The 71,918-nt window shown below is 45.9% G+C and overlaps 1 protein-coding gene, 1 long non-coding RNA gene and 1 pseudogene across 2 annotated transcripts; 1 reads left to right on the top strand and 2 right to left on the bottom strand.

Moving 5' to 3' along the window:
* Positions 1-7,709: 7,709 nt before the first annotated feature.
* Positions 7,710-8,396, top strand: LOC129400137 (uncharacterized). The gene is made up of 2 exons (XR_008627458.1): positions 7,710-7,801; positions 8,282-8,396. It is a non-coding gene; the product is annotated as an uncharacterized LOC129400137 (long non-coding RNA).
* Positions 8,397-35,341: 26,945 nt separating this feature from the next.
* Positions 35,342-37,009, bottom strand: LOC129399798 (uncharacterized protein C2orf78-like; annotated as a pseudogene).
* A 2,413-nt stretch (positions 37,010-39,422) lies between these two features.
* LOC129399799 (uncharacterized protein C2orf78-like) lies at positions 39,423-41,178 on the bottom strand. Its single transcript, XM_055121170.1, has 2 exons — positions 41,158-41,178; positions 39,423-40,235 (listed from the first exon to the last, which is right to left on the bottom strand). The coding sequence occupies exons 1-2, from the start codon at positions 41,176-41,178 to the stop codon at positions 39,423-39,425; spliced, it is 834 nt and encodes a 277-aa protein (XP_054977145.1).
* Positions 41,179-71,918: the final 30,740 nt, after the last annotated feature.

The following is a 71,918-nucleotide window of genomic DNA, read 5'->3' on the forward strand; positions in this document are numbered from 1 at the left end:
AACAATGGATATCTTTCAAATACTTTCCATTACTGATTCTTTCTTTATTCTTGTTGGCTAACTCCAAGCAATTCTCAGGGGTTACTCTTGAATCATTCACTCAGGAATTCCCGCTGGCAGTGCTTGGGGAACTGTAAGGGATTCTGAGAATCGAACATGGATTTATCTTGTGCAAGGCAAGTGCCCTAAGCACAGTGCTATCACTCAATCCCCAACATTACTAACTCTTCCATTGTGTTTTATGTTTTATTTCAGAAAGGAAATCGCAGCTTCAGGGGTTTTCACTGCAACAATTTGATTTGGAAATTGAGTCACCAAAAACGAGTGAGATGGTAAGATTCGCATGTTGAATATTAATATTATGTTGGCAGGATAGTTCCTTGGAACTAGAATGTGACTTGAAAGTGGAGGTCTGGCCACTGCAGGGTAGAACTTTTTTAGCCTACTGCTGTGAGTAGAGGGTCCGTAGTCTTACTGGGTTCTAAAACCAGCCCTTTAGAAATCTTAGGATAATATTATTGTTGCTGTTATTATTGTTGTTGTTGTTGTTACCTTTAGAAATCTTTGGATAATACAGGTAATCATGGAATCCCAGCCACGCCTCCCCGGGTGTCCCCCGGTTCCCACGCGGCTGCCTGGATATCAGACCTTTAGCCGCCGCCCCGTCCTGCGCCCCTCGAGCCCTGCCATCCCGTCTGGCTCCCTCCAATCGGCCCTTTTCCCAGGCCTCGAGTCCCGAGAGCGCCCACAACGTAGAAACTGGGGTGTGACCTGTATCTCAGGGGGCGTGATCTAAAAAGGGGCGTGAGTGTGAGAAGGCCTTCAGCATGTCTTCCTATCTTACAGTACATAGGAGAATTCACACTGGAGAGAAGCCTCATAATTGTAAAGTTTGTGAAAAGGCCTTCACTCAGCAAGCAGTTTTTACTCAGCATATGAGAAGTCATACTGGAGAAACACCTTAGTAGTGTCAAGAATGTGGGAAGCACTTTAGCTCATCTTCAGTGCTCACTGTACATAGTAGAACTCATTTGGGAGAGAAGCTTTTTGTATGTCAAGAGTGTAGGTAGACCTTTCTCAAATACTCAGAGCTGTCTAGACATAACAGAATGCACACTGTCGAGAAACCTTAGAAATGTAAGGCATGTAGAAAGGCCTTCATTTGATCATCTGCCCTTAAAACACATATGGGTACTCAGTGCAGAGAAGCCTTATGTATGTCAGGAGTCTGGGAAGGCCTGACATACATAAGGCATAATACCGTAGTAGTATAGCCTTAGTACTTACTACTCATAGGAGAATTCACACTTGAGAGAAACCATACTAGTGTAAGGACTGTGAGACAGCCTTCATCAGCACAAGCAATTTCATACTAGAGAGAAATTGAATGTGAGATGTGTGGAAAGCGTTTTATTTCTCTTTCCTTTGTATTCATAGGTACATTACTGGAGAGAAGCTGTATGTTTCTTTTTTTCCCCTTTTTAAAAATTTTAATTCTGGGGTTCTGTGAGTCCTTTTGGGTGGGTGTATGTTGTGTAACCTGGAGAATGTGGATATACCCCACAAATTATGCAGGGATGTGATTCGGATGAAGTAGAGTTATGGGTGTGAAATTTTTTGTAAGTTATAAAGAGAGAGCCTGGCAAGCTATCTGTGGCGTGTTTAATATGCCAAAGCTAGTAACAATGACGGTCCTCATTACGCTGACCGTGAAAGAGCCCCCAGTATGCAATCAGCATACACTGGCATGCGACAGGGATGAATGGAGACATTACTGTGCCGGCTCAAGCAATTGATGAACAACAGGATGACAGTGATACAGTGAAGTTATAAAGTGCCATTTGAACATTAGGCACATGGATGTGGCATGTAAATATAAGGCAGTATTTCTGGCTTCTTGATTTTAAAGTTGGCTTATTAGTATAAAGTAGCATATTATGTTAAAGTAACTTGGGGAAGAAATGAAGTATTAATAAGGTTTTGGGGAGAGGGTTCTGATCAATGTTAGGTCATAGAAAACAATAAGCATTGCAGTGTATCTGGGTCATTTGTATTTGGAATAATTAAATGGGTAATCCACTCTGGTCACTTTGTCTTCTGACGTCTTCTTGCTGTGTGCTGGCCTCCTCTTACCACTTCATCAATCCTGACTTCTCCTCCAGGCAGTGACCTTCACAGTGCAGCCATTTTTTTCATTCATTATTAGTGGGCTTATATGTTGGGCCTGTCATTAGATTGGAATTGTGTGAAATCATCATTTTGGTTGGTTAAAAACAGTCATTTCAGCTTGCTCAGACTAATACAATAGGTACTCAATATAGGGTTGCTAATTCTCTCATTAGATAAATAAACCAAGCAGGGTTTTTTGCTTTATAGCTCCTTGGATCATGTGTTCTTTTGATTTTTTATGCGTTGAATCCCTGATCAGAATAAGAGTTTTTGGTGCTTAAACTACATATCTACAAATAATGCCAGTTACACTGAAATACAGTTATAAAAATGAAAAGGAACCAACTTTGTCATATAGTAATATGTGCTTTTAAAATTAATACATTAAACAGCAAGATCATTGAATTAAAACGTGGGAATAGTTAGTTTGTTTTTTTTTTAATGATAGCTGCTTGAAACTCTTTTTGCACTGTGCACAGGAGATGATCATTATGGAGTGGCCTCTGGTGATCACTTAGAAATATAGAATGCTGAGAAAGAACTGTCTGGTTGGTAGCTGAATGATGACTGGGGAGACTTACCAGATCCTCATTTCGATGGAAACACTGTGAGCAGAGGTGATCTAGAGGGTAGCTTAAGATTCTTGAAACTTAAAAGCGGTGATAAATGTGAGTGATGTCAGTAACATCTGTGTAATATGAGTAAAATTATTGTGATAGGATGTAAAGTCAAGGCAGAGATAATGCTAATGCTATTGTTGTGCTTTGTTGCCTGTCTTCTCTTTGGGGGATCACATGGCGATGCTCAGGGGTTACTCCTGGCTTTACACTCAGAAATCACTCCTGGTGGTACTTGGGGGACCATATGGGATGCCAGGGATAAAACCCAGGTCATTTGCGTGCAAGGCAAATGCCCTTCCTGCTGTACTATTGCTCTGGCCCAAGGCAGTCTTATTCACATCTAGGGTAGTAGTGTTACATTTCAAGTACATTGGAAATTAGAGGGCCATAAATCATCTTACAAGTGTTGCAAAGATATCTACATTTGTGGTCATCTGGTAGGCTTGATCCAATCTCTTGGCAATATTAAATTATTAAGACCTTATACTCCCAGAGATGAGGGCTAGAATTTGTTTAGATAGTCCTTGTTTGCCTACCAATATTTAAGAAATTTAGCAGACTCTTTTTATATAATTTTTCTTGGAGATTCCAAATATAAATTTACATATAGATGTTGAAGCTTTTTTCTGTGTGTGTAGAGGTGCACAGCTGGAGATGCTCAGGAGTTACTCCTGGCTCTGCACTCAGGAATTACTTCTAGCAGTGAACTGGGCACTGATTGGGATGCTGAAGATCAAACCTTGGTTGGCTGTGGACAAGACAAGTTCCTGCACATTGTACTATCTCTTCAGCCCCAGACATGGAAACTTTTATAAGAGAATCTCATTGAAGTTTTCTGTAGTTACTAAAAAATGAAATTTAAAAAGGACTTTGTGACTATGACTCAGAAAAACTGACTATGTCTGTTAAAAAGTTTGCTAGTGTTTACATAGGAAGATCATAGACAAACAATACAGTGAGTACTCCAGCCATTCAGAGAAAGAAGGACGCCGTGTGGATAGGATAGCAGGGAGAGCTGGGCCTTGGAGAGGGGTTCAGTGGATAGACACAAGTGCGTGATTAGGTATTTGCAGCAGGGAGGAGGCGTAGGAATTTTGAGTTTGCTGAAAACCCAAAGTATATGTTTGGGTTTATACTTTTTATATACTGAAAGTATATGTTTCTTAAGAGAGTGCTGCTTGAGTTTGGAGATGTGGTACAGAGGGTAGGGTGCTTGCCTTGCAAGGGGCTGGCCTGACTTCAATACCATGCACACACATTGGTCCCTGGAGCCCCACCAGGAGTGGTTCCTGAGCACAGAGCCAGGAGTATGCACAGAGTGCCATTGACTGAAGTCTAAAAACAAACAAACCAAAACATTAAAAATGAGATTGCTACTTATTTTGTTTTGGCTTTTTGGGTCACACCCAGTGATGCTAAGCGGTCACTCATATCTCTGCACTCATGAATTTCAACTGGCTGTACTTGGGCGATCACATGGGATGCAGGGATCAAACCCTGTCTGGTCATGTGCAAGGCAAACACTTACCCACTGTTATATCACTCTGGCCAAAGAGATTGCTTCTTAAGCTCCCAAACATGCATAGAGCTTCAATAAATAGAACCATAAAAAGTGGTCAACTTTGGTAACTAATCATCAGTGCAAATTCTTTGTTCTTCCTTGCCTGTAAAATAATTATTTTCCTAATGTATACCGATTTCTGTCTACCTCCACCCCTCTGAGAGCCTGGCAAGCTACCGAGCGTGTCTCGCCCGAATGGCAGAGCCTGGCAAGCTACATGTGGCATATTCGATATACCAAAAACAGTAACAACAAATCTCACAATGGAGATGTTACTGATGCCCACTCAGGCAAATCGATGAACAACAGGACAACATTGCTACCGTGCTATTTCTTTCTTCACTTCGGTGATGCTCAGGGGACCATTCGGAATTCTGAGGTTTGAACCCAGATTGCCTGAATGAAAAGCAATTGCCCAGCCCACCGTACTACCCCTCTTGCCCCATCCTCTGGATTGGAAATTGTGTTTCTGAAACTGCCTCCTGTGGTTTCCCTTGTAGGCAGGAGTCCAGTGGTAGGGCTTTTTCCAAAGACTGTGTTCTTCCAGCCTTTTCCCCTTTCCAGTGTCTGTCCAGCTCTCTGGGCTGCTGCTAGGCCAGTTCCTCTCTGAATCTCCAGGGCTGGCTTCGGAGTCAGTGCTCTAACCCCATCTTGATTAATTTCCCAGCGTCAGGTGCCTTGTACCTACCTGCCTGTTTTTCCTTCAATCAACCCACCTGTTTTTCCTGAGGGACTGTGATAGCATTGGTTCCATATTTGACTGACCAATATAGGATCAGGGGTCTTCTCTTTCCCTCCAGCTCCCCACTCTGTGGCCCACCACCCCATCAGGTGCCTCTCCTTTCCTTTATTTAGTGCATTCCCCTTGCACCACCAGTTCAGCTTGGTTCTCTAAATCTGGGCCATGGCCCTTTAAGGCCCCTGGCAGACGCGGAAGTGACATCACAGTGGACCCTTCAGGAATCCTTTCTACTCTAGCTGTGGTTCCCTGGCTCTGGCTGCCATTGGTCTCATGGGTACAGGAGGAATTGGCACCTAGCGTGGTAGGGCGGCTGTGAAGGGAGATTTTGTTGCAGGACCGGAGATGCCTCCTGTGTGTGCCCATTGTCTCCCCGTTTCTGGGCTGTGAGGGGCGGGGACCTGCAAGCTTGGGGAGTGCTGTCATACTTGTTTTTCACTGGTTCCCTGCAGGGGGTGGGGTTTGCAAGTGAAACATTTTCATTATTGGTTTCCTTGGGCTTTTGTACCATATCAGGATATGCTCAAGTTTTACATTTGGCTTTGCACTCGGGAATTCTGCTGATGGTACCCGGGGTCTACATGGGATGCTGGGGATTGATCTGGTTTGGCTGCATGCAAGGCAAATTCCCTACCTGCTTTACTGTCTCTCCTCCCAACTTTTGTGTTTTTCCCCTAGGTCAAGTATTTCTGCTTTCTAAGGTTTCGTTGCAAAGCACCCCAACATGTATTCCCTCCCTGACCATACTGCCCCCAGCTATTGTGGTGAGTAATAGGGCTAAAGTTTTGGGGTTTCTTTAAAGAGAAATAATTGATTTCCAGGGTTGTTGGTGGTGTTTGGGAAGCTTTGTTCAGAGTCACTCCTGATTTGGTGGAAATAATTCACTTAGAAATTTCCAGAGCAAGTACAGCAAGTAGGTGCTTGCCTTGCAATCGGCCAACCCAGGTTCAATTTAGGTCTAGTATTTCATATAGTCCTTGAGCCACACTAGGGCTGAGCCCTGATCCCGGAGCTGCAATAACCCCTGAGCACTGCCAGTTACCGTCCAAAATCGAAACACATGCACACACACAGACATACACAGAGGATGTGAGAATAATGAAAGAGAGTACTAGAATTCAAGAGAAAATACGGATTTCTGTAATGTACAAAAAAAACAGAAAAGAGGACTAAAGGACACACTTTAAATGTGTCACTCTAGAATTTGTCTTTACACATGAGTGTTGGATATTAACCCTACGTGCTTTAGGCTTGATCTGTGAATTGCCAGTTTTCTTCCCCCATAGAAGGTTATAATTCTGTGTGAGCTCTCCTAATCCCCCGAGTTTATCTTTAACTCATGAAGTCAAACCTTCTACTGACTCCAGTCTTTGCATCTATAGTCATTTATTTGTATTTCTCTTTCCCCTATAACGGATATTATCTGTAATCTATTACTATAGAGCAATGTTCTTTGCTTCAAAAGAAAAAATGTTAATGCTAAGCAATTACTATTTGAAGGTTAATTGACTTTTGAATATATTTACTCCTGGGCATCCATCAAATTTACTTGACTCAGGCTTCACTTGTCATAGTTTCTAACACCAGAGAACTGGATCCCATCAAGAATCTCTGGATGGACCTGGGGCAAGCAGCAAAGATATTTTGGCTTCAATATGGGAAATTCTAGGAATCATAAAGCATGGTTTTGTTTCCAAGCTGTCATGAGTTTAAAGACCGGACCCTATGTGGTAGGGGAAGCTATACCAGCCTGAGCACTCAATGTAGAATTTATGGCAAAATCACAGCCAGCTGTTAACCTTTACTCCTGGATCTCAGAGAAGTAAGTTTTGGAATGTTTCTTAATGTGTGTATCCAGATAAATACAAATATTAATAAGAAATAAACTTAATTGTTAAATATGTACAAGTAGGTAAAGAGCAAAGCAAGAGATGCTTGTAGCCCCTGAGCGAATTTCTAAGTCTAGTCTCAGACAGAACGTTTCCTTGAGTTAATTCCTCCAAAAGAATTGCCTCTGTTGAAATGCTTGACTTTTGTAAATGATAAATCACAATACATGCAGGCCTGTACCTCAACACTCCTCAGATGTTCTATAAGTATGCTATTCGGCTCGGAATTAAAGGCTTATTATGCACTGCCCATTGGCCCATTGGTTGTTCTCGGGGCTAAGCGAGGGGGCTGCCGAGAGCAGGGTCTTAGCCGCGCTGGGCCTGTCCTGGCCCCTTTGGCCGGACACGAGTGACCCGAGACCCTCCAGATTCACTCTGAGTAGCCCCATTCAGCTGCCTCGGACAAGAGTTAAGGTTTCCTTCATCTTTTCATTGGTCGCCTGAGTATGCCGGGCGCCCAGTGCGGGCTCTCACAAGGGGCTGGGTTTTGCCCAGGAAAATTTATGTATTACCCTATTTTTGGTTGGTGTCAGAGCCACTTAGTCCGGCCACCTTTTGTCACGTGGTTCAAGGAGAATGTGGAGATGCTCAGGTTTCACTCCTGGATGTGCGCTCAGGAATTATTCTCTCAGTGCTCTAAGGGGTCGAATTGGATGCAGAAGATTGATCGGGGTCAGCAAGGCGAACACCCTAACTGCTTATCTGTTTTACCCCAACATTGATTTTTTTTTCAGGTCAGGAATTTCTACTCCCACACGTCAAGAGGTGAACCACCCCTCACTTCATCTCTCCCTGACCAGGGTCCCCGGAGACTGGCCACTGGGTGAGTACGTGGGTCGTTTTGTTTCTCAGGGTTGTGTGTTTGGAGGCAGATAGTGTTTTGTGGAGATGCAGAACTTTACTCAGGGATCACTTCTAGTGTGCTTGGGAAAATTTTACCCAGCAATGCCCCTTGCCGTAGTACAGAGATTAGGGTGCTTGCTTCGAACCTGCCAAGCAAAGTGTGCACCCTGCATCCCAGGATTCCTCAGACCTGCCGAGACTGATCCCTGAGTGCAGAGCTGGGAATCACTCCTGAGAACTGCCACTTATGGCCCAATACACACACACACAGACACAAGAAACATGTGATAGAAGAGACAGAGAAGAGTGAGCATTCAGGAGAAGCTATAGGCTTTTGCAGAATAGAAAAAGCCATTAAACAGGGTTTTAAGGACACGCTCTTTGACTGTTTGAATGTTTCATGTGAGATTTTGTCGTTGCAGATGAATTTTTCTTTCTTTTTTTCCCTCTGCTTTGTTAGTTTCCATTTTGTTGTTGCCGTACTTCTGGGATACCCCCAACAGTGCCCAGGCCTTACACCTGACTCAGGGATCATTGCTGCCAGCTGGGGTCAGAGGCCTATAAGTTTTGCCCAGGTATTTGTCTTGGGTAGGCTGATAAGATGTGCTGTACTATCACTCTGTCCCCCAGAATAGAATATTTATAGTTAAATAATAGAAATGGTTCATACCATGGTCCTTAGTAAACAGCAGATATAGGATACCTATACTCTACAACACGCTGTTTGTGCAGTTCTCAAATATATTGCCGCAAGACAGGAGCGAGTGCTGGGTGAGGCCCATGCAGTTGTGCTGATTGGGATTAGAGTAAATAAGGACACAGATGAGACGGGTACTAGCTGGACAGACCTGGGGCTGCACCTTGGGCTAACCTGGACATAGAAGTGACCCTGGGCTCAAGTAGAAATGACCCACGCACGTGTCCCTGTCTACCCTGCCAGAGGGTGACTGAAGGTTCGTCCATACTGAACACCTTTGGCTGCCCCATGCAGAGCCATTTTCAGGGCTGTGTTCTCTGGGGGCGGGGCCCAGGGGCAGCCCTCGTGAGGGCCTGCAGGGGGCGCTGATGCACCTCAGCACCTCAGCTCCTGGTGCCTGCCTGTAGGGACTTTCCTGTAGGATTCAGGGAAGAGTTCAGGGATCAGTTTCCTCTCCTGTAGCCTGAGCCCAACACTCCGGTCTGCTTCAACAGCCCAGATCGCAACCCACTTTGTGTCTGAAGTAGAAGAAAGAGCTTCTGGCAGTGTCTTCTCCAGGTAGGTCAGGGATCTTGTGCCAGATCATTTCCGCTGGTCAGAGCATTTCCAGTTCCAGTGCTGGGACTTCTGTTTAATGTTGGGAGATTGTACTCTTCTCTGATGCTCACGGTTCTGACTTCTCCAGCTTGCACAGAGCTTATTTCAGATCCTCGTGAATTAGAGTCAGGAAGATGGTGACACGCTGTCTGATTCACTGTCCCCAGGTAGGAGGAGAGTGACAGGATGACACGAGTAGTGACAGGTATGAACAGGCTTCCTGGCCGATCTGTCTCGAGCTGTTTTCGGAGGGAGCCCTGGGATCGGGTTTCTGGCAGGGGTGACTGACTGCTGTCTAAGGCCACTTTTGTCCCTGTTTGTTTTGTTATGTTTAGGTTTGATGTTGTCAATAAGTACTCCCAACTCAGTGCTCCTGGATCACTCCTGTCAGAACTTGGAGATCTTATGGGGTGCTAGTGGTACAAGGCTAACTTCTTTGGGGGTTTTGTTTTGTTGGGGAGGCAATAGGGGCCACACCCCATGATTTGTGGTATTTTTACTGGCTCTGCACTCCAAAAATGCACCTCATGATTCTTGGTGGACCATATGGACAGCAGGGATCGCCAGTCTTATCCAGGTTTCTCGGATTCACTGTCCCGTTACTCCATCCTGCTGCTTTATTTTTTTTTCATTTGTTTTTGTGCCACAATGAAGATGTTCATGGTTTCCTCTTAGTTCTGCGCTCCGGATTCACCCCTGACAGTCATCAGGACCCAGGGAATGCACGCCCTGTCTGCGCTCTGGCAACTCCAGTGATTCTGGCCCCAGGACATGCGTTTCCTCTGTGAGAGAGACGCCTGCTCAGTGACGAAGTCTCTCATTCACTTGCTGCTGTAAATGTGCAGTTCTGAGGATGAGCCTGTCCCTGGGAGCAAAGGATCTCGGGCCGGCAGAGGTATTGGGGGTCGTCACTTTTACCTGCCTCAGGAAGGATTTGGGGTGACCCTGAAACAGGAGTTCCGAGTCCTTCAGGCACATATGTCCTCTCACAGCTTTGAGTCACTCGCTGGACATGGGGTGTCCCCTTCTCATCCCTGGAACTTAGAACAGGGACTGTGGGATATGGCATTGGTGGGGGACGGTTGTCTACTGCTTTGGTCCACAACTTGCTGGGTCTGTGCTCTGGTGTTACTCTCTGCAGTGCTCATTGGATTTATCCCTGTGGTGGCTGCATGCAAGTCCAGAACCTGCAAGAACCTTCTAGTCTAGTGTCATTGTAGCACATCTGGCTTCTTGTGAGGGATTCCTGGACTCATCAGACAGAAATGTGGGTGGAGGCTGGTTCCTCCTGACCGGAGTGAGGAGAGGAGTGGAAGGCCCTGAACTCCTCTAGGTCTCTGGGTTGTCTCATACTCATACCCCATAGACTGGGGTAGGATGTCCTCACTTATGTCCCCTGTGTATGTCAGTTCAGGTCACGGTGACCTTCCCCGATGTGGCCGTGATCTTCACCCTGGAGGAATGAACAGGGGTTAGAAGGCTAAGTGTGTGCAGGTTAAATGCGAGCCCCAACCTGCTGGAGTATCTCCCCAGCACCTGGCTTTATTTCTTATGAGTTCAACATATTTTTTTCCTTTGTTTGTTTCATTTTGGCGCCCAGCTGGTGATACATATGGGTCTCTCTGTTTCTGCACTCAGGAATCACTCCTGGTTTGATCCCCGGCATCCAGAATGGACCCCAGGCACAACCAGGAGTATTTCCTCAGTCAAGACCCACGAGTAAGCCCTATGCATTGCTGTCTGGGACCCGAAACAAACCAAATAAATTTATTTCTCTTTTCACACTTGACTGTTTTGCTTTTGCTCTTGGCATTATTTTGGGGACATACTCGGCATTTTCTTTTTTTTATTTGTAATTTTTTTAATTTCACTCATTTATTTTGGGCCACACTCAATGGTGGTCAGGGATTACTATTGGCCAGGAATTATTCCTGGAAGTGCTCGTGGACCATATGGATCGCTGGAATTCAAACCCCGTGCAAGACATGAAATGTCGTACCCACTATGCTGTCATTACTGCCCCTAAGATCATTTCTTTCCTTCCTTCCTTCCTTCCTTCCTTCCTTCCTTCCTTCCTTCCTTCCTTCCTTCCTTCCTTCCTTCCTTCCTTCCTTCCTTCCTTCCTCCCTCCCTCCCTTCTTTCTTTTCTTTCTTTCTTCCTTCCTTCCTTCCTTCCTTCCTTCCTTCCTTCCTTCCTTCCTTCCTTCCTTCCTTCCTTCCTTCCGTTCGTTTCTTTCTTTCTTTCTCTTTCTTTCTTCCTTTCTTTCTTCCTTTCTTTCTTTCTTTCTTTCTTTCTTTCTTTCTTTCTTTCTTTCTTTCTTTCTTTCTTTCTTTCTTTCTTTCTTTCTTTCTTTCTTTCTTTCTTTCTTTCTTTCTTTCGAGTTAGCCCATAACAAAGCTAGTTTGGTGGAGCAACAATACAATGGGGAGGGTCTTGGTCTTACCCATGACCAACCAGGGTTTGATCCCCATTATCCTATATGCTCCCCCAAATGTCACCGGTTCTAGTCAAATACAAAAGCCCAAGAATTTCTTTGAGGATTGTCAGGCTCCTCACAGGGATCCTCCTGAAGTACCTTCCCTCTGCTGTGGGCCTCTTTGGACTGTGAGAATCACAGAGATGCCCTCCACCTGCCCGGCCTATCCACCCAGGGATTATTCGACTAATTCTTACTGTGATTGCTGTGATTGATTTTAGAACTCAAACCACAGCATGAGGATTTGGTGTTGTTGCAGTTTGACTTGAGAATGTGGTCACCAAATAGGAGTGAATGGCAAGATTCACCCGTGGAATAGATTTTTTTTTCTTTTTGGGTCACACCCAGCGATGCTCAGGGGTTACTCCTGGCTTTGCACTCAGGAATTACTCCTGGCGGTGCTTGGGGGACCATATGGGATGCCGGGGATTGAACCCGGGCCGGCCGCGTGCAAGGCAAATGCCCTACCCGCTGTGCTATCGCTCCGGGCCCTTTTTTTTTTGGAATAGATATTTTTATGCTGATGGGATAGTTCAGTGGAGTGAGAATGTGACTTGAAAGGTGGGGGTCCAGGCTCCATCCCCACCACCACATCTCTGGTCCCTCATCAGTTCAGGAGGGAATCCAGAGCCTAGTGCTGGGAGTGGAGGGCCTTTGTCTCACTGTCAGATTGAAACCTAAAGACATTGTATCATTCTTCATACTAATGGAATATTGTTTTTGCCTCTTATAGAAAGTTCTGCAAGTGTTAATGTTTCAAAGAAGCAGATTGTGGGCCGTAGTGATAGCACAGTGGGGAGGACACTTGCTTTGTATGAACTAGAAAGCTGGGTCCATCCCCAACACCCCATGGGCCCCCAGCGCCCCATTAGGACTCATCCCTGAGCACTGCTTGATGTGCCCACTCACAAAATTAATACAGTGCTGGAGCAATAGCACAGTGGGCAGTGCATTTGCCTTGCACACAGCCAATCTGGGTTCGATTCCTCTGTCCTGCATGGCAGAGCCTGACAAGCTACCCGTGGCATATTCTACATGCCAGAAACAGTAACAATAAGTCTCACAATGAAAGGAAGACATTATGATATCTGGATATTCATGCCCAGTGATTTCTGAGCATTGTTTTTTTGTGGTGTTGGTTGGGGGTCAGGGTTGGGGTGCTTACAGGTGGGTATTTGCAAGGAAATCCTTGTGGATTTTATCCCCTTTGTGAAAACATAAACACTTTGGCTTCATACTCTGTCTATCTAGTAGTTTTGGACCCCAAAGATTTCCTGCTGACCTGATCCAAGATGAGAAACGGGAAAAAAACCAACTTTCCTGATCAGAAAGTACCGGGTCAGGAATAGTTGGAGTCTGGCCCTTTAAAACTCAGGCCGGAAGTGTGGGTGACGTCACAGAGTCCCTTTGTGAGGGTGGCCATTGTCGCCATTGTCGGATCTGGAGGAGCAGGGTCAGAGGGGAACAGGGTGCCCAGGGCGGACAGTGGGTACTGGCGAGGCCGCTCTGCACCGGGGCTGAGGGCAGCGGCCCCACCCGGGCAGCCCCAGCGCCATGCCGAGGTTCGTCCCATTCGTTCCTGCCCTTCACGGAGACAAGGGAGTTTCTGAGGGAACTTACTTCAGAGCTTCCGGCGGGCGCGAGTCCCAGGGAAGCCTGGCTGCAATTGGTGGGACTCAGGGCGACTCCGGCTCTGAGCTCGGGATCCTCCACGGGACCCCACGGGGTGTCGGTCAAGGCCCCGCCCTCCCCACTGCCCTGTCACTCAGCCCCCAACCAAAGAGAAAGAGAGACAAGAGAGAGCCTCAGTTTCCCCGCAGGTCAGCAGGGTGTGCACGGCCGCCTCCCCATTTGTTCTTGCAGGGACACTCAGAGTCCCTGGGGGTCACGGGCTGGGGCGGGGTGTCACCAAGGAATGTTCCCGGCAGGTCCTTTGCGGGCCACTTCCGTCATTGTGATTATGGTGTCAGGCCCAAAGGATTGGTTTCTCTGGAAAGAGAAACCAATCTCTATTTTAATTAAAAATTATGTGGTTTTTTTTTTTCGTAATATTTGACTGACATCCCGCAACGTTCAGGGTCCCTCCTGGCTATGCTCCAGGGGACTCTCCTAGAGGGACTCAGGGTCCTGTGGAATGTCAGGCTCAGTCCTGTCAGCCCCGTGCATGGCAGGTGGTCTCCCAGTGCACTGCCCTCTGGGTGTGTGGCTGACTGTTTGATTTTCCCAGGTTCCCTGCGCCTGCTGTGGGTTTCCGGGATCCTGGGTGATTCGAAGCTGTAAGAGACCCTGACCCACACTGGTAAAGCATCCGGGCTGTGTTGGACCAGAAAGGTTCGTGCAACCAAATGTAGGAGATAATAGGCTGGTCAAATCCAGGATGTACCCCAAGATGTACCATAGTGAAATCTAGGATCACCGTTGGCCACCACACGTTTAATATTTAAAATAATTTTTAGTGTTTTTCTTTTCAGGGGGGAAGAACACTTGGCAATTTTCAGGGGTTATTACTGTCTCCACTGATCTCCTGGTGATGCTCAGGGAAACATGGCATGCCGGTAATCAATCCTGGGGTAGTCATGGGCAAGACAGGAACCCCATCCGCTGTACTTTTATTTATAATTATTATTATTAATAATAATAATTGCAGTTTGGAGGCTATAGCTGGCAAGTGCTCAGGGCCCACACTTGGATCTTAGCTCAGGCTTCCGACAGTGTTGGGGTGTGGAAACCTGTGTGCTCTTGCATATCAACTCCGGCTCAGCTGCATCCTATCCACATACTACCTGCTAACTCTGTATGATTTTATTTTTCCTCAGAAAAAGAATTTGTGCTTCACCTGTCAAATTTCAGAGCTTTCCATCATTGTCGGTTTCTCCTGGGTCAGAGGCCCCCTGTCTTTTCTGGTGAGTATTTGCAGAAATGGGGTTTGCAGACCTGTTTTCCTTGGTTTTAAATGTCTGTCTCTATGGGTGGGAGCATTAGCACAGCAAGGGGGGTGCTGTCTCAGGATGAAGCTGGGTTCAGTCCTCCCATAGGCCATAGGGTTGTCTGAACCCAAATACCACAAAAGATAATCCAGAAAGAAAAGGCCGGAGCAATAGGGGAGCAGACATGGCACTTGACTTGAATGCGGCTGAGCGATTCATTCTCCCGCACCCAATAGAGATTGCTGAGCACTGCCTGGTGTTCCCCAAATTGTTTTCAGCTATTGTGGGATTCTCTTCTGCCTCATTTTTTTTGTTTTCCCATTTTTGCTACATACTTGAAGCTTCTCAGGCACTCTGCCCCTCTGTCCATGTGTCTCTGGATGCAGGGGAGACATGCTGTGTCCCCCACCAGTAAAGCAGGTGCTCAGCCCTTGAGCTCCTGTCCCTGGGTCTGTCTCACTACTCGGGGAGCAGATGGGGTGGGGTCTGTCAGCACACCTGGCAGTGCTTGAGGGCTGTGCCCTGCTCTGCTCACAGTACTGGTGACAGTGGGTACCGGTGAAGGTCCCCAAGGTTCCATGTGACCAGCATCTGCTCCAGCCTGGTGTGCTCTCTCCTGCCCCTCTGTTCAGACCTTCGTTTGAAGTCTTTAGATATGAACATTATGGAATTATTTCAACAAGAGGCTATCAGGAGGAAACAAAGGAGTTGGAGTCTCTGAGCCAAATTATAGACTTTCATCATTTAGATTTCTTTTGGTCTAGATGTACTTTCCCCACTATTTTCCTTTCACAAGTACACATAACCGAATGAATAAAATGGCCTAGTTGGGGTTGGAGTAACAGCACAGTGCGTAAGGCATTTGCCGTACACTTAGCCGACCCAGTTTCGATTCTCAGCATCCCATATGGTCCCTCAAGCACCGCCCGGAGCAATTCCAGGAGTGCATGAGCCAGGACTAACCCCTGTGCAACACAGGGTGTGACCCAAAAAGCGGGGGGGAAAATGACATAGACTGTGAAACCCTGACCTGTAAGTTCTCAGCATTGCAGGATGTTGCCTCAACATAAACAAACCAAAGAATTGACCCTTGTGATATATTGCTGGACATCACACATCACTGTTGGCAGACGACTTCCTCTGTCCCTTTACTGGATGGGAGGGGAGTGAAGATGTCAAATCCAGCAGTGACTGGGGATCACTGCTTAGGGATTCAGGGTGTAAAGTTGAGTCTGCTGCGTGAATGCAAGTGTCCTACCCACTGGTCTCTCTCTCTGGCCCCTGCAAACTTGAAATTGCAGCTTGTGTTTTTGGCTCAGGGTCTCATCAGGAGCTTTCAGGTTTCAGCAGCCCTGCCATGGCCTCTACCAACTGGTCCTTGTCCCACCCTTCTCTGGCATGCCAGTCTGTGTCCTTATCCGAATCCACTTACGTGTCTGCTGGAGAGGAAGACTGTCTGACACCGTCTTTCTGGGGGGGTCTGTGAGCCGGTACCTGAGGTTGAGGCTGGTCAGGGCCTTCCTGGCTCCTTCCCAGCCCTCCTTTCTGGTCAGGGCCATGAGTTGTGCTCCTCTCTGGTGCTCACGGCTCTGACTTCTCTTCTAGGTGATTCCACAGAGCCCGTCTGTGTTCCTCTCACAAAGTTCATTGGATTCATATAGAATTTGAATTCGTGGGCCAGAGATAGGCCAGGAGTGCAGGCCGTGGCCATGCCAGCAACCTGCCATGCGGAAATCTCTGGCACAATGCAGGGTCCCCTAAGCACCTCATGAATAATCCCAAAGTTCTTCCACTTGTGGCCCTAAATCCCAAATCTGTGTCCTGCAAAACTCTATGGTGTGGAGGCATTGACCAATACAGTTTATTTTAATTGCTTTTTGTTTTTGATGCTTTTGGTACCCAGTGGGGTACCAGGGATTGAACCCAGGTCAGCTGTGTGTAAGGCTAATATCCTAGCACACTGTAACTCCAGGCCATAAATTTATTTATCTTTGGTAAGAGGCTAGCTGGGCATTGCTCAGCAATTACTCCTGGCTCTGTGCTCATTGATCCCCTCATGCATAGCTTGGGAATCTGTGGGTGATGGAGAATGAACCTGGGTCACCTGTGTGCCAGGCAATCAACCCAGGCTCAGTGCTATCTCTGTGACCATAAAAATGTGTTTACTCCTGGTAAAGTCAAGAAAGTTGTGAAATTAGATGTTCTTTTTCCTCATTAAAACAAAACTCATTCGGGGGCTGGAGCAGTAGTACAGTGGGTAGGACGTTTGCCTTGCACAAGGCTGATCCGGGTTCAATTCCAGCATCCCATATGGTTTCCTGAGCACTGCCAGAAGTGATTCCTGAGTGCATTAACCAGTAGTTACCCCTGTTCATCGCCGGGTATGACCCAAAAACGGAAAAAAGAACAACTTTGATTCGTGTGCTTTTGTTTTGGGGTCAGTAAGCAGTGCTGTAGGCTCACTCCTAAATGTGAGATCAGGAATCACTCCTGTCACTAGGAGACCTTATGAGATGCAGGGCATCCAACCAGAGTCAGCCACATGCTCAACAGATGCCCTCCCAGATGTGCTGTCACTCTGCTCCCAGACCTAATTTTCATCTGTAGCCCTGGATTCCTGTTGTAATTTCATAGTATTTTCAGTTAGAATGGACCCAAGTCACCTGAGACAGGACAGCAGCTCAGCTACTTGCCATATCTTCACCCTGGGTAGCCCGGATGCCAACCCAATTCTGCATCCCTTGGAAAGAAAGGAGCATACGAAAGTGTCTCCGCTGGGTGGGTCTGTGAGCATGTGCCGAAGGGTAAGACGAGTCAGGACATTTCTTGCGCCAGAACAAGGACTTCCTGTTCGAGCCTGTGCCGGTTCTCCTCTCTGATGCTCACAGCTAGGATTTGTACTCCAGGTCTTTGGGCATAGCGTTTAGAAGCAGGAAGCAATGGTAATGCGCCACCCTGTAGACCATTCCCCGGTAGGGGGAGAGTGAGAAGACGAGAAGATGACAGAATGCAGTGACGGGAGCACACAGGCTTCCCGGGCCCTCTCTCTCTGCGTTGATTCTGGAAGGAGCCCTGAGATGTGGCTGCTGGTTGGAGTGCCCAATGCTCTGCTGTTCGACGACATTTTCCTCTGTTTGTTTTATTGTTTTGGGTCTAGGAGCCATATACAGGGATGACCAAGGAGTACTTATAGCTCAGTGCTCAAGAATTCCTCATGCCAGGTCTTGGGAACACTTTGATGAGCTGGAATAATAGGTTGATTTATTAAGGTTTGTTTTGTTTGGTGAGGTGAGGTGATGGGAGTGACACACCCAGTGATTCTCAGGGGTCATTTCTGTTCCGTACTTGACATTGCACCTAGGAGTGCTTGGGGACCTAAGGGTATGGTGGGGATCGCCCTACCTACCCAATGTTCCCAGAACAGCTGTTCTGTTACTCCATCCTGCTGCTATGCTGCTTTTCTTATTTGTTTTTTTCCCACAGGGGAGGTGATCACAACTTCCTCTTGGCTCTGTGCTCCTGATTCACCGTGACCAGTCTGAGGGGCCTCCGGGATGTGCTGACCCCATATCTGCCATGGAAACTACAGTGACTCGGGAAACGTGTTTCCCCTATTTTGTCCTTCCCACTTTGGAGAGGCTCGCCTGCTCAGTCACACAGTCTCACCTTTACTTACTGCTGTGTGCGCAGTTCTGGGCATGCGCTGGTCCCAGGGAGCAAAGGATCTTTGGTGCCAGCAGTGGCCTTCCATTTCAAGACATTTCCCTGCTTTGAGAGGGATTGAGGGCGGCCCTGAACACTTAGTTCAGAGTCCTGTGGCACTCATGTCCTCGCCCAACTTTGAGTCGCTCACTGACGATGAGTGTCCTGTTCTCCTCCCTAGTGATCATGGGCTGTGGCGTGCAGGGCATGTGTGTTTAGTATTTTTGGCCTCACCCAGCATCACTTTTTGAGTCCTGATGGGTCTGTGCTCAGGTGTTCCTCTCTGCAGGGCTCACTGAAACAGTGGTGCTTGGACTGACCCGGGCTGTTTGTATGCAAGACTCGCACTCCCAGGGGCCTTCTAGTATAGCGTCCTCATGTTTTACCCAATCCAACCGCTTAGAGTGATCTCTGGGCCCAACCTTGGAGGGGCACATGTAACGTAGTTTCTCCCAAGGCTGTTGGCCCTGAGCCCCTCTGTGGCCCTGGGGGCTGGCAACGGGCCTTAATACTGTCCTCCGTAAAACTGACTCAGAGCATTTCCCAACGTGGCCATAAGCTTCACCCCCAAAGTGTGGACGCCTCTAGGAGGAATCTCTATCCCCCACCCCTGCCAAATCCCTTAGTGTCACCTTCCACAGCCTCTCCTCACTCACGTGAGGACTCATCCTCTCACCACCACCCTTGGACCTTCCCTCCAGCTAGCCCTGACTCTTCCCCCGCTGATGGTTTCCCCCTGGGGAATCACTGACCTCCTGCTCTCAGAAAGACCCTGTCATTTTCCAGTCTTGCCCTGCTCGCCTCCTCCTGGCACACAGTCACTCGCCACCCCTCCCTGCCTTCTCTGAGGGTCCCAAGCCCCCCGAATCCTGCACACGGTACCCATTTGTTATCCCCACTTGCATCCAGTTCATCCCAGGACCTTTATACCTGCTGCCTCTCTCTTGCAATAAGCTCAACATCAGGAATATTTATTCCTTGACTCCTCCCCCCACCCACCCTCCTCCCCTTCTCACCCAGAACCTTTCCACTCTATATCAGGGCTGACCTGGGGCTCCCCTAGCTTTTTCCATCAACTTGGATTCTCAAGTGCCTCATGGTGCATCTGAGCGAGCCCCTGCCTAGGGTCTCGGTTCTGGGTACCTGGACCATGTTTATTTGCTGGAAGGATCTCTGAGATTGACAGCTGATCGCTGAGTCTGCAGAACTGGCTTCCCAGACCACAATGTGGCTCTGGCAGACGCCCCCTCCCTTGCTGCCCCTTATTCCCTTTATTCTGTGGCTGTGGGTCTGGGGGCCAAGCCGGGGTCCTATTCCTGGCTCTGAGCTCATGAGTGCCATCTAGCAGTGGGATGGACTCCACAGGGCACTTCCCCTCCTGTGTTAGTACTTCTGTCCCTGTTGGTGCTGGGAACCCTAGGCGGGGCCCAGGAATCAGATCTGGGTCTGCCATGGTACATATCAAGCACCCTCCCTGCTGTACTCTTGCTTGGGTCCCCATTTTTCTTCTTAAATATATCATTATCATCGTGTAACATTCTATTGTTTTTCATTTGTTCCCACTAGGACTTTTTGTGGGGGTCACACCCGGCAATGCCCAGGTGTTACTCCTGTCAGTACTTGGGGGATCCTATGGGATACCCGGAATTGAACCCAGATCGGCCACATTGAAGGCCAGTACCCTATCCGCTATCCTATGGCTCCGGCCCCTCCCTTTTTTGCCCTTAGGCCCTCCTCCTGCAGACACTACCCGAAGTTCTGAGGGCCCCTCCGGACTCCTAGCTCCAGTCTTAGGGAGCTCTTGCACTCTTTGTGTGTTTATACAGATTTTGAGCTCCTTGAAGAATTTGCTTTTGGGGTCACACTCAGCACTGCTCAGGTCTGACTCCTGGCTCTGTGCCAGGGAACTTTGGGGGGTGCTGGTGGTCCAACCTGATCTACCCTCGTGCAAGGCACACGCCCTGCCCTCTGCCGTTTCTTTCTGCCTCCAGTGATGGCCGTTTCCACATACAACTCTCTGTCTCTCCTGATGAACATATTTCTGGTTACTTCTTGTTTACAATCGGGAGGAGGCGAGCAGAAACACAGTAGAGTGGGGAGGGTGCTTGCCTGGCATGTAGCTGGCCCGGATGTGATCCCTGGCATCCCCTTGGTTCCCCAGAGTGTGACCAAATTGATCTCAGAGCATAGAGCTAGGAGTCAGCCCTGAACACCTCCGGTGTGGCCCAACTAAAAATTTAAAAATAGTTAATTCAGTGGGGATGGCGGGTTCCCCCAACTGTTGATAAAGGATGCTGGGGTGGCCTTGTGGGGATTCTCAGCCATCAGTTGAGTACACTGTGAATTCAGTGTGTACACCGAGACTGTAGGGGCCCTGCAGGTGGGTGTCACACTGGCAGTAATTGGGGTTTTCCAGGGCAGCATCCACATCTTTTTTTTGCTTTTTTTTGGGGGGGGCGTGGTTTCACACTAAGCGATGCTCAGGGGTTACTACTGGCTTTGTGCTAAGGAATCACTCCTGGCAATGTTTGGGGGACCATATAGATGCGGGGGGGTTGAACACAGGTTGGCCGCATGCAAGGCAAACGTCCTCCCCCTGTACTGTCACTCCGGCCCCTGCGGCATCCAAGTCTTAAAGGACCGTGTGGTCCCTGGGACTGAACCAAGATTGACCATGGCACACTTGTACCTTCAGCTCTGCACTGTCTTTGGTCCTCTGACTGTTTCCATAGGGGGCCACGCTGGGCAGTGCTTGGGGGTCTTGAACCACTGGCAGTGCTCTAAGGCCAGAGCCGCAGACCTCACTAAGGTCAGGGATCAAACCCAGAACCTCACAGGTGCCAGGCCCGCGCTGCAGCATTCACACCATTTACGCCATCCCTGGCCTATTGCACCGCTCACCGCTGAGATGTCAAATATGGCCGTTATCTTCCTTTCTTTTCTCGTTCATTGTTGATGGTTAGAAATGCAACCGTTGGTTTGTTTCTTTCTCTGGACCTTTACCCAGCAGTGGCCATGCCTAACTCCTGGCGCTGTGCTCCGGGATAGCTCCTGGTCGGGTGTCGGACCCCTGCGCACGTGCGTGACAGCGGTCACGTGCAAGACAAATAGCCACCCACCCCGGGCTGTGCCCCCAGGTTCATAACATATTTTTGTCTACGATTTGGCGACCAGCTGCCCGCTGTGCTTACTGGTTCCACTGATTCTCCACAAATTTCCCTTGGTGGATTAGGAAGTGGGAAGGTAAATCAGTTTAGTCTCCGGGGAACCAGTGTGACTGTCTTGGAGAATTAAATGTAGAACCACCAGATGACCTTGCCCACTCCAATCCCGGGCAACCATCTGAAGGGCCTCAAACCGCATCTTAAAGGCCAGGTGTGTGCCTGCCTTCCAGCCGCACCACCTACCACAGCCAAGGTTTGGAACCCGGACGAGTCTGGAGTGAGTGGGAAGAGCTTTTGCCCTGCATGTGGCCAAACCAGGTTTGGATCCCCTGAGCAGTGCCAGGGGTGTTCCAAGACCTCAGAGCCAGGAGTAGCCCCTGAATATTGCCAGGTATCCCCCTCCAGAAAAAAAGGAGATTGGAATCCTTCCAAGTTCCCACTGGTAGCTGAGGAGATAAAGAAGCTGAGGGGGTGTGTCTAGGACATAATGAGATTCAGCTGTGGGAAAAGAGGAACTCAGGAAATAGGCCTTTTGCAGCGACATGCATGGAGCCGCGGTTTGTGTTGAGTGAAATAAGTCAGAAGGGGCTGACTGGAGTGATAGCACAGTGGGGAGGGCATTTGCCTTACACGCAGCCAATCTTGGTTCAATCCCTGGCATCCCATTGGGTCCCCTGAGCACCGTCAGCAGTAATTCCTAAATGCAAAACCAGGAGTGATTCCTGTGCATCCACCAGATGTGGCCCCAAAACTAAAACAAAAATAAGTCAGAAGAGGGCCCAGGCAACAACAGCTGGTAAGGACCTGGGTTCAATCCCCAGCACCCCCTGTAGGTCCATCAAGAGTGATCCTGGCACCACCAGATGTGGCCACAAACCAAGCAAAAACGTTAGAGGAGTAAGACAAAGGATAATCTCACTTGGCTTTTGGTGACAGAAAAGCAGAGGGTGGGCATGGGGAGACAGCGCAGGGGTTCAGGCACCATTGCCATGCATACGGCAGAAACTGGTTCAATCCCCAGGTCCCCATGTTTCCCAAGCCCTACGAGAAGTGGCCCCAGAACACAGAGGCAAGAGTTGTCCGTAGTGGTTGTTATGGAATAGAAATTTAATAAAAATGAAGGTAAGGGCTGAAGAGATACTACAGCGGGTAACTTGTGTTGTTTATGAGGGCAATCAGAGTTCAGCCTCCAGCACTCCCTAGCATCCCCCCAAGCAATGCCAGTGATCCCTGACACAGGGCCAGGTGTTAGCCCTGAGCCCCTTCATGGGTGCAGAAAATCACTGAGCCCGAGATAGGACAGCAGGTACTAGCACTTGCCTTTCACACAGCTGGCCCGGGTTCAATTCTTGGCACGGCATAGGCTACCCTCCCTGAGCCCCACCAGGGGTGATCCCTGAGCACAATCAGGAACTCAGTGCTGAGCACCGCCAGGTGTGACTCAAGAAACAAACCTAATACTGTGGCTTGCTAGTTCTCTTGCTCGGTCTGCACTAACCTCTTTTGACCACTAGGTGTCGCCGCAGCTCCATTTGGGCTCAGTTCCCCCCCAACCTCTACCACCACTGGGCTTTTACAAAAATAGTCAATTCCTGTGCTCTGAAAATCCTCATGGTTTCCTTCTACTTCTCGCACTTTGAGACATTTCGAAGGGGCCTGTTTGGACAGAGTTTTACTCCAGCAGCAGTGCCCTGGAAGGATAGAATGTTAGTCATGGGGCCCAGAGCCAGAGTAAAGCGGGAAGGGCACTTGCCTGGCACACGGTGGACACGGGTTCCATATCTGGCACCTCACAGGGTCCCCCAAGCACCACTAGCAGTGATCCCTGAGCACAGAGCCAGGAGTCAACCGGAGCACCGCTGGGTCTACCCCAAAACAAAACAATAATATAATATATATATATTATTTCAGGTATGAAAGAAGGTGTTTTTCTCCTGATGTGTCAGGGCCTGGAGCTGTCGCTGACGTGAGGTGGGGATGTTACAGGTCGGGTGGGGAGACACTTCCCCTCAGTTTTCCCTTGGCAGGGTGGCCCACGGTTTGAGACATAACAAGCCCCATGCTCCCATCCATCCATTCCTGCAGCTGGACTTGCTGCTTGCCTACCATGTCTCAGACTCTTCTAGGGATGGTGGTAAGCCACGGAAGCCCTGCTCAGTGGCGGGGGAGCCGGGGAGAGGGCATATGACAGCCAGGGAAAAGAAAACCTAGAGCTCTTGGAGTTCAGTATGGGAGGTGGGGAGTTTATTTGAGATAGCTAATCAGGGAGGGCTTCTTGGAGGAGGTAACCTTTTGGGGCATTGGGCATTTTTGTTTTGTGTGGTTTTTATGTTTGCCTTTTTGTTTTGTGTGGTTTTTATGTTTGCAGCAGCCACACCCTCCAGGAAAGGACCTGATTGACTCCACACCGGCCCCGCCCTCCAAGGAATGACCTCGATTGGCCCAGCCATGCCCTCTATAGGCAGGGCGGAACATGTCTGCAGCTTCTGCCCTCCTGTACTGATGCAAGTCTGAGCTTTTAGATGCTAGCCAAGTCCAGAGCACCCTAGGGAGAGGGGTCTCCCAAGGCCATTCTTAGAAGCCAAGCCCCACTCCCAAACCCTACTCCACCCCTACGCTCCCCACTCCCCTCTCTCTGCTTCTTCTCAGAATCTCATCTCTTTCTTTCCTGGTTCCAGGGGCTTGTGCATGTGTTAAGCACCTACTGCAGGCAGCCCGGTGCTATCGGGCACATACAGCTGCCATGCTACCACTGTGGAGCGGGACAGAAGCCTAAAATGCTCCAGGCTTGATCCCTCCCACTGAGTCTCCCAGGAGGGAGATATAAGGGTGCCTTTGTTCTCAAAACCACCACCACCAACCCCACACCCCCACCCCCATTCACAGGGGCACCCAATGAGTGGATTTCGTGTATTTGTGTGTGTGTGTGTGTGTGTGTGTGTATTTGTGGTGTCCCGGGGCCCCATTCTCAACGTGTGTGTGCTGGTTAGGCGAATAAGACCTGTTATTGTTATTGTTTTTGGCATATTTAATGCACCATGGGGAGCTTGCCAGGCTCTGCTGTAATGTAATAATACATACATAATAATACATATTTACATAATACACATTAGATACATACACTGACTATGAATCTAATATAATGAAAACTTCTGTACAGTAAGACTCAAAAATCTTTGTTCGCTAAATGGTCAGAAATGGCTGTACAGGGAATCTGCCAAACAACCAGGGCAATTTAGCAGAGGGTAATAGGAACTGCACTGTTTACCAAGAAATGAAAAACACGTGGCATTTAGGAAGAGTAATCTTTGTATGGCTTATTCCACTACCTAAAATGTTCTTTTGTTAGTGTGAAGATACATTGCAGAGCAGTATTTACCCGATAAATCACTAATCCTCCTCATCATAAAAGCCTCTTCCTAATAGAGATACCTGAATGCTACCATTATTAACTCCTTGGAAATATTTATACAGGTATTCAAATGATATTTATTGAGTAGACCACTCAATAAACCTCAATTAACAGGATCAAACACTGTTTAATAAAGGAGCAGGTATATACATTTGAGCAAGTAGAAAAAAAATCCATGCTTTCAAAGATCTATGATTTAACAAGGAGCTTACTAGGGTGAGGATGTGACGGATTATTTTGAGAAATCATCCCCTAACAGAAAACCCCAAGGTTTGGATATTTCGTAGGCAAACACACACCCAGGAAAGAGCAGTAGGCAAGCATAGAATCGATGACAAAGTATCTTCCAGCTGCAAACTTGTGCCAGGAAAACATAGACTAATAGTTTAGTGTCTTTTAGATTTGCAGAAAAATGTGGCCAAAAGGAGCACAGGAAACTGCCAGGACCTTATTTATTTATTTTGGTTTGGGGGCCACACCTGGCCATGCTCAGGGCTTACTCCTGGCTCTGGATTCAGGAGGAGCTCAGTAGACTGGGTTAAAGACAGGTGCCCTGCCTGTTGAACTCTCTCCTGCCCCAACACTTTTCTTTTATGGATTTTTATATTCTTTATATAACACTTTATAGTCTACTGATTTGCCATGTGAACTACCCCAGTCTCTGTTCTCCTTGTACTTATGGCATGTTGACGGACTTACTAACTGTCCTTCATGTCCCTGCCATCTTCAATAGTGGCCAACCTGTTGGGATCTGGTGGGGTTGGGGGAGCAATATTCCATTGTATTGACCTGACTTGAGACCACTGATGGATGCCCAGGTGACCCTAAATCTTTGAAAACCCATGTGTTTGTCTACATAAGTGTTTGTCTCATTCTCTGTGACTGGCCCCTGCTGGATGGAGGCAAAGAGTGACAATTCGATTTGGCAGATAAGAAACAAATTTAGACAGGTTATAACCAATTATTGTGATAAAGAAATCACAGCATCTATTAGAAAATCCCAAGTAGTATGGGATAATTGGGGATATATAAAGGGAATCCTTTTTATTTTTAGTCCTTGAAAGCAGTTGTAGTTTAAAATAGTGTCGTATCTGGATCAAAGGGATAGTCCAGTGAGTAAGGCATATAGTGGACCTGGGTTCAAACCCTGGAATCTCATCCCATATGGTCCCATGAACCCTTGAGGATTGTCCTCATACATGGCAAGCACTCTACTCATTGTTCTATCAATTCAGCCCGAGAAGTGTGTGAGAGAGAGAGAGTAGAGAGATTTTGGGTCAGCCCCGGGAGTACTCAAGTACAGTCTGTGCTCAGGAGTGACTCCTTGTGCTGGAGATAGAACCAGGGTCAGTCAAATGGAATATTAATATATTAACCCTAAAATATTGCTCAATATCTGGAGTAGGAATATTTTTTAGATGTGAAGAAAAGAAGACTCAGTAGGAACCCGTGCAAAGACACAATTAGAAAATTTTCTGGTGACGTATCAGTAAAGGCTCCAGGGGCTGATTTCATAGTAAAACTGCAGAGATGAGCAGAGACAGAGACAGAGACAGATCCTCAAAGACTAACCTATTTACTGTGTGTGATTTTTTAAATAGAAAATACTTGCTGATCCCTAATTAACAAAAGGAACATAGAAAGAAGGAAGGAGGGAAGCAAGGAAGGAAGGAAGAAGAGAGATAATAGAGAGGTCAGTAGGTAGTGAAGAGGCTGTTTTTGGCAATGATGACGATGGGATAGATAAAATACTGGGAATAATTGCAAAGCTAGCAAGTATACCAAATGCCACGGAAGTTAGTCTCAAATGATGAATCCAACAAAAAAATATATTTATGCAGATGTGTATATTAAAAGGGTCCAAGTTCTCCACTCATTCCCTAGAAGCATCTAGGAAAATTGGGAATAACTATTAGGCTGCAACATTTTTTTTCTTTACAAAGTCTAAATTGGCTAAACATAGTACACCTTACCGTTTTTACTGTAACAATATAAGGTGTCAGGACAGTCCCTCTTTGGGCCATAATCCTTGTGCTGGAGAAGGTGTTGTTACTAGTTGTTACTAGTGTTAAAGAAACACTGAAAACAAATCACTTTAAAGATCCTTCCACCACCCCCCAAAAGAAAAAGGACTCCTGCACTCTCAATGTTGTGCAGCTTGCTTTGTGTTTCTTTAGTCCTTGCATCTATAAAACTCGGGGTTATTTTGGAGTCACATCACATGGTGCTGGTGGTGGCGGGAACCAGGCTGCCTGCCGAAGATCCAGCAAGGAACTCCAGAATGAATTCCAGCCCTTTGAGCTATCTCTGGCCTTGTATGTGATCTGCTATTTTAAACCTATTTTATTTGTTTTAACCTGTTTTTGTTGTTTCTCTCATTTATGGAATACAATTTTTCACTAAAAAAAACATTTTCATGTAAACCAACATCTTTTCCATGCTGACAACCTGCTGTCCCTGTGCCAGCCCTTCCTCATTTCCTTCCCTTCCATCCATCACCCCATTACTCTCCTAGGACCATCTCTTCCCACCAACGGCTTCCCAGCCGAAAGGAGAACCGGTACCGACCCCTTCGGGAGTGGTGACCCAGTGCGCATGTTCCAGTCTGGTATCTCCCCACGGCCCATCCCTCAGCGCCATTTATAGCATTCATTCTTGAGCGAGCGTCAGTAAGCAGCCATGTTTACAGCAGGCTGCAGGCACCAGGAACCGAGGAAGACCACCTAGCCGGCCCCTCAAGCTAGTGTATTTTGAGCTCTCCCTCCAGCAATGTCAGGGTGCTGTTGCCTGAAAGCCGGCTTGGCCACTTGGGGAGTTTGCAAATACAAAGAACTTACATAGACATATGGACCACATTGTGGAACTTCGCTTGCACAGAGGCAACATAATACTGGCTCTGAGTATTGTTGGAAAGATGAAGCGAAACGGTGCATCTAGGGGTGCTGACCATTAGGCCTGAGTAAATGGTGATTTATCTTCACATCTCCCAGGAGCTGATCTTCAGGCTTCCTGGTATAACTGTTCTCTTGGGTTGGTCAATGTTAACGGTCACCCCTAAAAAATTCTGAGGGCCGTTGACCACTATCTGGTAGGTTTCCTCCCCAGTTTATTTGCTTGCATCCCCCAGCCATTATCATTTATGGATAGACCACTCAAACCTTTTGAAGATGTGTCTCAAATCTCTTTATGTTCCAAAGGTGGTCATGAGTCATAAAGACAGCCTGCATGAAAGAATTTTTACTATTCTTCTCGTCATTTTAGACACATCCGCCTTTTTCAGTCTATTCCGATTTCATTATTTCAATCTGTGGGGTCCCATCCTGTCCTGCAGGGAGGACCCCTCGTGGGGCTAAGGAGGGGACGTAACCGAATGAACAGACGCAGAGCCAGAAGGAGGAGGAGAGAGAGAGAGAGTTTATTCACAGCAGTTACAATACTTATACCTCTTGGTGGGAGGGGGCGGTATGCATGCTTGGACCCCCATAGGAACAGTAGTAAAATGCAGATCAGGCATGGGCGTTGGGCAGATCAGGCATGGGCGTTGGCTAGTGAGAGGAATGGCCAACTGATAAGATCAGTAAGGTGAGCAGTGGTGACCTTGTTACAGAAATCCCAAGTAAGCCTCCACTTGACTAGAGGATAAGAGCCGGGCTTGTAAAATGGCTCCCTACATCACCCCCTGTTTTGTTTTAAATTAAATGTGGTCAGGGGAGGCATTGTCCGGTATCCCTTATGACACAAACACGAAAGCATGAAAGTACACATCTCAAGGGGGGAGATGCGGGCGACACATGTGCTCGGCCACATGGCACAAGCAGCACATAGGCTCAGACAGCATATGCGCACACTTCCTTTGTTCAAGGTGTCTTTTATAGGGTCTCTTCAACCTGCCCCCACGTGGGGGCTTCTTCTCGGGTAAAAGTCCGTTGCTAAGGAGGTTACCAGGGAGGTTGGGAGTGGTGATGGTCTTCTTTAGAAGGTCTTATCAGGTCTGTTTTCTGTATCCACAAGGTGGGTCAGTCTCAGGATTCTCCTTCCCAGAGACTAATTTTATTAATCTGTTTCATTGCCAAGGGCCTTTCCCTATCTAACTGCCTACATCATATTCCCCCCTAGAGATTTCACCACCTTAAATCTTTAAGGGGAAAATGGTCGGTGATCCGTCTTCTGAAGCTGCTTCATGCTGACAGAGGGGCGCAGACCCTGCCTGCACAAGGGGTGAAACCTCAAGCTACCTTAGTTTTAGTGGACCCCAGGCAATGAACTGGTTGGGTTCCTGAAGTTATGTGAAAGAAAAGATCAGATCAATTAGACTGAGGGATGGCACTTTGAAATGATTAGACTCTAGAGATGTGGAAGGTCCTTTCTGACCTAGTAAGGACAAAATAGTTTGCTGTCTTAGGAAACATAAGAGTTAAAGCAACAGAACCCAAAGCAACATAATTCCATACCCATTTCTGTCATAAAAACAATGGAAAAGAATAACTGCTCCACCCATGGTTGATAGAAAATGACTTCCTATGTCCAGATTTTTCTAGTGGCCTAGAAGCACCACACCACTTCTCAGGTTGGAAAATTTATCTATCCACTGAAGCTGTCATTTGGAAGCAGTAGATATTTATACCTAGAATATGAGCATTTGATCATTTACATGATGTCAAGCTGCCAATCCTCTCCTTGGTAAATTCCTTGATGCTGAACAAGTGTTAGGAAAAGAAGCCCAGAATTTCCACTAGGTTCATTAATGAAACAGAAAGCATAGTACTGAGTTCCTTCCCATGAAAGATGGCTTTCAGACTAGTGATAGCAAGTTCAACATTGAGTCCCAAAGACTAGGCTGCTTACTTTACAGTCAGCAAAACACATTTTACCTGAATTACCCAGAAGGGATACCTTTTAGATCAAGATTAGAATACATTTACTAGATCACTCTGTAGAATTTGAATCTGATTCTTTAAAAGGCAAGTTACAGAAACATGGTTTTCTCTCCACCTTCATTTTAAAATTTGCCTGATGGCTTAACAAATCTGACTTGTTCTTTTGCATAAACACAGCAATATTGGAGAACTCTCCATTTTGGGGTACCCCATTATTTACTGAGAAGTCCTGGGGGTTGGGCTAAAGACAGGAGCACACCAATAACGGCATTAATCTTATGTGGCACATCAGAGTTACCCAGGCCTGGCCATAAATGTCCCACGATGAACTGGATGGTCTCGAGCTTTCAGGTTGAACTGGAGGTGGCCTTTTCCGTAGATGCATCCTGGCAGAAAGGAGTCCATCCCCTCCCTTTTTCAGGGCTGAGAGAGATCCTGGTTTCCAGGGTTTTTCTTGATGCTGAGTAGGCCCAGATTGTGTCAGTCACACAGATTCCCGGATTTCTCATTTTCCATAGCAGTGATGATTTCCATTCTTTCCTTAAGCCAACTGGCCTCTAGGGTCTCCCTGAGGTTTGTAGGGTACTTGAAACAGTACCTGTTAAATACCTGCTCCTGTCATTTAGACCAATCCCTTGACTCTTTCCCTGAAAGAGGGCTTTGGGGTCCCATAATTGATTTTCCTGTCTGCATGAGGGGTAGACCCTATTACAGAGAGGAAAGACTTTTGTCTGGATTTATGCAAACCAACATAGTGCCACGAAGCATCAAAAACATACCGAAGGTACAAAGAAGAGAAAAACATTTCACTTTACTCACAGTGAGATACAGTGCACCCATTTGTTGTGGGTCCTAGTCAAAGACGCTAAAATCTGTAGAGAAAAAGGTGTACAATTTAACATCATATTTAACCCATTCAATCCCATGTTGAAAACGTTTACTTCCCATTGATAAGAGCACTGTACTGGGAGTCCAGTGTACAGTTAAACATGTCTAATTCATTTAATCTCATTTGAAAAACCCTTGATTTCTCGCAACTTTTGAAGAATTCAATTATCTAAGAGCACTGTAACAGGAGTCCAGACAATCCATCCAATATCTTTTCCATAGATCCTACCAAAAAACATACTAGAACAATTCCGCATGTGATTTAAAGAGTTTCTTAAAACAGTGATCAGTTTCTTTCCTTCAAACACAACCTCAAACCTTCTACACATTCCTTTATATTCATTCTGTCCTGTACCTTTCCTTCAACCCATTTCAAAATCAACTTCAGTTTAAAAGGACTACTTTCCTTTTTCCAACTGATGATATCTGCATCCATTATCTTTCTGACTTAAGACATACATCTATATTCCTTATAGTCGTCCCACAAATTTAAACTCTTATTTTACTAAACTCAGTACAACATGATTTCCCAAATTTGGACACTAATTACCAATCATCTCATTTAACACGACAAAACTGCTCTGCCATACCATTTCAAAAGCATTGTCAGTTCTATAGATATTCAAAAGGTTTAGAAAGTTCTTACAACATATATTCACTTGGCAAAAGTTCACTTCACATTAGAAATTAACCAGGAGGGGCCGGAGCGATAGCACAGCGGGTAGGGCGTTTGCCTTGCATGCGGCCGACCCGGATTCGATCCCCGGCATCCCATATGGTCCCCCGAGCACCGCCAGGAGTAATTCCTGAGTGAAAAGCCAGGAGTAACCCCTGTGCATCGCTGGGAGTGACCCAAAAAGAAAAAAAAATAGAAATTAACCAGGAGATATCTTAGAATTCTGATTTCTAGGAAAACACAAATATAAAGATTAAAACACTCATAGATTACCATAAAACATTAAGGATCTCACACTTGCGTACAAAGTTCTCTGATGGTCCGAGCTAGGTATGATACCTGGTGACAAAGCTTAGCAATGAATAAAGTTATCAGAATAATAACATGCATTTTCATGTACTGGACAGACTGACTTAACAATAGTCAGTAAAAGTTCCCACATCTCAAACTTTAAACAAGGCCCAATACTATGGCTTTAGACTATCAGTCTGACACCTGAGATTAATCTATTGTAATTCTTTGCTAAGTATCAATAGAAATTTTAGTTACCAAGTCTCAGATCAAATAAAACACTTGTAGAATAAATTTTGCAACCAATTTTATAACTCTAGAAAAACATATTTTAACTAAACCATTACTCTTCGAACCTGTTTTAACCACAACTATTTCAGCTCACATTCTAATAATCCAATATAGATGCATATGTATATTTACACAACAGCATAAGACCTTTAAACCATCAAATTTTATGAAACATGAGTAAATCTTCTTTGGCTTAAGTTCAATAGTTCTCGTACGTTAGTTAGTTCAAATCACAAGCTTTCTAACTTTATCAATTCCACAATACCAATATGCTTTCAAACACAGAAAAAGCCCTATGGGTATTTATATATATATATATATATATATTTTAAACCAAACTTTGATAATAGCATAGAAAGAAAAGCATTTGGACTGTCAAATGTTTATGGAAACACAAGTAAACTTTGTTTATTTTGAGGGTTTCTGTACCTCTGTTGCTTGAAAAACAGCTAAATTCCTCATTAAAATTGGCTGAGGCTTATAAGATAGAGCCTTGCACTCTCTGAATTCTTATTTCACTTTTAGTTTTCTGGCTCTAGCTCTGTAGCTTTTTCTAGATAGTACAGCTACTGGAATTCAAAACAATTTCAACTGTTAATAACTATTAATGTTCTTCCAATAAGAAATTTAGACTAAAAATTTCAATTTCGTTGTAGGCGCTACATTCTAATTAGAAATCTTTGTTTAAACCTGGTCTAACAGGTTCCAAAATCACATAGATCCTTTAAATTGCTGAACTGCATACCACTCTGATCTCTTGAGATGATCCTGTTTTCCCCAGGCCTAATTTTTACCACTGATTTTTCACTCTGGCTCCAGCACTCAAGTGTTCCACATAGAGAGACAGACAGACAATAAGTTCACTAAAAACACCACACGTACATGTGCACACATCTGCAGTTGATCTATCGATCTGGCCCTTCAGAAACGGCAAGGAAAAAACTGATAGACTGAGAAGGAAGGAACAAGTCCCCAGGGCAAAGTTAAACCCTGTCGGCCGATTGGGAACATTGCTCCCCGTTTCTCTGCCTGACCAGCCCGTTTCCTGCTTGTTAAAAATGGGTCAAGAAAGCGCTTTTGTTGATATAAGCCGGCAAAACCTTTTCAAAATTGTTGAAACCTAAGGTGGTCAGATGCTACCATTTTTCTTTCTTGGTCAAGACTAGTTCTGAGGCAGGGAACTAGTGACTTCTTATCAGATTTGGGGATAGGCTACCTTAGTGATATACCTTTATTTCCTGATATTATTAAACACTTAACCACATGATCTTGCATTTTCCTGCCTTCTCTGCTGATAATAATAAGCAGAACTAAGAGAAAGATAATGAGACAATTACACACACACTAAAGGCACACGCACAAAGCACACTCCTGCACTCACTCGGACCGGTCCTTCTTTCACGAGGGTGCACACCCACTCACCACATTCACACTGAAATTCCTGAACCTGCCCTACGGACGTCCACATTATCTTTGGTCTTATCCCCCTGACAATGGGGTTGCTCCAATGTGCATTGGGCTCTTTCTAATTAGAAGCTAGCAAACTAAAGGCAAAGTGGGGGTGATCATCAGGATGCAAGGGAATTGAGAAAAAGCAGTCTTTTAAATCAAGTACTGTCTTATACATTTCTGAAGGAATGGCTGCTGGGGACGGCAGTCCAGGTTGAAGCTACCCAAAAATGACTATGGTTTTATTTACTGCTCGTAAATCCTGTAGCAGTCGCCAACTGCCGTTTTTCTTTTTAAAGTCTTGGAGGCGCCTCCGCTTGGGAGGGCTCAGGTAGGAAAGCAGGATGGTCAGAATCTATAGTAGTAGAATTTGAGGAGTCAGTTCCGTGCATGGGGGTGGCCTCATCCCCACAGACTGAGGGAGCCTTGGAAACAGAGGATAAGCAGGCCATAAAGCAAGAAGAGAAAAGAAAGGGTCACTGGTAGGCTTTTTTCTGCCAACTCGACAGAAATGAAAACACAGGACAAAGGGGTTCAAGCCTTCCACCAGTGGCTGCTTCACTGGTAGGCTGTTTCTGCCAACTCGACAGAAATGAAAACACAGGACAAAGGGATTCGACCTTCCACCAGTGACTGTCTTCACTGGGAGGTAGTTTCTGCCAACTCGACAGAAATGAAAACACAAAAGACACAAGAAGGGGGCGGGGGGGATGGGGACACTCATAACAAACCATTCAGATGCATGTCTGGCCGGTGAGGAACTTAGCCATAGTGGATCAGCCTGAGAGGTGACTTGCGGCCGGTGTCTAAACCAGCACCACCCTAGACCATATGTTCCTCGTGGAATCGCAGACAGCCCAATTGGACTCCGTAACCTTAAAGGGATCTTAAGGATGCCAAGTCATGGAGCCACAGACTCAGTACAAGGACGAGGACGTCCAAGACTGCACAATCACTCACACATACACACAAGACAAGGGAATTCAAGCCTTTCCGCCAGTGACCGTCTCGTCCTTAACACGAGACTGTATTCGAGCCCGGTCCTATACCAGGGTGTGCGCCAAGAGAGAGGCGACCCTCAGAGACACTCACTTTTCCGTGAATTCGTCGGCCGACGTGAACTTGACCGGGCGTTCGGTGGTCCCCTAGAGCCCCATGTTGGGCGCCAGATGTGGGGTCCCATCCTGTCCCGCAGGGAGGACCCCTTGTGGGGCTAAGGAGGGGACGTAACCGAATGAACAGATGCAGAGCCAGAAGGAGGAGGAGGGGAGAGAGAGTTTATTCACAGCAGTTACAATACTTATACCTCTTGGTGGGAGGGGGGCGGTATGCATGCTTGGACCCCCATAGGAACAATAGTAAAATGCAGATCAGGTATGGGCGTTGGCTAGTGAGAGGAATGGCCAACTGATAAGATCAGTAAGGTGAGCAGTGGTGACCTTGTTACAGAAATCCCAAGTAAGCCTCCACTTGACTAGAGGATAAGAGCCGGGCTTGTAAAATGGCTCCCTACATCAATCAAGCCCCCTTACCATGCAATTTCTCCCATTCATTTTTGGAGGAGACCGGGAATGGGGGCCTACTTGGTTTTGCTCATGGCTTACTCCTGGCTCTGTGTTCAAGGATCACATCTGGTGGGACTCGGTGGACCATATATGATTGCAAGGATCGAATTTGGTTCAGCCTCGCATGCAGAGAAAAAGTCCTATCAGCTATCATATTCCTCTGACCCTCCCCTACTCATCATCAGGCCCATGGTATTTCTGCTCTTTGGGGCTTTAAAATCATGGACCAAGTCTCTTTTGCCTTCTTACAGTCTTGTCTGTTTCTCCTTTGTTCTCTCTCTAAATTCCCATGCTCTCTCATGCCATCCTCCAACCCCAAACCCTTCCAAATAACAAACACTGTTGACAGCATCTCAAAATTCAGAACATTTATTACTAATCTATTAAATTTAATGCATCTCTTTGACCTATTAAAATATATCAGAATGAATGAAAAGTTATGGCATCTCAGGTGTTTGTCTGTGGCAACCATCTGGTGCCTAAAGTGGCACTGACCGTCCCAGCTACTCACATTACATAGCCATAGTATTGAGAGATGTCTGTCTCTTTTTCTCTCGGAAAAAAATCTTCACTTTCCCCAAAGAGGTGCACGTGGCAGCGTTTTCCCGCTCCTGCTGAGCTTTCCTTTTCATAGCCTCACGCTCTGATCTTTGCTCTTTTGTGATGGGCTATGACATCACTGGCTCTGGAACATTGGGCTTTCTCCATGGAATTGGTTGGAAACGGAAGTCTTGGAGTAGAAACTGACTCTGACGTTTGGGTGGAGCCTGGGGCTTGGTCACAGAGACAGGAAGAGGCTCCCGCGGGAGAGAAGCGCTAGCTATTGCAGGCTGAGGAATAGGCCGGCTAGTAGGGTTCAGCAAGCCTGGTCGAGATGGGTTGGTCGAAATGCACTAAGCTGGCTTGGCAGGACCTGGCAAAGATGCAGTGGTTGGCCGGGATGAATTGGAGGCAGTTGGCTGAGCTGAGTTGGTAGAGCCACGCCTGGCAGGGTAAGCTGCAGCTGGACGATGTGAAGCCAGAGACAGTGGTCTCTGAGGAACAGGTCGAGCTCGAGGCTCCTCCATGGATAGAAAAGGCAAAGTTTCGAATTTGATCTTCCCAGGAGATGGCCGCTCATACTGGATGGAGACAGCGGTCTTCAGCACTGCTGCTTGGTTTCTACGCTCTGACCTGAGTTTCCCCAAGACCTTTTCCATTCTTTGTAGCACCTAGCCAGTATTTGACAGCTGAGGAAGGCTGGAAATCTTTGGGCTTCTTTGAGCTACCCAGGACCCGGGGGGAAGAGAATCCAAGCTTTTGATCACTCTTCTTCCCCAGTGTGTGAAGCACTTGCATGGACTCCAGCATCCACATGCCTGGGCCCCTGCGGGGCTTTTTGAAGGCCTCCTGGTAGAGCTCAGATTCACTTTGCTTGTGTTTCATTCTGTCAGTGGTGGGCTTCTCTTCTGTCTGGACCTTGTTCCCTGGCTGCGTACTCTGCTCAGCTGTCTTAGAGTTTTCTCAGGCCTTTTTCTTCTTCTCCTGCCCGTGGCTCTTTGTCTTGCTGATCCTGCTGGAGGCAGCTTTCTGAGGTTTGCTGTTATGTTTGTCCATGGTCACTGGACACCTATCACTGACAATCACTTCTCCCCCGACACGCGTTCTAGGTCTTTTGGCGGGATTTTGGCCTTGGGTTCTTCCTCAAGAGGCTGAGAGGCCTCATTTTTGTTCTTCAGAGTTGAATGGGAGGGTCCCTTAGTGCCACTTGCATTTTCTTGCACCTGATTCAGAGTGATGGTATCTGTGGTGTCTATTGCCTGCAGATCTTTGCATTGATACACGCCTTTTAAGCGATCTCAGATCTGGGGAAGATGTATATATTCCACCAGTGTAGTGGTGTCTGCAAAACTACCGCCAGATTCAATCCCACTTTCAAGTATTCCTGGTCCTTAAAACATATACCATTCTTTTCCTGACCAGTACTTTCAGTGCCAGGCTGTTGCTCTTGGCTGAGAGTGTGAATTCAGGCCAGGAGATGGTGGTATCGGGGATTGCTAAAGGGCACAGTGGAGGATCTTGGTTTTCTAATGGGATCTGCAAGGTATCCAGAGACTTTGAAAGCCCAATTTCCATCTCATCCAAACTCTTCCCTGTTTGTTCCTGAATTGGAGGTGGAGGCAGCGCCAGGTTCATTTGGGCTGAAGCTGTTATAGGACCATCCCCGAGCTCAGGTGGTGGGTTCGTCTCAAGTATTTGATTCCCGCTACTGCAAGACTCAGGCAATTCTGAAGTTTGTGTCAGACAAAATGTCTGACTTGAAGGTAGCAATGCCAGGGAAGTCTCCATCCCCATGGAATTCATCACTACAAAGGAACCAAAGAAGAAATCAGGCCTCCCTAAACAGGATACTCCCTCCACACAACTAGTGGTGCTATAATTGTTCACCTGACAGCAATGGGCAAGGCATTGTTAAGGGCTCTTCTAAGGATCATGGACATGACCCTGTGCTAGAAGATTGGAGGTAACTGTTGTAGTTCTTACTGTCATTCATGTGGTGCCATTGTTTCTTGGTTTTCTTTGTATTTGAAAGAGTTTCTGTGTAAACTGTACTTGAATATAAGAGACTTGAGACAGAGTGATAGCAGTCTGTAAGGCATCCTCCCTGCGCATAAATGACCTCTGTTTGATCCTCAGGATCACATTCGGTCCCCTAAGAACCTTCAGCAGTGATCTCTGAGCACAGGGCCAGGAGTAAGACCTGAGCACCTTGGGCTGTGACCCACATTCTGCCTCCTTAATATCTTAATATCTTTTAAGCTAGATATTTGTAAATGCTATACAGAGCTTAGCATAATATACTCAATTTCTTCACTTTCCTGAACAATAAAATGGATAGTTAGTATCATGGAATAGGAGAAGAAATAAAGTAACACTTCCTCATTAAGTCTGTGCTCAAGTTGAGATTCTAGGTTTGATAAGTTTGAACAGGATCTCCCAGTACAAGGTGTATTCAGAACCGTCTTGTACATTAAAGGGAAATTTAATGTGGTGCCATCAGAATGTGTTCTAAAATGTCTTCAGAAATCAAAAAACCAAGAGTTTAAGAAATGGAGTTTATTGTTACTGTGGTAATGCTGGGGGACTGATCAACTATGAAAATGTGGAATTCCTTGTTATGCTCCTGAAGTTTTCTTCTATTAATTCTACATGGCCATTATCATATCATGCCTTCCAATTTGCATTGGAGTTTATCTTAAGTGTAAAAATAGGTGCTGTAAAATAAGTGAGGGGAGTTTAAACTTTAACTCAGTTTAATTAACTTCAGATTTCATAAATTTAAAAATCTCAGTTTATTAAACTTACATGTCACCCGTCTATGGACAGTTTCCCATTTACAGATTTGACCCGAATTTTTTTTTAATTTAAATTCTTTTATTAATTCACCATGTGGAAAGTTACAAAGCGTTCAGGTTAAAGTCTCAGTTATACAATGCTCAAACACCCATCCCTTCACCACTGCACATATTCCACCACCAAGAATCATGATATACCTCCCCCCTTCTCCCCACCTCCCCAGCCCTCCACCCCGCATGTGTAACTGTTTACCCGAATTTTTTTTTAATTTTTATTAAATCACCATGTGGAAAGTTACAAAGTTCTCAGGTTTATATGTCAGTTATACAATATTCAAACACCCATCCCTTCACCAGTGCCCATATTCCACCACCAGAAACCGCAGTATACCCCCTGCCCCCACCCCCCACCCCCTACTGTATAACTAATGAATTTCACTTCATTTTTTCTTTACCTTGATTACATTCCATAATTCAACACAAAACTCACTATAGTTGACATAACTCTCTTTCTCTCTTTTTTTTTCTTTTTCCTTTTCCCTTTTTTTTTTCTTTTTCCCCCTCATCCCCCTTCCTGCGCCTCATAGTATGGTGTACGCCACGCCGCGTCGGCCAGCGTGGGGCTTTTGCTTAGTTCACAGTCCAGAGGTGGCTGCTACATTAATAACCTTCAATATTTCAACAAAAACTTACTGTTATTATTTGGAGTTTCTCCCCCAAGTCAGACCTGTTCAAAAGGAACCGTTTCACATTGCTGACAATTATAAATGTTTTGGATTTCTGTATAAAGTCCAGGGAAAATTCTGCCAGAAAATACATAGCCCAGCTCACAGTCCCAGTGCATTGCTGTAAGAAGTCTCTGAATTCAAAGTCTTTAGGCGCAGAGGGTCCGATTCGCGCTCAGCGGCTCCGGGTTTATCTGGGCCGAGGGCGTGCCGGTTACGCCCCCTTCCCATGAGTTCCTGGGAGCCCCCAAAGTAAAATCCGAATACCTGTGGGTCTGGAGTCACAGAAGATGGCACCTGCCACATGGGTGCCGCCAGCCCGCCGCTTTCCGTGCAGGAAGACAGGGTGGGGAGGGAAAAAAATCCACCCCCGGCAGCACAGAGTTGTAGCCCAGTTTGGTGTCCCAGTGCATCGCTCTCGGATGCTGCGCTGGATGCCCGAATGTGTTACATCTTTGGAATCAAAGTCTTTAGGCGCAGAGGGTCCTGACCCGAATTTTTGAATGCCGGATTTCCCATCTCTCCATTTTACTCACCTTGATAACTCGATTCTGTGTTGGGTTGAGGAATCAGAGTAGCAGATTCCAGTGGTGGGGCCTGGTGGTCGGTTCTTTGTGGGCTGGACCTCTTTAAAACCATAGCCATTTGTGGGGATGCATTGCTGTAGGTTTGGAGGGCAAAGCCCCTACCTCCTGTGAATGTCATGGAGCCATAGGATTGCAGGCAGGGATCCAGTTCTCCAGAAAGGAGAGGTCCCTGGGTGCCCTGATAATAGTAAAACACCTGGCTCCCTTCCTGGTCGGGAAGCAAAAGGCTATGACTCTGATTTGGAACCTGAGATGGTGTCCTCTCAACAAGGCTGGCAGAAACTATTGGGTACAGAGACACCGTGTTGTTGGTATCTAAGGTTTTCTCATAGCAAGCTGCTATTGGCATGTAAGAGACAACAGTGTTTTGGTCAATAAAGGTCACAGTAAAGTCTCCCATGGAAGACTTCTTTTCAGCATTTCCTGCAATATCCCACTCCAAAACACTCGGGTAGGAAGCAGCTGAAGTGGACATCTGGCTCTGGCCAGACACTCCAGACAGCATTGTTCTGCTAGAATGTTGATCAAGATAGGTAATACCCATCAGTGGTTGGAAAGAGTTGCCAAAGGCTGAGGGCAGGGGCCAAGCAGAACTACCAGCTGGAGCAGATACTCTGGAGTAGTTGCAGACCCTTCCTGTTAGGGAAGCTGCATTGTTCACCACAGTAAGGGGAAGCTGCAGAGAATGTGTAGTTCCGAATACACAGGGATTTTGAAAATTTTCTGTAAGGAACAAGAGGGTGACGAAAAAAATCTGTGAGACTCATAACCTCCTGCTCCATTTGAGAGAAACAATATTAACTTAAAGTTTTAGCTATAGAGAAGCTTGTAATACCAACATTCAACTGAGTTACCAAAAGTCCAACAATTTAGTGTGGTTGAATGACTGGAGGACTTTGGTACTTTGCGTATTTGGCACCGTGCTCCCAAAGAGAAAACAGCTATAGAAAACTCCAGTGATATTTTTACATGGTTTTCTTGCTTATGGCTACTTCCTCCTTCCCCTAGCTCTACCTGTAGCTTGCTCTCCTATTGAACTCATACGTTATTTCCTAGAATGGAAGCATTTTAAGACTAGGAAGTCCTAAGAGAATGACTAACATTTTATTGCAGAAGAAAGAAAATCGTGGCCCAGAGATGGCATAGAGACTTGGTCATGTTTTCCCATTAATTTTATTGGGAGTGGGGTGGGGTGGAGTTTGGACCAATACCCGGCAGTGATCTTGGGCTATTCCTTGCTCTCTACTCTGGAGTGACTCCTTGACGATCAATGGAATGATGATTATGATGATGGTGATGATGATGATATTTGGGGGTGTCTATCCTTTTAGTTCTTTTTATTATTGTTGTTATGTTTCATTAGTGAATCACTGTGAGGTTGATGATTATACTTAATTAGTGTTGTTAGTAACTACAAGCAGCAATTTGACATTGTTAGTTGACAATTTGAAAATGTCAATTTGACATTGACGATCATCAAGTGACTCAGGAGACTGGATGCAGTGACAGAGGTCCAACTGGATTGGCTGTGTACAAAGCAAGTGCCTTATCACCTCATGTGCTATCTCTCTGTCCCTTATGTATTACCAGGTTATGAAACCTATGCATATGGACTTTTTTGCCAGGATTTTGCCTTGATCACTACAATGCCAGAAACTAGGAGGAAGATTCCTCACATTAATGTAGGCATTTGCCATCACTACAACTATTACCAGTGTAATCTCCAGATTTTCATTTGGCTTTCTCAGTTCGTATCTGTTACCTACGGTTTACTCATGACTCAATCTATTGGATGAATTGAATGTTAGTAACCTTACCCTGGTTTCTGATCCTACCAAAAAAAATGAGTACTTGAGTTTACTCAAGAAGTGCTTTTGGAAAGAAGATTGTTATTTAAATTCTCAGTGTCAAATTGCTGCTTGTAAATTAGTTACTAACAACTCTAAATAAGTATAATCATCAACCTCACGGTGATTCACTAATAAAACATAACAACAATAATAAAAAAACTAAAAGGATAGACACCCCCAAATATCATCATCATCACCATCATCATCATCATCATCATCATCCCATTGATCGTCAAATTTCTTGAGCAATCTCAGTAACGTCTCCATTCATCCTAGCCCTGCGATTTCAGAAGCCTCTCTTTACTGGTCCTTTCCAACAGTGCCACATTAGAGGTTCTTTCAGGGTCAGGGGAATGAAACCCATCATTGTTACTGCTTTGGGTATATGAATACACCACAGGAATCTTGCCAGGCTCTCCCAAGTGGGCATGAAACTCTTGTTAACATGCCACGTTCTCCTAGAGGGAGAACGTTAGCAGCCAAGTGCATCTGGAAGCTTGGTTTTATAGTCTGGATTTTGACCGTTGGTAGAATTACAAGGCGGTGGGAGCAGTCTCTGGGTTTGACCACCTAGCTACTGAAAAATGGGGAATCTGGGTGGAAGAGGCCTAGTCCCGATCAGAGCAGGCTTTGAGGTATCAGCTCCAGGTCCCACACACCTGGTTCCTGTGCCAGTTCCTTCATGGGTGAGGCTCATCCAAATATGTGGAGAGGGGCCTTGAACATGGCTTTGGCTAGGCTGTGGAGGTCTTGAGCCTTGGGAGCTCTGCTCTGGGTGGGAGGGAAACTGAAAACCATCCCCTCCGAGGGGCCCTGGGGAAGACAGGCAGGCTCGGGGGCAAGAGAATAATGTGCATATTTAAAGTTTGTCTTTTTCATGTGATTTACATGGGAGGAAGTATACAGATAAAGAAAAAATCATGAAAAATATGTATCACAGAACTGAAAAAGAAGTATATAAGATATTTATGAAATCTGGGCTGTATAGCATGCAGCACAGTACTGTAAGAGACTGAGAGCAGACCCAGTGTAATCCCTGAGCCACACTGGATGTGGTTCCCAAACAAAACCAAAGAAAATAGGACAAAAAGTTTATTAATAACCTGTGCCATGCATACAAGATGAAGACAGTATTCTATTTTTTGCAAAATGAGATGGCCAGAAGATACAATAAGAGGTGATTTTTGAGTGCACACCTTACCAGTCCATAAAACAGAAAAGATTTACCAGTAACTTACATAACAAGCATAAAATATAAATGTGATTGCATTTGATAGCCAAAAGTATGTTTTTAACTGAATGAAATATAATAAGTACTAGAAATTACGTTATGATTCTCATTCATACCTCTAAATATTAAGCAGCGAACAGTAGGTATTAAACATAGCATGAAATTTCAGAAAATCACACCAGAAGCAGAAAAGGCCATTTAAAAAATGGTCACAAAAATTTCAAAAAATGACAAATTTATTTTCAAAACCTAGATGACAAGTGTCTTTATCGACCAGTAAAATGTCACTCCAAAGTTTAAGAAATGATCACCAAAATCCAAGTTAAATATTTTTAGTGTAGGAAAACTCAGACTCCACACAACCGAGATAAATGTGTAATTAGACATGTGAGACTTGAATTTTCTGTTTCTTCTTAGGATCTAAAAACAGATGTAGACTTTTGTCAAAATGCTCTCATGCTAGGAAGAAATTATTTGTGAAGATGATAAGCAGCCTTAACTTGGAACCTACTTTTCAGACAAAAGAATCAAGTATCCTGATTCAAGTTGGAAGATATCATTTATTTTTACAGGCAGAGCATACATGTAGCTTACAAACTAGAATGTAATAAAAACATTGAAGATTCTGCTTCTTCCATCCCCCTAGATAACCAGTATTAGTTATTTATAGGAATAAACATTACTGAACCGTGTTTATATTCAAAACTGCCAAGGGGGCAAGTGTGTTCTAAGAAACGATAAGAATAGAAACCACCAACATGGCATTCTGTTAAACAGATTTTCCTCCAGGTACTCTTCTCGAGGCATAGTACACCCTCTAGTCCTATCAGTTATTAAAAGAAACTGCTTTGATTTGCTCTTAGCATATTTCTATTTTGATTTGAAATCTTTGATTCGCTTCAACATTCTATCCCAAATGGTTTTCCCTTCTTTGGGAAATCCCCTCCATAGTTTTCTTTAATTCCTATTTTATTCTCCCTCATATCATCCTCCTCTTCTTGGCTTCTCTTGGTTAATGCTTGATGAAAATGACCCTAAACTTCCTTACGTTTGAGGACTTGCCTCCCTACTGTTCAGCACCCCACACCTTCCCCACAGCCCACTTTTCCTTATCACCTACTTTATATACAAAACTCAAAGGCACTTTTAAATAGCACTAATTGTAAAATAATAAAGTACAAATACAAGTGGAAAGATCGTTACAGATAAAGCATCCTGGTATACATTAACAGTTTTCTACAGCACCTATGTTTTCTGTTTCTGTCAAAGTAGTGTCTCTGGTTTACTTTCTTCATGGGTATCACGTAAAAATCACTTTTAAAAAGAAAAGGAAACACAGAGAATGAACACTCGTATATTAACATGTATTTGAGCTTATAAAGTCTGAGTAAAATATAATATAGTGTAATAAATGAGTAAAAACACTTTGTACCTGAGAGAAAGAAAGTGAATATCTAAAATCACACAGCAAATGTCAAAGTCAAGCTAAAATTAGTCTTATAAAATTCTAGTTGAATACTTTTTTCCATTATTACATGCTGTTTTTCCTTGACTACTAAGCTTAGGGATAAGAAATCTAATGAAAAGTGAAATAGAAGGTGATTTTTGAGTGCATACTTTATCACTTGTCACTAGTCACCCCCGTTGATCCTCGATTTGCTCGAGCAGTCGCCAGTAATGTCTCCATTTGTCCCTGTCGCTTGCCCAATGATATCTGCTCGCTCCAGAACAGAAAGAGGCTCAAATCATTCATTCAGGGTTTTGACAAGAAGTCTGACCATCTCGTTGGTGGGCAGCCACGCCGTCTTCTGATGTCCTGTAGAATCCAGTCAGCAAAAGCTCTAGTCCAGTGGTCGTCTCTGAATCACATTACGTGTCTGGCCCATCTGAAAATTGACGCCTTAGCAAACGAGGCATCATCCCCGATTCTTGACCGTGGACAGAGTTTGGAACTCCAGATTCCTTCTCTCACTTGAGTGAAACGTAATACTCCTAGCATAGCTCTTTCGATTGCTCTTTGGGATACCCAAATAGAGTTCTCTTCCTGGTAGTGTAGAGCCCAGGTCACTGAGGTGTATGCTAGTGCAGGAAAAACGGTGGAGTCGAAAAGATGTGCCCAGAGCTGGAGTTTCTTCTTCTTCTTAACGACTTCTTTGACACTCTTGAAGGCATTCCATGCTGCTCTCTTCCTCCTGCGCAGTTCTGGTGCCAAGTCGTTCCTCATGTTGAGTTCTTGACCCAGGTACACATAGCTGCTGCATTCTGAGATATTCATTCCATTGAGAGCAAATGGAACGTCAGAGAACAGTTTGTTTTTAATGAACACTGTCTTTGTGAGATTCAGCTGCAGTACGACCTTTCCACACTCGCAGTCGAAGTTGGCCAGCAGTTGTGCCACTTGGCTACTGTTTGGTGTTATGAGAATGATGTCATCAGTGAAGTGGAGATGGTGTAGTTGCCGACCATTTATCTTCACTCCAGTTCCTTCCCATTCCAGTCGTCACATGATGTTCTCAAGGGTAGCACTGAAGAGTTTCGGTAAAATGGTATCACCCTGCTGAACCCCTCTCTTTCAATCAATGATCACTTCCTTGTAGAATGGTGAGATCCTGGTGGTGAATCCATAATACAGCTCGAGGAGGATCTTGATGTACTGAGTTTGAAGGCCCTCTTTAAATCAATGAACTTTAGACATAGCGGCATCTTGAATTCTTGCGAAACTTCAATGAGTTTGGTCATTGTATAGATATGGTGGATCGTGCTGAATCCTTTTCAGAACTCGGCTTGCTTGCATGATTGTCCTTCATCTAGTGTTCTATTCTATTCAGGATGACTAGAGTGAACAACTTGTAGACGAAGGATAACAGGCAGATTGGGTGAGAGTTGCCGATGTCGTGGATGTCTCCCTTCTTGTACAACAGAATGGTCCTGCTAGTTTTCCACTGGGATGGAACCTTGCATTCAGACAGGTAGCCTGTGAAGAACCGAGCCAGTGTGTTGACAAGTACTAGTGGCAGATTCTTCAGGTGTTCCTATTTGATGTTGTCTGGACCAGTCTGTACGCATCTTTAACCGACAAAATGGCATGTTGGATTTCAGAGGGGTGAACGTTAGGAAGGACATATCCACCCTGCGCAATTTGATATGTGGGCAGGTGGACGTGGTTCTCAAAGAGATCTGAATAGAAGTCATGAATAATCCTCTCCATTGCCTTTCTGGAAGATGGGATAGATCCATTATGACATTGGAGAGCAGTCATCTTGGTCTTGTAGTTGGCAAAGGACAGGCGAGCGTTGCGAATACTTTTCCCTGCTTCTGCCACATCAGCCAACACTGCTGCTCTTCTCTCTTTGAGTTCTTCCTTTATCACTTCTCTACACAGCTTTTCAAGCTCAGATGTTAGCTTGTGGTTGCCTGAGGCTCCTGCCAAACCATGTTGGCAAATGAGCTCGAGATTTTCTGAAGACAGGCTTCTTTTTGTTGCTTTCCCACTCTCGGCATTTTTTGTGCAATCATGGAGGTTCTGAACCAGTCGATCATATTCCTCTTCGATGTTGTCAACAACGGCATCTTCCCACATTGCCTCGACAGTGTCAAAGAGCTCCCAGTTAGTGGTCATTCTGGGAGTTCTCTTTTTAAACTTAAACTTTGAAGTCCTTTCTCCCCGCTCTGTGAAGTAGAATTTTGCAAGAAGGAGATGGTGGTTCAATCCCGTTTGGAATTTTTGGACAACAGCAACATCAGTCAGGCAAAACCTGCGATTGAATATAATGTGGTCAACTTCCTTGTGGATCCCTCCACCTGGAGCCTCCCATGGCCAACCTTTAGATTTGGCTTTCTATAATGGATGGTCTTGGTTGACATGATGAACTCAGACAATCTCTCACCCTGTTCGTTCCATTCTAGTCCATGGGACCTAGTGTGGAATTCTTTGGGCGACCTTCTCGGTTCTATCTTGGCATTAAAATCACCAACATTGATATTGTAGAAGGTGTGGTCTTTTTTATAGAACTTCTCTAGCTCCATGTAGAACTTCTCAATTTCTTTTTCATCGTAGTTGGATGTTGGTACGTCGAATTATAACGACAAAGATAAAAATAGCCGGCAGTGAGCCACATGTATTCTAGCATAATCGTCTGATTTGGGTTGTTAAGTATTCGAATGAATCAATGCTCATGGCTGTTTGTGTTGACAGGGACACTGACATGACCAATGCCTCTGTTGTCCTGTGTTCCGAGGAACAATTCTTCTCCAGTGTCAAAGATGGCATGATGTGATTGATGCCTTTTCGTTTCGGTCAGATCAATAATGTCGTACTTGATCTTCTATGCTCACACCATCAGGTAAGTGCACACCTTACCAGTCTATAAAACAGAAGATTTAGTACTAACTTACATGACAAGCAGAAACTATAATAAATGTCATTGTATTTGGTAGCCAAAAATATGTTTTAAATGAGTAAAAAGCAGAATGAAATTTAATAAATACAAGAAAATACATTATGATTCTCATTCATATCTATGAATATTAACCAGCAAACAACAGGTATTAAACACAGCATACAATTTAAGTAAATTACACAGGAAACAGAAAAGACCATTTAAAAATGCTCAAAAAATTTCAACTTTATCTTCAAAACCTAGATTACAGTTATCTTTATCAACCAGGAAAATGTCCTTCCCAAAGCTTAAGAAATGAGCACCGAGGGGCTGGATAGATAGCACAGCAGGTGGGGCGTTTGCCTTGCATGCAGCCGACCTGGGTTTGATTCCCAGCATCCCATATGGTCCCCTGAGCACTGCCAGGAGTAAATCCTGAGTGCAGAACCAGAAGTGACCCCTGTGCATCGCCAGGTGTAACCTAAAAAGCAAAAAAAATAATGAGTGCTAAAATCCAATTTCAATATTTTTAATGTAGGAAAACTCAGATTCCATAAATAAATAAATGTGTAATTAGACATGTGAGACTTATCTATCTTCTTAGGATCTAAAGACAGATGTCGACTTTTAACAAAATGTTCTCATGTTAGAAACTATTTGTGAAGATCACCAGCAGCCTTAACCTGGAACCTACTTACTGCACAAAAGAATCAAGTCTCCTGATTCAAGTTAGAAGATATCACTTATTTAACAGGTAGAGCGTGCATGTACTTCAAAACTAGAATGTAATAAAAAGCATTAAAGATTCTGTTTTTTTCCATTCCTCTCGATAACCACTATTCGTTATGTATAGGAAGAATCATGCCAACTGCCAGATACTGTATTCTAAGAGACAATAAGGGAAAAAGCCACCAACAATGGCTTTCCGGTAAACTACTTTTCCTACCAGTATCCTACTCGAGGCATAGTATACTTTCTAGTCCTCACATTTATTGAAGTAAACTGCTTTGACTCGCTCTCAGCATATTTAACATATATTCTTTCTGTTTTGATTTTATTTTATTTTTTTTTAATTTTTATTTATTTATTTATTTATTTTTAAATTTTATTTTATTAAATCACCATGTGGAAAATTGCAATGCTTTCAGGCTTAAGTCTTAGTCATACAATGCTGAAAAAACCATCCCTTCACCAGTGCCCATATCCCACCACCGAAGACAAAAAAAAAAAAAAAACAGTACACCTCCCATCCCGCCCACTCCCGCCTTGTAACTGATAAATTTCACTTTACTTTCTATTTATTTTGGTTACATTCAATGTTTCAACACAAACCTCACCATTATTATTAGGAGCATCCCACAAGAGTCAGACCTGTTGTGAAGAGAAATGAAGTCTCGCGTCCGCAGTAGCGGCCGCGCGGTTTTGTATTTCTGTACTTTAACAACTAAGTCCAGGGAGATTTCTTCCGGATATTCGATCATTGCAAGCTTGTAAACCCCATCTGTGGTCGTCATAATATGGCGGTCCCCAGGCCCTTCATCCCCGGGAAGGGACAGACGAGAGAGAGAAATACCTTTCCCTTCCCGGGCGGGCATGGGGTCGCAGCTTAGTTCTCTGGCAGGAAACAATCTGCTAGGAGCAGTCCATGTTGTAGTTGGTTCAGCTGGGTCTGGATTCACGCGGGTGCAGCTGCGGAGGGGCCGCACACACGTGCGGCCCCCGGGGTCACATCTCGGCAGAGGTCTCTGTTTTGATTTTAAATCTTTGGTTATCTTAACATTCTATCGCAAATGGTTTCCCCTTCCTTGATAATTCCCCTCCATATTCTCTTTCTTTATTTCCTATTTTATTTTCCCTCATATTGTCTTCTGCTTCTTGGTTTCTTGGTCAATTCTTGATGAAAATGATCCTAAACTTCCTTAACTTTGAGACTTGCCTCCTTACCGCTCATCACTCCACAACTTCCCCACACCCCATTTTTTCTTACCACCTACTTTAGATAGAAAACTCTAAGACACATGATCATGCCTTTGGAATAGCACCACGTTTAAAATACTAAACTATAAATACAAGTGGAGAGGCCATTTCAGAGAAAACGTCCTGGTATATATTAATAGTTTTCTACAGCACCTATATTTACCATTCTGTCAAAATACTGTCTCTGATTTACTTTCTGTTTCTGTCAAAATACTGTCTCTGATTTACTTTTTTTCATGGATCTCATGTAAAAATCACTGTTAAAAAAAGAGGAAACTCAGAGGATGAACACTCATATATATACAGGTATTTGAGCTTGTAAGTGTGTCTAAAATGTAATGTAAATAAGGAAAATCACATTGTATGTGAGAGAAAGAAAGTTAGTGTCTAAAAATCACACAGCACATGTCAAAGTCAAGCTAAAATTAGCTTACACAATCCTAGCTGAATACTTCCTTCCATTACTACATGCTATTTTTACTTGACTATTCAGTTGAGAGATGAGAAATCTAATGAAAATTTCTGGAAAGTATTACTCCTTACTTGACATGGTCCGAGAAAAGGAAAAATTGATGAAAGGTAGAGGAGATGATACTAGAATACATCTGAACACTGAATCAGAAGACCACAAGCTTCCAGTACAGATGACTGGTTTATGGTCTTTAGTCACTGGTCACGGTCACTTGTGATGATCCAAATGATGATACAAACAACTGCACGGGAATCCCAAGATTCTACATGTGGTGGTAGGTTTGGTGTGAGAATGATGTCATAAAGCAGACAGTTGAAAGGTAGAGCCTAGCTAATAAGGAGGTCATATTCCCAAGAAGAAGACCAGATTGGACAGAGAGTAGAATTAAGCTGGTTAGAACGATGGAATCCTACAAGACAGTTATAAGAGTTTTACCTTCCTCAGACTCTTATGTTACAGAAATACTCCTCTTATACTCAAAAGCTTACGTATTTCAATAATAAATCAAGAAAGTTACTAAATAATTGTATAGATTGCACTGTTAACCAACAACACTAATTTATTACTAATATATTTTAAATATTATTTAAAAACTAAATTGTATGTCCATATTTCATAATATAAATTTATTACTTACTTAAGGTTAGGAAGTGATTGGTTATTATGATAAATTATCCCCTAACAGAAACCCCCAGGTTAGGATTATTCTCCTAGGCAAACATGCACCTAGGAAAGAACAGTAGGCAAGTATAGAATAGATGACAAAGTATCTGCCAGCTACAAACTGTGTCAGGCAAACATAGACTAATACTCTTCAGGGTCCTTTAGTTTAGGGTACAATAGGGCCAAAAATAGAATAGGAAACTATTTCAACCTGATTTATTTATTTGTTTATTTCAGTTTATAGGCCTTACCTGGCCATGCTCAGGGCTTCCTCCAGGCTCTGCACTCAGGAATCACTCCTGCAGGTGCTCGGTCGACTGGGTGCAGGACAGGCACCCTGCCCACTAAACTATCTATCTTGCCCAAACAGCTTTATATTTTAAGGATGCCTACTGTTTTCTGTGAACTACACTAGCCTCTGATCTCCATGTGCCTAGGGCTTGTTGATGCACTTTCTTTTTTTAAAAAACTTTTTATTAAATCACCATGTGGAAAGTTACAAAGTTCTCAGGTTTATGTCTCAGTTATACAATATTCAAACACCCATCCCTTCACCAGTGCCCATATTCCACCACCAAAAACCCCAGTATACCCCCCGCCCCCACCCCCTACCCCCTACTGTATAACTAATGAATTTCACTTCATTTTTTCTTTACCTTGACTACGTTCCATAATTCAACACAAAACTCACTATAGTTGTTGGAGTTTCCACCCAAAAGAGACAGACCTACTACATTTGATAATTAGTTTTCCATTGCTGGAAATGAAGAGATATGTAGCCCCACTGCTACAAGTACATAACTCTCTCTTTTTTTTCCTTTTTCCTTTTCCCTTTTTTTTTCCCCCTCATCCCCCTTCCCGCGCCTCATAGTATGGTGTACGCCACGCCGCGTCGGCCAGCGTGAGGCTTTTGCTTGGTTCACAGTCCAGAGAGGTGGCTGCTACATTAATAACCTTCAATATTTCAACAAAAACTTACTGTTATTATTTGGAGTTTCTCCCCCAAGTCAGACCTGTTCAAAAGGAACCGTTTCACATTGCTGACAATTATAAATGTTTTGGATTTCTGTATAAAGTCCAGGGAAAATTCTGCCAGAAATTACATAGCCCAGCTCACAGTCCCAGTGCATTGCTGTAAGAAGTCTCTGGAATGAAAGTCTTTAGGCGCAGAGGGTCCGCTTCACGCTCAGCGGCTCCGGATTTATCTGGGCCGAGGGCATGCCGGTTACGCCCCCTTCCCATGAGTTCCTGGGAGCCCCAAAAGTAAAAACCGAATACCTCTGGGTTTGGAGTCATAGAAGATGGCACCTGCCACGTGGGTGCCGCCAACCAGCCGTTTTCCATGCAGGAAGACAGGGTGGGGAGGAAAAAAAATCCACCCCCTGGCAGCACAGAGTTGTAGCCCAGTTCACAGTCCCAGTGCATTGCTATTAGATGCAGTGCTGGATGCCCCAATGTGTTAGATCTCTGGAATCAAAGTCTTTAGGCGCAGAGGGTCCGCTTCATGCTCAGCGGCTCCGGATTTATCTGGGCCGAGGGCGTGCCAGTTACGCCCCCTTCCCATGAGTTCCTGGGAGCCCCAAAAGTAAAAACCGAATACCTCTGGGTTTGGAGTCATAGAAGATGGTGCCTGCCACGTGGGTGCCGCCAACCAGCCGTTTTCCGTGCAGGAAGACAGGGTGGGGAGGAAAAAAAAATCCACCCCTCCCTCACGGTGATTCTCTAATTAAAAATAAATAAATTAAAAAAAATCCACCCCCTGGCAGCACAGAGTTGTAGCCCAGTTCACAGTCCCAGTGCATTGCTATTAGATGCAGCGCTGGATGCCCCAATGTGTTAGATCTCTGGAATCAAAGTCTTTAGGCGCAGAGGGTCCTGTTGATGCACTTTCTAACTCTCCTTGATGTCTCTGCCAACTTCAACAATGGCTCACATGTTGGGCACTGGGGGATTGGGAGAAAAATATTGCATTGTATTGACCTGCCTGTGAGACCACAGATAGTTGCCCAGGTGACTCTTAAGCCTGGACAATCCAGGTGTTTTTGTCTACTTATGTGTTTGTCTCATTCTCTGTGACTGACCCCTGTTGGATGGAGGCTGAAAGTGACATTTGGATTTGGCAGATGAGAAACAATTTTTTTTTTGGTTTTTGGGTCACACCCGGTGATGCACAGGGGTTACTCCTGGCTCTTCACTCAGGAATTACCCCTGGCGTTGCTCAGGGGACCATATGGGATGCTGGGATTAGAACCCGGGTCAGCCGCGTGCAAGGCAAACGCCCTACCCGCTGTGCTATCGCTCCAGCCCCGGATGAGAAACAATTTAGACAGATTTCAAGCAATTGTGTCGTGATAAACAAGTTACAGGGTTAGAAAATCCCAAGAGGACCTGAATATACCCATTAATATCAAGGAAATCGAAACAGTAATCAAAAGTCTCCCCAAAAACAAGAGTCCAGGTCCAGAAGGATTCAGTGGCGAATACTTCCAAACATTTAAAGAGGACCTGTTGCCAGTTCTCCTCAAGCTTTTCCAGGAAATTAAAAAAACAGGAACCCTCCCAAACAGTTTCTATGAGGCATATCTGCCTAATAACAAAAGCAAACAAAGACACCACAAAAAAAAGAAAATTATAGAACAATATCCCTGATGAATACCGATGCGAAGATCAACAAAATATTAGCAAATAGAATCCAACAACTCATTAAAAAGATCATAAACCATGACCAAGTGGGATTCATCGCGGGGACGCAAGGATGGTTTAACATTCAGAAATCAATCAACATAATACATCATATCAACAAAAGTAAAGATAAAAACCATATAATCCTATTAATAGATGCAGTGAAAGCATTTGACAAGATCCAACATTCGAGAGTTTTGGTGAAAACTCTCACCAAAATGGGTTTTGGAGGAACTTTCCTCAAGATAGTCAAAGCCATCTACCACAAAACTATGGCAAGTATTATCCTCATTGGGGAAAAGCTAAGGGCCTTTCCTCTAAGATCAGGGACAAGACAAGGATGCCCACTCTCACCACTGCTGTTCAATATAGTACTGCAAGTACATGCAATAGCTGCTAGGCAAGAAAAATATATTAAGGGCATCCAGATAGGGAAAGAAGAAATCAAGCTCTCACTATTTGCAGATAATATGATACTATATCTTGAAAAGCCTAAAACCTCTACTAAAAAACTCTTAGAAATAATAGACTTGTACAGTAAAGTTGCAGGCTATTAAATCAACACCAAAAATCCATGGCCTTCCTATTTGCAAACAATGAGACAGAGGAAAGGGACATGAAAAAAGCAGTCCCATTCACAGTCGTGCCCGAGAAAATCAAATACCTTGGAATCAGCTTAACTAAAGGAGTAAAGGACCTCTGCAAAGAAAACTATAAAACGCTACTCCATGAAATAAAAGAGGACATGAGGAAATGGAAACATATCCCCTGCTCATGGATAGGGAGAATCAACATTGTCAGAATGACAATACTCCAGAAAGCATTATACAGATTCAACGTGATCCCTATGAATATACCCATGAAATTCTTCAAAGGAATGGATCAAGCAATCCTGAAATTCATATGGAACAACAAACACCTATGGATAGCTAAAACAATGCTTGGGAAAAAGATGATGGGAGGCATCACCCTACCCAACCTTAAACTTTACTACAAAGCGGTAACAATTAAAACAGCATGGTAGTGGAACAAAGGCAGATGCACAGACCAGTGGAACAGGGTGGACTATCCCTACACACCACCCCATTTTTATGAACACCTAATCTTTGATAAGGGAGCAAGAAATGTGAAGTGGAACAAGGAAAGTTTCTTTAACAAATGGTGCTGGAATAACTGGACAACCACATGCAAAAGAATGGGCTTAGACCTCGACCTGACACCATGCACAAAAATCAGATCAAAATGGATTAAAGATCTCAACATCAGACCATAATCCATAAGGCGCATCGAAGACAAGGTCAGCAAAACTCTCCATGATATTGAAACTACAGGTATCTTCAAAGATGACATGCAACTGACCAACCAAGTGGAAACAGAGATAAACAAATGGGACTATATTAAACTAAGAAGCTTCTGCACCAAAAAAGATACAGTGACTGAAATACAAAGGCAATCTACAGAATGGGAAAGGATATTCACCCTTTCCAATACCCATCCAATAAGGGGTTGAAATCAAGGGTATATAAAGTACTGGCTGAACTCTACAACAATAAAGCATCCAAACCCATCAGAAAATGGGACGAAGAAATGAACAGAAACTTTTCTAAGGAAGAGATACGAATGGCCAAGAGGAACATGAAAAAATGCTCTGTATCACTAGTTATCAGGAAGATGCAGATCAAAGCAACTATGAGATACTACCTCACAACACAGAGAATGGCACACATCCAAAAGAACAAAAGCAACCGCTGTTGGAGAGGATGCGGGGAGAAAGGGACCCTTCTACACTGCTGTGGGAATGCCAACTGGTTCAGCCCTTTTGGAAAACAACATGGATGCTTCCCAAAAAATTAGAAATTGAGCTTCCATTTGATCCAGCAATACCACTGCTGGGAATATATCCTGGAGAATCAAAAAGGTATAGTTGAAATGACATCTGCACTCATATGTTCATCGCGGCACTGTTTACAATAGCCAGAATCTGGAAAAAACCAGAGTGCCCGAGAACAGATGACCAGTTAAAGAAACTTTGGTACATATATACAATGGAATACTATGCAGCTGTTAGAAAAGATGAAGTCAAGAACTTTGCATATAAGTGCATCAACATGGAAAGTATCATGCTAAGTGAAATGAGTCAGAAAGAGACAGACATATAAAGATTGCACTCATCTGTCTAATATAAAATAAGAGGAGTAGGAGACTAACACCCAAGAATAGTAGAAATAAGTACCAGGAGGTTGGCTGCATGGCTTGAGAGCTGGCCTCACATGCTCGGTGAAAAGGCAGTTCAGATAGAGAAGGGAACATCAAGTAAGCTCTGGTTGGAGGACCCGCTCGGGAGGGGAGATGTGTGCTGAAAGTAGACTATAGATTGAACAGGATGGCCACTCATTACCCATATTGCGGACCACAACACCCAAAAGGAGAGAGAGAGAACAAAATGGAATGTGCTGCCACAAAGGCAGGGAGGAAAGGCGGGGGGTAGTGGGCGATGGGATTGGGAGGTGGGAGGGATACTGGGTTCACTGGTGGTGGAGAATGGACACTGGTAGAGGAAGGGGTTCTCGAACGTTGTATGAGGGAAAAACAAGTATGAAAATGTGTAAATCTGTTACTGTACCCTCATATTGATTCACTAATTAATAAATAAAAAATAAATGAATAAATAAAAAGAAAATAAAACAAAATCCCAAGAGGTGTGGGATAGTTTGGGATTCAAAAAGGGAGTCAGAATGAACCAATGGAACTCTGAAGGCAGTTGTAATTTCAAATAGTGTCATCATGGATCAATGTGATATTCCATTTCATAAGACATTTGCCCTGCACATGGTGAATCTGGGTTTAATCTCTGGCAACCCAACTCATAGAGTCCCTTGAGCACTTGAGGAATGTCCTCATACATGGCAAACACCCTACTCGCTATTCTCTCTCTCCAACCCCAGAAATGTCTCTGTGTTTGTGTCTGTGTGTGTGTTTGGACATTCTCAGTGGTATTCAAATACTCCTGCCTCTGTGATCAGGAGTGAGTCCTGGTGATTCTCATGGGACCACATGTAGTGCTGGAGATAGAATCAGGTTCATTCATATGGAATATTAACATATTTACCCCCATATTATTGCTCAGTCACTGGAGCAGAAATATTTTCTTAGAAGTGAAGAAAACAAGAGCCAGTAGGAGCCAGTTCAAACACAAAATCAGGAAGTGTGCTGGTGAAGGATCAACAATGCTATGTGCAGTTTTTTAAATAGAAAATATTTGGCAGTTTCCAATTAGCAAAAGGAAGAGAAAGAAAGAAAGAAAGAAAGAAAGAAAGAAAGAAAGAAAGAAAGAAAGAAAGAAAGAAAGAAAGAAAGAAAGAAAGAAAGAAAGAAAGAAAGAAAGAAAGAAAGGGAGAAAGAAAGAAAGGGAGAAAGGAAGGAAGAAAGAAAGAGAGAGAAAGAAAGAGAGAGAGAGAAAGAAAGAAAGAAAGAAAGAAAGAAAGAAAGAAAGAAAGAAAGAAAGAAAGAAAGAAAGAAAGAAAGAAAGAAAGAAAGAAGAGAGAGGAAGGAAGGAAGAAAGAAAAAGAGAAAGGAAGGAAGAAAGAAAAGAAAGAAAAAGAGAAAGGAAGGAAGAAAGAAAGTAAAAGAAAGAAAGAAAGAAAAAGGAAGAAAGAAAAGAAAGAAAAAGAGGAAGGAAGAAAGAAAGAAAAAGAAAGAAAGAAAGGAAGGAAGGAAGAAAGAAAGAAAGAGAGAGAGAGAAAGAAAGAAAGGAAGGAAGGAAGAAAGCAATAAAGATATTAAGTAATTAAGTAGGAGATAGAAGGACGGAGGAAGGAAGGAAGGAAGGAAGGAAGGAAGGAAGGAAGGAAGGAAGGAAGGAAGGAAGGAAGGAAGGAAGGAAGGAAGGGAGGGAGGGAGGGAGAAAGGGAAGGAGAAAGGAAGGGAGAAAGAGAGGGAGAAAGGATCCTTCATCTACCAAATCCAGCTACATTTGCGCCCCCTGTTGGTCGCTGCTGTTCTTGCAGGCACCTCCTTGGCCCCCACCCCCAACTGTAGGTGGGGGCAGGTGCTCTGGAAGGCAAACCAGGACTCCTCTTTCTTGTGGGCGGCAAGGAGGATCTCTGGGCCCCAGGGCGAGTTGGGCATGTCTCCCAGCCTGGAAGACTGGGTGGTTTGTTTTCCTGGGAGGTCAGTGCCTTCCAGCCAGCTCTCCTGAATCAGGGGGTCCTGTGGGGGGGACACTACTCCCCCCTACAATGGAGGGTTTGTGGGCCACCCTCCTCAAAAAGGCCACGGAGCGGAGTCACAGGCATATTCGCTCATGCTGGTGGGCACAGACCCCCAGGGCTCTGACGGCGGGTAGGGAACAGTACCGGACCCTGCTTAGGACCTCCTCCTCCCCAGCCCCTCAAAGACCCTGGCAGTGGACACTGATGTCTGGAGCAGCCTCTGTGCCAGGCCTGAGCTGTACAGGTGCCAGGTCAAGTGGGATCCCCACCCCAGGAGAAAACTGCCCCCAAGAAATGATGCATGTTCCTGAAAGGACACACCCGCCCCGTCCCCAACTCTGATTCTGGCCCTTGGGGGACGCATTTTCTGGTCTGGTTAGGACTCGGGGCAGTGTTGGCAAAATGGATCAGCATGAGGGGAGCCCTGTATGCAGAGGGCAAGGAAGACTTCCTGGGTGAGAGAGACTGTCCCCTGTGTCCATGACCCAGGGCAGCTTTTTGAAGTGGGGAGAAGCTTCCTGAATGTCCTCCGAGCTAGCAGGGGGACTGTTTCCTCTATCAAGAGTGACTAGATACAAGGAACGAAGGTCTCTGTGCCCGGGGGGAAGGGGTGGTTTATACTTGGCACCCCTGGACAGAGTTGCTTCTTAAAATCTACAGAATGCCTGTTTGGGGAAACGTCGGGGGCCATGGCAGACGGAAGAGCTGCTGTCTGCCTGCACTGCCTGGGCCGTGTGGCCCCCAGGGTTCCCCTAGGAGGGCTGTCTCCTCCAGAAACAGATGGGCACGCACGCAGGAAGCTGCTGAAGGAGAGTTCTCGGGAAAAGACCCCTCGGGAAGAGAGGGAGGCGAGACCCCACAAGGAGGAGCCTCCCCAAGGCCTCACGCTGGATGCCCAGAAGCTCAGAGTGGAGCTGCCCCGGCTGAGTTGTGCCCAGTGAGAACAGGAGACCAGAGATGCAGGCAGAGGTTCCTGACAGAGTTGGAGGCCAGAGGGCTCAGGAAGACGACAAAGGGCAGCTAGAACCAAGGCCGGCACACGAGACTGTCCCTGCTGCTTTGCGGTGAGCCACAGGACGGTAGATCGGTGAGTGAACACCCAGGCGTGTGCACACCCGCTGCACAGAACCTTCCCCCAAAGCCGCACAGCTCTCCCTGGCCAGCTTGCGGCACTCTAGCTCTGCAGCAACAGGAGTTACCAGGTTCAGATCAACCACCCTCCCTTGATACACGTTTCTCTCGGGAGCCAGTGTTTCCTGCTAACCTGGTTCTGGACAGGGGGAGTCTGGCTCCCTAGAGATTAGTCCCTCCCCGCATACCTCCAGCACCCCCAGGGCTGTGGTCCTTTGGAAGGATTCTGGTGCCTCTCGTCCCTCCCGCCCTGAATCTTTAGCGACACCCTGTGGTGTGAAGCGCAACTGCAGCTCTGTGGACTGGCGCCCTTTGCATTTCCCCACCCCTCTGTTCTGCTTTTTCTCCTTTTCAACCATGTAGTTTCATCTTTGCAGCTGGACAGACCGGTTCATTGGCAACCCCCGGGGAAGCATTTTATCCGGCCGAGTGAAATGTTGTCTCAAGCGGCAGTAAACCATGCTTTTGGGGTGTTCATCGGCGTCCAGATTCCACTTTCTCATTTCAGGGGCCACAGGAAAAGAGTGCCTGAGCCAGGAATGATCCGATGACCCTCAGCAGCAGCGTAAGGGCCAGGACAGATTTCCAGGGGTCTGTGTAGATGGCTGATGCTGCCCTGGGGCAGACGGGCTGAAGGTGAGGACACGGGCTGAGATTCAAAGTGTGACGTTTGGGAGCCAAATAGAAAACCACAGTCCCTGCCTCTTGTTCGCCTATCTCACTTCAAGGCACTAAAAGGGGCCAGAACGATAGGACAGCAGGGAGGGCATTTACCTTACACTACGCCTACCAGGGTTAGATCCTCGACGTCCCAGGTGGACCCCTGAGCACTGCCAGGAGTAGTTCCTGAGTGCCGAGCCAGGGGTAACCCTGAGCATCGCCAGGTATGAGCCAAAAATCATCTCCCTTCCCCCAACCAGAAAGGGCACATTGCTCAGAGCCTCTCTTCTTCCTCTCCTTGCCCCTCCAGGGAGAGAACAAATGCCAGCATGTACTTTGCAGTGCACTCATGCAAGCCTCAGGTCAAATCAGGAAGAGGTTGGACTTGCTGCGCCGGGTTCTGGCATGCCAAAAGCTGGAGTGACACCGTCATGAAGTGCAGAGGTGGAATCTGCACCTGGGGTGGCCGGGATCTGGCATGGAATCACAGTGCCAATTAATCCCACCCAGCTGGAGCTTCTTTTGGGGCCTGGGGAAGAAGAATGAGGGTTGCTGTTTGTCCTCCCTCTGCTCCTCCTCCTCTTGCCATGCCTGTTCCTTCTCTCCATGGAGCCTATGGTGCTTTCTGTGGTTGTGGCAGGGCTGAGGAAGAAAGGTGGGCTGGAGCAGGTGGGAGCTTGTCTGTGGGGGCATTGGGGCTTCTCAGGATCCCTGGGGGCTGCCAACTACCTGGATCGGGCAACCCAAGCCCAGCTGCCAAGGGAGACACACAGCATGTGCTCAGACAGGCTTAAGCGTAGGGGACCTGGGGTCCAGACCCGAGCAGTCCCCAAGGCTGCTCTGGCCATGATCCCCAAGAACCCCAGGGCAGGGAGCAGATGGGGTCTGTAGTCGGCTCACAGGCCATGGGCAGCTTGTGCCAGAGATGAAGGGGTCATGACAGGGGCAGAGGAGCAGATGAACCGAGGCAGTGTGTGTGGCAGAACATAGAAACCTGTCTCTGCAGGAGAGGATCATGGGGCAGATTTGGGGGAGCCAATGGGACCTGGTTACACTCAGTTCTTGTCCAGCGTGATCATTCCCAGCTATCACTGTCATACGGGTCTCTATCTTAATTACCCTCAGCCCCACACACACTTCCAACCCTGGTTTTAATCTCAGCTCTCCCTGTAAGTTTCCCTGAGTACCGCCATGGGTCACTCTGAGCCAGGACTAGTCCCTGAGCACCGCCAGGTATGCTCCACACAAAGAAGGTGGAAGAAAATTGTTGTGGGATGAGGCTGGAGGAATGCTACAGCAGGGTGGGCACTTACAGTGCATGTGGCTGACCGGGTTCGATCTCTGGCATCCTATATGCTCCCCCAAGCACTGCCAGGAGTTATTCCTGAGTGCAGAGCCAGGAGTAACCCCTGATGATCACCAGCTGTGTGTGTCCTGAAAAAAAAAACAAAGAAAAAGAAAACAGAAAATTGCTGTGGAATTGGGGATATGACTTGAAGTGCTGGGGTCTGTGAGGAGACTCAGGTTCAGTACTTGGCCTGTGTGGCCATCTGGATGCCAGCAGTGCCAAACAGCACCTGGGGTTGGGGCTCCCAAGCCTTCATCTCTGTTCCTTGTGGTCTGACACCCAAGAGAGTTTCGTGAGCCTCCCAGGAGTGATGCTGGAGCACAGAGCCAGGACTCAGCCCTGAGCATGGCCGAGTGTAGGCCCAACCCCCTGGGAGGCTGCCTGATGGTCTCTGAACAGTCAGAACACTGGGCCTCAGCCCGTGATGACACCTGAACCTCAGAAGGGGGTCACCCCTGACAAAGCTTCCCTCAGTGATGCAGTGCCCTGGGACTTGGGAACCAAATTCTGGGGTGTGTAAGGCATGTCTTCTTGAGCCCTAGCTTCTGGACTTTAAGAGGTTCCTGGGGGCCAGAGAGAGAGAGAATACAGGGTTTAAGTACTTGCCTTGCACCTGGCCAACTCCAATTCGATCCACTACACCACACAGGGTCCCCTGAGCCCTGGCAGGATTGATCCCTGAGCACAGAGCCAGGAATAAGACCTAAGCACTGCCAAGTTTGGCCCCATAACCAAAACCCAAATAAACAACAAGGGTTGCTGGGGAAAATGGATAGCTACCTGCAAAAAATGAACTCTGACCTCTGTCTAATGCCAGGCACAAAAGTTATATCAAGGTGGATTAAAGGCCTCATATCAGACATGAATCCATAAGATACATAGAGTAAAATGTAGGCAAAATCCTCCATGACACTGAAGCTGAAAGCATCTTTATGTATTTATTATTTATTATTTTTTTAATTTTATTGAATCACTGTTAGATAGTTACAAGCTTTCATGATTTGGTTTCAATCTCAGAATGATCAAACACCCATCCCTCCAGGAGTGCATATTTCCCACCAACAATATCCCGGTTATACCCCCCCTTACCACTTTCCCCCTGCCTCTATGGCAGAAAATATTCCCCATACTCTCTCTCTACTTTTGGGCATTATGTCTTGCAAAACAGACACTGAGAGGTCATCATGTTTGGTCCATTATGTATTTTCGGCATGCATCTTCCATCCCAACTGGTTCCACCAGCCATAATTTTCTTAGTGATCCCTTCTCTATTCCATCTGCCTTCTCCCTTCCACTCATGAAGCAGTCTTCCAGCTAAGGGGAAATCCACCTGGCCTTCTATCTACTGTCCTTGGGTGTCACCCTCATGTCACGTTATTTTATACTCCAAAAATGAGTGCAGTCCTTCTATGTCTGTCCCTCTCTTTCTGATTCATTACACTTAGCATGATACTCTCCATGTCTATCCATTGATAAGAAAATGTCATTACTTCATCTCTCCGAACAGCTGCACAGTATTCCATTGTGTATATGTACCAACGTTTCTTTAACCAGTCATCTGTTTTAGGGCACTCGTGTTGTTTCCATATTTTAGCTACTGTGAACAGTGCTGCAATAAATATATAGGTACAGATGTCATTTCTGATGTGCTAAAAGCATCTTTAAAGATGAAACACCACTGACGAAGCAAGTGGAAACAAATATAAACAAATGAAACTACATCAAACTAAGAAGATTCTGCACTTCAAAAGAAACAGTGACAAAATACAAAGAGCCCAAAGAATGGGAAAGAATATATACCCAATACCTATTGGATAAGGGATTCATTCATATCCAGGATATACAAGACACAAATATAATTGTACAAGGAAAACCTCCAACCCCATCAAAAATTGGGGAGAAGATATAAATAGAAGCTTCTTTGAAAAAGAAATATATATGGCCAAAGGACACATGAAAAAATGTTCCACATCGCTAGTCATCAGAGAGATGCAAATCAAAACAACAATGATATATCATCTCACACAACAGAGACTGGCACACATTCAAAAGAACAAAACTAACCAGTGCTGGCGTGGATGTGGGGACAAGAAGGGACGCTCCTTCACTGTCGTTGGGAATACCGACTGGTCCAACATTTCTGGAAAACAATATGGACAGTCCTTCAAAAACTAGAAATTGAGCTTCCATATGACCCTGCAAAACCACTTCTGGGAATATATCTTGAGGATGCAAAAAAGCACAGCAGAAATGATATCTGTACCTATATATTCATTGCAGCACTGTTCACAATAGCCAAAATATGGAAACAACTCAAGTGCTCTAAAACAGATGACTGGTTGAAGAAACGTTGGTACATCTACACAATGGCATACTATGGAGCTGTTAGGAGAGATGAAGTCATGAAATTTACTTATATATGGATAGACATGGAAAGTATCATGCTAAGTGAAATGAGTCAGAAAGAGAGGGACAGATATAGAAGGACTGCACTCATTTGTGGACTATAAAATAACATCACATGAGGATGACACCCAAGCAAAGTAGATACAAAGGTTAGGAATATTGCTACATTGCTGGAAGCCTGCCTCATGAGCAGAGGGGAGAAGGCAGATGGAATAGAGAAGGGATCACTAAGAAAATGAGGGTTGGAGGAATTGGTCGGGCTGTGAGATGTGTGCTGAAAGTAGATAAAGGACCAAACGTGATAACCTCTCAGTATCTGTTGCACACCATAATGCCCAGAAGTAGAGAGAGAGAGTGTATGAGGAATATTGTCTGCCCTGGAGGCAGTGGGAGGGTGAGTAAGGGGGGGGTATACTGGGGAATGTTCACTGTTGAAAGGATGGCAGTTTGACCATTGTGTGATTATAACCCTGAGATGAAAGCTTGTAACTATATCTCATGGCGATTCAATTGTTCCATTGTTCATCGATTGCTCGAGTGGGCACCAGTAACATCTCCATTATGAGTCTTGTTTTTACTGTTTTCAGCATATCAAATATGGCAGGGGTAGCTTGCCAGGCTCTGCCGTGAGGGCGGGATACTCTCGGTAGCTTGCTGGGCTCTCCAAGAAGGGTGGTGCAATAGCACAGCAGGTAGGGCATTTGCTTTGCCTGCGGCGGACCCAGGTTCGATTCCTCCATTCCTCTCAGAGAGTCCAGAGAGCTACCAAGAGTATCTTGCCTGCATTGCTGAGCTTGGCAAGCTACCTGGGACCTACTCGATATGCCAAAAACAGTACCAACAAGTCTCAAAATGGAGACGATACTGGTGCCCGCTTAAGCAAATTGATGAACAATGGCACGACAGTGCTGCAGGGCTACATATCCTCAGTTCAGACTCCCAGATACTAGTCACGGCAATTCAATTTTAGGCATTGTAGCACTGTCGTCTTGTCGTTCATCAATTTGCTCGAGTGGGCACCAGTAATGTCTCCACTGTGAAACTTGTTACTGTTTTTGGCATATTGAATATGCCACGGGCAGCTTGCCCGGTTCAGCCATGTGGGCGAGATACTCTTGGTACGTCTCTGGGCTCTCCGAGAGCAATGGAGGAATCGAACCCGGGAAACCAGATCAAAACCAGGCCCATGTGTTTTGTCCCAGGTTATGTGTTCCTGGCTCACTACTGGGGGTGCCTGGGGTTAAGGCTGGGCAGTGGGGAGGGAGATGGAGCCCCCGGAGCCCTGAGGATGAACAGGCAGGAAGGGAGAGGACTCAGCACCTCCCACACCTCAGTGCTCGGTGAAGCCATCTGGAGGGGGAGTGTGATGGTGGAGGCTGGGATGATGCCCACTGGTGCGATGGCCGCCCCATGTCCCAAACAACTCCACTTGGCTCCTAAGTATTGATTCTCTCTGATGACTCAGAGGCCTTCCCCGGACTTAATTAGGAGCATCGGCTGCATGCTTAGGTGGTGAACAGACTCCTTGATATCAGATTTACTTTCCCCTGAACTTTTTTTGAGTCTGGGGATTTGTTTGTGTTTGGAGCAGAGGAGGTCACACCCAGTGATCCTCAAGGTAGACTCTTTCTTCTGTGCTCAAGGATCACTCTTGACGGTTTTTAGGGGACCGGGCATCTATGCAGGGCATAGAATCATCCTGAGCTGTCTTCAGGCTTGCATTTTATCCTCAGATAAAAAAGAATGGTAACTAACAGGATTTTTCTATTTTCTTGCCTCTCCTTTTGTTTGCTTATGTTACTATATGTCTGTTCTGAAAAGTTAATACAAACCATTATGCCCAGAAAGAGGAGTGAGAGCAAGATTAAGAGTGAGAGCAAGAGATCAAGAAGAGAAAGTGAGAGAGGGGGAGAGATGAGAGAGGGGAGAGTGAGAGAGATTGAGAAGAGTGAGTGAGAGAGAGGGAGAGAGAGGGAGAGAGAGGGAGAGAGAGGGAGAGAGAGAGGGAGAGAGAGGGAGAGAGAGTGAGAGGGAGGGAGAAAGTGAGGAGAGTGAGAGTGAGAGAGAATTTCCTGCCATGGACATGGAGGCTGGCTGGGGTGCTGAGGGGTGGTGGAGGTGGAGGGAGGGAAACTAGGGACATTGGTGGTGGAAAATGTACACTGGTGAAGGGACAGGTGTTGGAAAGTAGGACTGAAACCCAATCACAAAATAAACTTTGTAACTGTGTATCTCACCATCATTCAATTAAATAAAAATAAAATGTATGAGTTAAACAAAAGTTACTGTAGAGCGAAGAGCCTTAGAGATGGTGTTAGGGTGGAGTACAGGCTGTGCCAGGAGGAGGCCTGGCCTCAGTGTGGGTCCGCCCGCACCACCACGAGTGACCACTGAGTATCCCCTAGCATGATCGGGTGTGATCCTGAATGGAGAAATTAATGAATAGCCCCCAGCAGTCCCGAGCACCTGGGGAATGTACGCATCTTTCCCTTGGGCTTCAGTTGGTCGGGGCAGGCTGGGTTCTGCTCACTGTCCTTGGGACGAGGACCCTCTCCAAACCTGACATGTCCGTCCATGCCTGCAGCTCTTCCTGCTCCCAGGGGACAGTGCCCTGAGCGAAGCCACCTTGTACCACACAGTGCAGGAGCTGGGAACTCTCAGACAGGAGTGGGGGTGGGGCCCCGTGGCAGGGTCGCGAGAGGGGTTGGGGAGATAAAGGGAAAGGAATCTTCTCTTCCTGGAGCCTGTTTTAGGTTTGGGATTTATACGAGTTTTTTATGTTAGAAAGTTATCTTCTATTCTCTCCCCCTTCAATGAGGGGATTACAAAGAGCAAAATGCTGAGGGGGCAGATTCCCAAAAAGGAGACAGATGAGAAAGACAGGGCATTTGGGGGTGGTTCTGTCAGCTCTCTGGATTCTTGGGAGCATTTTTATTTACTCAACTCTATTCCATCCTCCTGCACCTAAGACCCAGAATAGAGAACACCTTTGTGGCGAAGTAGGTTTTGCCCAATACCTGTCAATTAGAAATTATGAAAAAGGGGATGAGAGAGGCTGGAGCAATAACACAGCGGGTAGGGTGTTTGCCTTGCATGGGACCGACCCAAGTTCGAATCCCAGCATGCAGTATGGTACCCTGAGCACTGCTAGGAGTAATTCCTGAGTGCACAGCCAGGAATAACCCCTTTGAATACCCAGATATGACCCCAAAATTAAAAAAAAAGTGGGGGATTAGAGAGTTCTCTGTTCTTTAAAGAACAAACACTGCTAAATCAGGTTTAAACCATAAAACTCCCTTTTTTCCCAAGAAAATGAGTCTGTATTCCTTGACCTGACAGGGGCCTGAGAGATAGTAGAGGAGGTGAGTGCACAGTGGCTCAAAGCTGATTTGAACGCTAGCCACACTATGACTTACGTCCTCCTTCCTTCCTTCCTCCCTTCCTTCCATCCTCCCTCCCTCCCTTGCTCCCTTCCTTCCTTCCTTCCTTCCTTCCTTCCTTCCTTCCTTCCTTCCTTCCTTCCTTCCTTCCTTCCTTCCTTCCTTCCTCCCTTCCTTCCTTCCTCCCTCCCTCGCTTCCTTCCTTCCTTCCTTCCTTCCTTCCTTCCTTCCTTCCTTCCTTCCTTCCTTCCTTCCTTCCTTCCTTCCTTCCTTCCTTCTGTCCTTCCTTCCCCGCCTCCTTCCTTCCAGGAGGAAGGAAGAAAGGAAGAAGTGAAGGGAGCTGCAGTCTGCAGTGCTTAAGGATCTAACCATATGTGGTGCTGAGGAAAGAACCCAGATCGACCATGCACAAGGCAGGTACACTATCTGCTGTACCATCACTCTGGCCCCCCACCACATACGGTTTTCTGAGCACTTCCAGGGCTCACTTCTCAATGCAGAGCCCTGGATACCGACACTAATATATATATATATATATATATATATATATATATATATATATATATTATATATTTTGGTTTTAGGTGTGGCCCTAAAATCAAAATATATATAAAGCCATAGTAAACACCAGTATGGTATCCAAATAAAAGCAAGCTTATAGAACAGAATGGAATGGGATGGAATAATAGAATAGAGCAGGGACACACTCAGATGCATGAACAACTAACTAATGATGGAGGAGTAAAGGCATTAAGAAAGTTAAGTAAGGATAGAAGGCCGCTTGGGGCCACAGCCATAGTGCAGCCGGGAGGTCACTTACCTTGCCTGGGCCCAACCTGGGTTTGATTCTTGGCACCTCATAGGATCCGGTGAGTCCTGCCAGTTGTGACCCCTGAGCACAGAGCCAAGAGTAAGCCCTGAGTGCCACCAGGTGTGATAGCCCCCAGCCCCCAGCAGAAAAATAAGCCTCTTGTAAGAAAGGTGCTTAGTTGTGCACACATCATGACAAACCAGAACAGTCATCAGCCTAGTCAGAGCTGCCCTGCCCAGAAACTTCTGGTCCCCATTTCTACTCCTGGCCCCAAAGATTCCTCCAAATTTGCTCTCTCACCCGCTCCCTCACTTCCTCCCCTCCTCCCTTCCTCTCGCCTCTCTCCTCTCTCCCTCCCTCCCTCCCCCTCTCTGGATTTGCTTTTTCTGGCCCTTTCCCCAGTGGACACAGTGCGGTTCCTGTGTGCGGCTGCTCTCGTGTGTAGCAGTCCTGCCACTGCAGGCATCTGGAGCTCACGTGGGTGGCTGTTGGGTGTGTGTGCTGCAGGGCACAGGCACCAGCTGTTCCATGTGTGCGTGGTCGTGGCCACACACCTACAGATGGAAGCCATAACTCTGGATAAGAATCTGAGGAAGGAGTGACTCCTGATCACCTCCAGGCCCCGTCTCTGGCTCAGCTCGTGGGAGCCATCCCCCTGAATCTCCTCTTCAGCCACAGCAACATCATCTGCTTCTCTGCTGCTCTGCATCAGGTCCCTGAGCCTGAAGGACCTCAAACAGAACTGACTCCGACCATCATCGGTGTTTCTGGCATTTGTTCACAGAGAAATTGTGAAGTTTATTCCCTTAGTATAAAAAAAATGGCCGAGAGTGACAGTACAGCAGGTACAGCATTTGCCTTGCACGTGGCCGACCTAGGTTGGATTCCTCCATCCCTCTTGGAGAGCCCAGCAAGCTACTAAGAGTATCCCGCCTGGACTGCAAAGCCTGGCAAGCTACCAGTGGCATATTCGATATGCCAAAAATAGCAACAAGAAGGCTCACAATGGAGACGTTACTGGTGCCCGCTGATGCAAATCTATGAATAACTAGATGACAGTGCTACAATGTAAAAAATCAAAACTTTCTCCTTCATGTGCCATATCTTGAGGCGCTTACTGTCATCTGTCCCAGATCTGGTGACCCCCAGATGTCCAGGTCACCTGATCCAACCACAGAAAGAGGGAAATCATTATGATTCCTGACCGGGAATACCAGGAGCCTGGCCCTTTAAAGCTGTCACCGGAAGTAGAGTGACGTCACAGAATACTGGCCGTTTTCCGTAGGCTTCTTCCAGGTTCCGGGCAGGAAAGTGTTTCCAGCGGACAGGAGGGACGGGGCACCTGGTGGACGGGCGTTTTTCTTTCTGGCCACCGAGTGGTCGCTCCGAATTCCCAGACCCTGCGTGGTCTCCGCCTTGTGGGCAGCGGGTCGAACCGTGGCGGTGGCCGGGGGCTGCGGCCCCTCACCCGGGGGGACGCCCTGGTCGCTCCTGCGGAGAGACTGTCATCTGTGAGCTCCTGGGAGACGGAGAGTTTCTGCTGAAGGAACTTACATGGAAAGGCCTGTGAGCGGGCCTCTGGGGGGCGGGCGCGGTCCTGGGTGGCCGTCAGGGGGCGACTCGAGCCCCGCCCCTCCCCGTAGGTGACCCGGGTGGGCCGAGGGGCGCCTGGTCCCCGGGAGACGGAGTCTGAACGGAGAAGCGCGTCTCTGAAGTTAGGAGCAACGGGAGCAACCAGAGTTTTCCTTTTTAAATGTATATGTCACTGTGTTTTAGGCCGCGTTGGTCTTGCTCGTTGGTCTTGCTCGGGCTGAATCCAGGCCCTTCAGCTCAGGGTCCCTCCTGGGGTTCGGGCCCCCCGGGGTGTCGGGCTGTGAGGCCGGCGCCCTCCCCGCCGACCTTCCCTCCAGCCCCCAGCCAGAGAGAAAGAGTCCCCCGATCTGGGGGCCACGTGCAGACACCGCCTTGTGGGTGCCAGTGCCAGGACACATGCTGCGCCCGTGGTGGCCTCAGGGAAGGGGTGGGGTCTTCCAGGACTGTCAAAGGTTGTTCCTTTGCTGGCTCCTTTCATTCCTTAGGCTGATTACAGTCGGGGCTAAAGTGTCAAGTTTTCCCATCAAAGGGACTTGGGGGCCCTTTCTTTGAGCCAGGGCCAGTATGTTTTGAGGTCACTCCTCACTGCACTCAGGGATCTCTCCTGTTGGTAGTCAGGGGACCCTATCGATACCGGGGTGCAATCCGGGTCGTGTGTGCAAGGCAAACACCATCCCAGGGTACGAGCCTCCTGCCCTAGGATGGTGGGTCCTGGAGGCCCATTTTTCACTGTTTTGGGGCTCGAAAGCATTTGGGGGCGTATTTTGATTTTCAAATGGTTTAATACATTCAGTAGATTATGGGGGGGACCAGGGACATGCAGAGCTTTTTGAGAATACAGAGTGGAGGTGGGGGAGACATCAGCGTGGGTTCACTCCTCCTGCCTCTGCACTCAGGCATCACTCCTTGCAGTGCTCAGGAACCTTTTGGGATGCCAATAATGAAACCTGAGTCAAACGCTTGCAAGACGAGCACCTCACCCACTTTACTGTCTCCAGTGCCTTTGTACAGGAAATTTTACATTTATTATTATTTTTAATTGGAATTTTTGGGCCACAGTGTTCAGGGCTTACTCTTGACTCTGAGCTCAGGCATTGTTCTTGGAAGTGCGGGGGGTGGGGGACCTTTGGGCTTTGGAGAATTGAACCTGACTTAGCTGCTTGAATGGAAAGCACCCTATCATCTGTACTAGCTCTGTTAACCCTCTAGGGTTATTTATTTTGGTTTAGTTTGGGTTATTTTGATTTTATTTTACCCAAGAAAAAAATTTCTGCTTCACCTGCCAAGTTTCTGAGCACCATCCTATCCCCACTGTCCATCTCTCTCAGGCGAGGGGCGCCCCCTGCTGTTCGGGTGAGTACTTGCAGGAAGGGGGTTTCTAGGGTTTTTTTTCCCACTGTCTTATTCTAGGGGTCTGTGCAGTGGTACAGCCAGGAGGTCATTTGTCTTGCACTTGGCTGCCCTGGGTTTGATACCCACCAACCCATAGGGTCCCCTGAGCCACCATCTCCATCTTTGTTCCTCAAATCAAAATAATTGAAAATAAATAAAGGGCCTGAGTCATAGTACAGCAGGTAGGGCATTTGCTTTCCTTTTGGCAGAACTGGGTGTGATCCCGGCACCCCACAGGGTCCTCTGAGCTTTGCCAGAGGGGCACGGAAATTTAAAAATCATCAAAAATTAATAATAAGCTAGACTGTTAGGAGTGCAGGTAGGACACTTGCTTATTTGTTTATCTCTAAAAATTTTTCAAGCATTAAATCACTCGTGATTTGTGTTTCTATGGATATGTCCTTTGCTGCAGAATATTGCCAAATACTAAAGTGTCCATATGACGCGCATTAGCATTCATTACTCCGTATCACATTTACCCTCCCAACATACTGTTAACAGCTGCTGTTTACATATAATTTTGGTTGTGGTCACTTAAAATTGTGTTAAACAAAACTTTTTCTTTTTCCATGTCATTATACTTCATTGTCCCATGCCTTTGTGACATTTATTTAATGCTCTATCAGTTTGCAACTGTTTCTACCACATGGAGCTAATTCTACAGCTTTCATAAGTCATACATTTATGTTGATGTCACATTAAATCTTTTCTGTTGTAAGATGAGTCATTGGGAGAATTTTAAGAAGCTGTCAGTTTTGGCATAAGATAGCTGCTTATTCTATGTAACAGACATTCTATTGTGTAGGAAACATTATAACTTCTGCTTTCCATTGAGCTCTGAGGGTCAAAAGATCATAATAGTGAATATAATTTAAACAACTGGCGAAAGCATGTTAATGTTATTTATATGCTGAAAAACCATCCTAATGACCTGAGAACAAAGGTGACATAGTGGCAGAGGGCTGGTTCTGGTCAAACACAAAACCCTAGAAGTTAGTCTGAGGACTGTCAGGCTCTTCACAGCGATGGGCCTGTTTGGACTGTGAGAACCACAGAGATGTCCTCCAGCTGCTGGGTTGTGGGCCCCAGTGATAGGGCACTGGGAAGGGCACTTACTTTGTATGAAGTGGACAGCTGGGCTCCATCCCCAACACCCCACATGGTCTTCAGAGCCCCACCAGGAGCCAGCTCTGAGCACTGCTTGGTGTGCTCTTTACCCAAATAAATACAATACGAACAAGAAAATGAAAAGAACAAAAAAACTCATTGGTCCTGAGTGTAATGCACTTGTGCGGAGATGTTTTAAATGGCTCCTGTGGTCCATCCCGATGAGTCGCGCCCAGGCCAGCTCGTGGCAGTAGCGCTGCATCCAGCCTTCCACACAGTCCCGGACAGTGACTTACAGGCCCAGAGAGAAGATCATCAGCAGACTCCCCAGTGAGGAACAGGGAACTCCAGAGAGCCAAATCTAAAAGGTTTGGGGTCATCGGTTCTACCGAAACCCTGGGCAACTGGGCAAAGTTTTGACAAAAGCAAAGGCAAAGTGGTCTTTTGAAGAATCTCTGGAGCTGTCCCCAGGCACTTGTTTTGCTGGAGTCCACCATCAAATCCAAAATATATCCCAGATTTTGTGGAGTCACGATCAAAAGAGAAATGGCAACCTCAAGAAATAAAATTTGCAGGTAGAGTATTTGCCTTGCACGCGGCCAGCCTGGGTTTGATTCACGGCATCCCATATGGTCCCCTAAGCACCTCCAGGAGTGATTTCTAAGTGCAGAGCCAGGAGTAGACCCTGAGCATCACTGTGTGTGACTCAGAAGCAAAAAGAAACACAAATAAAATTTGGAGGATGTATTCACAACAGCCGGCAGGCTGTCCTGCTAGGCAAGAGCAGCAGCCTCAGCAGAAGCACAGGGTTTGATTAGGAAAAACCACATAATGGCCCACCTGTTATTTTAATAAGCACCCTTAAAATTAGTTTAACTTACTAGGCCCATATCCTGGGACACAGTAAATTTACTGTAAGCACAGCAAAGCAAGCATTGATAGAGAAGTGAGAAAAGTGATTACACAAAGCAGTCATCTCTTGATCTCTAACCACCTCACTTTTGTGGACATTAAGCCATTGTTCCTATTTAACCCTGTGACTGGCAGGTGCCCTTGTGGAGGGGTTACATGAAATTCAGTATACTAGGATGCTTCTTGAACAAATTCAATAAGTGAAAATCAACTTCTAAACTAAGTAAATTTT

Source organism: Sorex araneus, chromosome X (assembly GCF_027595985.1).
Source record: "Sorex araneus isolate mSorAra2 chromosome X, mSorAra2.pri, whole genome shotgun sequence".
NCBI lineage: Eukaryota > Metazoa > Chordata > Mammalia > Eulipotyphla > Soricidae > Sorex > Sorex araneus.

Bases quoted from the DNA above. Each gene is read 5' to 3' on its own strand.
- LOC129399799 (XM_055121170.1), bottom strand. From the start codon at position 41,178: ATGGCAAATGCCTACATTAAT. The intron at 40,236-41,157 runs GTGAGGAATCTT...TGAGTCTCACAG, and splicing joins TGGCAAATGCCTACATTAAT to ATTTTTTTCGTCACCCTCTT.